We start from the raw sequence: 72,089 nt of genomic DNA on the forward strand, positions 1-72,089 counted from the left end.
GAGCTCGCCTTGACAGTTTGGTCATTGTGTGTCACACCCAATATGCGGTCCTATCCTCGAGGAACTCGGAGGTCCCATCAAGGATAGAAGCACATATTGAACATGCTTTGTAAGGTGGATTTTATTACATCGTACCATTTACAATACAAATGGGGATACCGACAAAGGCATACAATCGCCACGTGAATATATCAATACACAAGAAACATCATACAAAAGATCAAAATCCGACTATGGATTAAATCAAACGAAAAACAAGAACGATATTCACTCTGCTAGACTAGGCTGCCGACTAGGAACCTATCCTAAGAAGAAGAAGAACACCAAAACAAGCAAGCATCGCTCTCATGTCATATCATCGCATCACCTGTACCTGCACCTGTTGTTGTAGTAATCTATGAGACATGAGGAGTAGCAATCCCATTACCATGGTTATCAAGACTAACGAAGCTTAATGGGTATGGAATGGATAAGTGGTGAGGTTGCAGCTAGCACTAAGTATTTATTGTGGCTAACTTACGAGTACAAGAGTAAAAAGAGTAAACTACGCATAGTCGATCACAAACTAGTAATGATCAAGAAGTGATCCTGAACTACTTACGAGTCAATCATAACCCCACTGTGTTCTCTTCCCGAACTCCATCGAAAAGAGACGGTCATGGTTACGCACACGGTTGGTGTATTTTATTTTGGGTTTAGTGTCAAGTTCTCTACAACCGGATATTACAAGTTCCCAAATCGCAACATAATCACGGGCACGGCATCCAGAAAGATTTAACCCTACAGGGGGTGCTCCAATTAGTCCATTGTAAATTACCACACGCATCCGATGGAACATCCTCACACCATGATAACACGATGGTTACGATATGGAATCTTGGTGGACAAGCTGCTCGTCAAAGGTAAAACTAAACCAGTAAGACCGCTGACATGCCGACAATCCCGATAGGAGCCGTGTATCTCGTTCTCAGGGCACAACCGGATGAGCTAAGTGTGCTGTAACTGACGTCCCGAGTTGCCCCAGGTAGCCTGCACGGTGCTATAGATTGGACCGGCACCATCAACACTGGCCCACATGTATTATGTTGAATTGCCTCTGCGGGTTCATGACGCCCTACGCTTTAATTAATTAATTCAATATTATTATGTTGGCAAATGAGAAAACCAAAGTTGTGTCTTGCTGGAAGAGTTCTATTCTAAGACAGTTGGTCAAGGGGGTCCCCATAAAACCCTACATGTGTTAGGAGCGCTCATCAAGGAACATAACACCGGTATGACGGAAACTAGAGAGGCCAGAATAGAACAAAACACCAAGCAAAAGGCCGAGTCTTCCACCCTTTACCAAGTATATAGATGCATTAATTAAATAAGAGATATTGTGATATCCCATGATATGCATGTCCCAACATGGAAAAAACTGCACCTACAACTAGCAACGCTATAAGAGGAGCTGAGCAAAGCGGTAACATAGCCAAACAACGATTTGCTGGGATGATGGATGGTTAGAGGCTATTTCATGGCAATTTGGGAGGCTGACAAAACAAGTGATAGGTATCGAGACATAGCGATAGCATCGAGACAACTAGCAAAACAAGATATCCAAGGTAATGGTTATCTTGCCTGAGATCCCGCTTGGAAGCAGATCGAATCCATGAAGTAAACGAACAAGCGTAGTCGAACGAATCCTCACAATCGCAATAGTACCAGAAACTATCGAGAAGAAGCACAACCCAAAAAAAGCTAACAACACGGTAAACAAACAAGCTCAACCGAGCGGCGAGTTTACTAGGAGGGCTTAAACAGGCTCAAGCCTACCCTCCAAATAATAATTTTTTTTACTACTACTACTCGATATTAGTAGTAGTACATTCATCCCAGTTCAATAGTCTAAGTGAGTGCTGCTAGGTAGGAGACAATAGCTGGACGATTGTTGGACGACACGGATGATCAAACCGTCCATGACAAGGCCAAGGTGTAGTAGAATCGTTTGATTACTAGTCGTCTACATATCGGGTGAGTGAGAGTGGTGTGTAGAGTAGTTTTGATAGTCTAATATCGAGTAGCAAACACACAACGCCACATACCCACAACGAACAAGCACCACACACGAATGCCCATCCTCTATCTACTCTAATAACTAGTTCATGTACTGTTAACTAATTTAGTGTCCAATGCAACTTACTCCCTCCCTTCCTAATTATAAGCTTTTTTAGAGATTTCTATAAGGACTACATACGGATGTATATAGACATATTTTAGAGGAACTTTGCTACCAATCTGAAACATCAGAGGTGCGAATTCTCAGTGGAGGATGTCATTGGTCATCTGAGTGTTGAGTAGAACTCGAGAGCAAAGGAGTCGAACGGGAAAGCGGTCGAAGGAACTTCTGTCGTCAACATGGTGAACCAGAGGAACTTCAACTCCCACAAGCCCAAAGGAAAGAACGGTGTCCAACACAATACCGACTTTAAGAAGAAGGGCAAGAAGACCTTCAAGAAGAACAAGAAGGATGAGGGCTGCTTTACTTGTGATTCAGTTGAACATTGGGCCAACAAGTGCCCAAACAAGTATAAGAAGTCAGGACAGGACTCCAAGTCTCTCAACATGATTGTGGGCAACAATGCATGAGAATGATGCATCTAGGTACGGTAATTTATTTAATGTTTTTCAGTGTCTTAGCCCACCGATTGGTGGTGGACACAGGTGCAGGTGTTCATGTGTGTGCTGACATTTCATTGTTTTCTTCTTATCAGGTCACATACCACTGGTCCGTATTGATGGTGAATGGCGCGAGTGTTTTTGTTTATGGTGTTGGTACGGTCGATCTGAAGTTTACTTCGGGAAGGATCGTGCAGCTGAAGAACGTGCAACATGTCCCCGCCATCAGGAAGAACCTCGTTAGTGGCTTCCTTCTATGTAGATAAGGGTTTAAGTTGGTCTTCGAGTCTAATAAATTAGTTGTTACTAAATATGGACTATTTGTTGGAAAAGGTTCACTAGCGCCGAACCGGGTTATCACCGGTTCGAAAGGCCGGCACTAAAGGGTGGGGACTAAAGGTCCCCAGCACGAACCGCCACTAAAGGGCCACCACGTGGCACGAGCCAGCGCCGGGGGCGTGGAGACCTTTAGTACCGGTTTGTAACACCAACCGGTACTAAAAGGTTTGGGTTTTGGTTTTATCATTTATTTTGCCTTTGATTTTGTGTTTTTCATTTAATTTAGAGATTGTTTTTACATTATAATGAGTTATTAGATCACTAGGTGAAAGAACCGCGGATTAGTTTTAAGTGGGTGGATTCTAAGTGATCACGTAATATGGATCATCCATATTACTTGATCACTTAGCTAGGATCCATCCAGTTGAAACTAATCTGTGGTTCTTTCATGAATGATAGAATAACTCATCATCATCATCATCATCATCATTATATTAATATAAACACTCTTGAATCATATCTTATCACCAACGACACTAGCTAATAATCATCATAGTCATTACCATTATTTAATCATCATAGTCATTACCGCTATCTAATCACCACCAACACTAGCTTAAAGAAGAAACATTCACTTGTACCAGAAGAAAATATATCATCGAGTTCAACATGGTCACGACATTATAAGCTTTTATAATACCAAAAAAGAAAATCACTTTGAGATTAAGTTCAGGACGAAGAACATGGACATGAGAGGACAAGTACTAAGAACATGAACTAGCTAATCACTCCTGCTGCTCTCTCTCTCTCTCAGGTAAGATAGCATAGAACATGTGTAGCTCTCCTGATTCATCATATTGGAGCATGCAGATGAACCTGTCTCCTAATCGTGGGTTGCGCTTCTAATTGCTGCTCCCTAGTACTTCTCTGAGATCCTTCACAATTTTGCTCCAGTCTTTCACTATTAAGCATTCCTCGGTTTTAGAAATCCTGAATGCACACATGTGCGCTGTAGGATGTCTTGGCCTTAAGCTAACCATTGACATGCAAACCTTAGTCTCAATCCACTGAGGCACAACTATCATCGGGAGTCCCTGTTGAAGAACATCATATAGTAACATACTTAGCAATGCAGTTTAGCTTAAAAAATAATGTATGCAAAAGATGCACTGAGGACAAATAGTAACAATCTTATCATCTTTCCTAAATAGATGCGACCATAGTTCAATACGAACACTATTGGTCGCACGTTTTGAGTACTAAGATTTTCAAGTCCAGGAAAATAATTTCTATTGACAGTATCAAGATCCTCAAGCCATGAAACATAATGACTTATCTCCTCGCAGTTTAGTCATCCCCCGGACAGTGGACGGTCTTGTCTACCAAGCGCCGGACATGTTTTCTTGAATGGAAATAAGCTGTCAATAGAAATTAGTTGTCAACTATTTTTGAATAAACAATATCGAAGACATAAATATGGTTGAGAAACTCACATAATGGTAGAACTGGAGGCGTCTGCACATCGACCCAGATGTCGCTGTTACCTTCAATATCATCTTTCAGACGAATATCAAAGGTGATAACCATTCCAGGCTCAAATGCATAAGCCTTGCATAATGCTTGCCAAGTTTTGCATTCAAAATAGGTGTAGGTGTGTGCATTGTATAATTTTGCGTAGAAAGTATTACCATGCTCGGTCTTCAAGTAAACTCGCTTTACCTCCATAGTTTTCATAGGACTGAAACTAATTTTATCCAAGACAAAAATTCTTGCATGGTAGGGGATACGCTAGTAGAATAGTAAAAACTTAAAATTACAAGTTGAAGCAAATGAAGCATAAGTCATGCTTAATTACGAAAAAAGACTTGTCGTTGTCACTTACTGTATCCACTTCGAAGGTCTCATCCAGCTTGATGCTGAAGCGCCTACCATCAAGTAGGAAATTGCTGTCGCACAGGCCGCGCTCGTCTTCGCAGTATTCGCACATACCGAAATCCTTTTCGTCGCCAGACATTTCCTATGTTCATAGTTGAAACATTAATTGATAAACACTTACTAGTTCTATTAATTCAACTAATTCAACTAATTCTATTAATTCAAGTAGTTCTATTAATTCAACTAGTTCTATTAATTCAACTAGTTCAACTAAGCACTTACTAAAAATAAACTAGTTCTATTAATTTTCTTACTAAAAATAAACTAGTTCTATACTAAAATTTTAATTAATTAGATCATCAAATCTCATATACCTAAATTTAATATATCTAATTCATCTATAACTAAAAGTATAAAAAAACTAACTCATCTAACATTAATATCTAGCTAATTCATCTAATTCATCTAACAGTTGACATTAATATCTAACATTAATATCTAGCTAATTCATCTAATTCATCTAACGTTTGACATTAATATCTAACAATTGACATTATTCTAACATTTATATAAACTAAAAGTATAAAAAAATAAAAAACAGAAAACAGAAAATTATTAAGAAAAATATGTCTCTGTGTGTGAGGGCCACCATGGCGCGGCAGGGGGCGGTCTTACAGCGGGGCGACGGCCGGCGATGTGGTACGTCCATTTTGCATCATGCTTTTATATCGATATTTATTACATTATGGGCTGTTATTACACATTATGTCACAATACTTATGCCTATTCTCTCTTATTTTACAAGGTTTACATGAAGATGGAGAATGCCGGCAGTTGGAATTCTGGGCTGGAAAAAGAGCAAATATTAGAGACCTATTATGCACAACTCCAAAAGTCCTGAAACTCCACGAAAGTCAGTTTTGGAATATATTAACAATATTGGGTGAAGAAAGCATCAGAGGGGGGCCACACCCAGTCCACGAGGGTGGGGGGCGCGCCCTACCCCCCTGGGCGCGCTCCCTGCCTCGTGGGCCCCCTAGCAGGCCTCCGGTGCCCATCTTTTGCTATATGAAGTCTTTCTCCCTGGAAAAAATCAAAAGGAAGCTTTCGGGACGAAGCGCCGCCGTCTCGAGGCGGAACCTGGCGAAACCAATCTAGGGCTCCGGCGGAGCTGTTCTGCCGGGGAAACATCTCTCCGGGAAGGGCAAATCATCACCATCATCGTCATCACCATCGATCCTCTGATCGGGAGGGGGTCAATCTCCATCAACATCTTCATCAGCACCATCTCCTCTCAAACCCTAGTTCATCTCTTGTATCCAATCTTTGCCTCAAAACCTCAGATTGGTACCCGTGGGTTGCTAGTAGTGTTGATTACTCCTTGTAGTTGATGCTAGTTGGTTTATTTGGTGGAAGATCATATGTTCAGATCCTTCATGCATATTAATACCCCTCTGACTATGAACATGAATATGATTTGTGAGTAGTTACGTTTGTTCCTGAGGACATGGGAGAAGTCTTGTTATAAGTAGTCATGTGAATTTTGTATTCGTTCGATATTTTGATGAGATGTATGTTGTCTTTCCTCTAGTGGTGTTATGTGAACGTCGACTACAGGACACTTCACCATTGTTTGGGCCTAGGGGAAGGCATTGGGAAGTAATAAGTAGATGATGGGTTGCTAGAGTGAGAGAAGCTTAAACCCTAGTTTATGCGTTGCTTCCTAAGGGGCTGATTTGGATCCATATGTTTCATGCTATGGTTAGGTTTACCTTAATTCTTCTTTCGTAGTTGCGGATGCTTGCGAGATGGGTTAACCATAAGTGGGATGCTTGTCCAAGGAAGGGCAGTACCCAAGCACCGGTCCAACCACCTATCAAATTATCAAAGTACCAAACGCGAATCATATGAGCGTGATGAAAACTAGCTTGACGATAATTCCCATGTGTCCTCGGGAGCGTTTTCCTTTATATAAGAGTTTGTCCAGGCTTGTCATTTGCTACAAAAAGGATTGGGCCACCTTGCTGCACCTTGTTTACTTTTTTTACTTGTTACCCGTTACAAATTACCTTATCACAAAACTATGTGTTACCGATAATGTCAGTGCTTGCAGAGAATACCTCACTGAAAAATCGCTTGTCATTTCCTTCTGCTCCTCCTTGGGTTCGACACTCTTACTTATCGAAAGGACTACGATAGATCCCCTATACTTGTGGGTCATCAAGACACTTTTCTGGCGCCGTTGCCGGGGAGTGAAGCGCCTTTGGTAAGTGGAATTTGGTAAGGAAAAATTTATATAGTGTGCTGAAATTTACTGTCACTTGTTACTATGGAAAGTAATCCTTTGAGGGGCTTGTTCGGGGTATCTTCACCCCGACCAGTGGAGCAAATAGTTGCTCCTCAACCTACTGAACCTACTGAAAATGTTTACTTTGAAATTCCTTTGGGTATGATAGAGAAACTGCTAGCTAATCCTTCTATAGGAGATGGAACATTGCATCCCGATTTGCACCTAATCTGTGTGGATGAAGTTTGTGGATTATTTAAGCTTGCAGGTATGCCCGAGGATGTTATCAAGAAGAAGGTCTTCCCTTTATCTTTGAAGGGAATGTGATTGACATGGTTTAGGCTATGGGATGATATTGGATCATGGACCTGCAAGCGATTGAGATTGGAATTTCATCAAAAGTTTTATCCTATGCATCTGGTTCATCGTGATCGTAATTATATATATAATTTTTGGCCTTGCGAAGGAGAAATCATTGATCAAGCTTGGGGGAGGCTTAAGTCAATGTTATATTCATGCCCCAATCATGAGCTCTCAACACAAATTATTATTCAAAAATTTTTATGCTCGGCTTTCTCTCAGTAATCGATCCATGCTCGATACTTCTTGTACTACTTCTTTTATGATGAAGACTATTGAATTAAAATGGGATTTAATGGAAAGAACTAAACACAACTCTGAAGATTGGGAACTCGACGAAGGTAAGGAGTCAGGTATAACGCCTAAGTTTGATTGTGTTAAATCTTTTACGGATACTGATGTTTTCTATGAATTTAGCACTAAATATGGACTTGACTCTGAGATAGTAGCTTTTTTGTGTGAATCATTTGCTACTCATGTTGATCTTCCTAAGGAGAAGTGGTTTAAATATCATCCCCCCATTGAAGTAAAAGTAGTCGAACCTATTAAAGTTGAAGAAAAGACTATCACTTATAATGTTGATCCTATTGTTCCTACCGCTTATATTGAGAAACCACCTTTCCCTGTTAGAATAAAGGATCATGCTAAAGCTTGAACTGTGGTCAACAAAAGTAATATTAGAACACCCAAACCCTTTGAGCAAATTAAAGTTGAACCTAGTATTGCTATGGTTAAAGATCTCTTGGTCGATAATATTGATGGGCATGTTATTTACTTTTGTGATGAAGCTGCTAGAATTGCTAAACCCGATACTAAATATAAAGATAGACCTGTTGTTGGCATGCCTGTTGTTTCTGTTAAAATAGGAGATCACTGTTATCATGGTTTATGTGATATGGTTGGTAGTGTCAGTGCAATACCTTATACCTTATATAAACAAATTATGCATGATATTGCACCTGCTGAGATAGAAGATATTAATGTTACTATTAAGCTTGCCAATAGAGATACTATCTCACCGGTTGGGGTTGTTAGAGATGTTGAAGTCTTGTCTGGGAAAATTAAATATCCTACTGATTTTCTTGTTCTTGCTTCCCCACAAGATAACTTTTGTCCCATTATATTTGGCAGACCCTTCTTGAATACTGTTAATACTAAGATAGATTGCAAAAAGGATGTTGTTACTATTGGTTTAGGGGATATGTCTCATTATTTTAATTTTGCTAAATTTCGTAGACAACCCCATGATAAAGAATTGCCTAGTAAAGATGAAATTATTGGTCTTGTTTCTATTGTCGTACCTCCTAATGATCCTTTAGAACAATATTTGCCAGACCATGAAAATGATATGTTTATGAATGAAAGAAGGGAAATAGATAGACGAAGTATTCTTTAAATAGGGACCTATTTTGAAACACAACTTGCCTGTTGGAATTCTAGGGGATCCTCCTCCACCCAAGGGCGATCCCATGTTTGAGCTTAAACAATTACCCGATACTCTTAAATATGCTTATCTTGATGAAAATAATATATATCCTATTATTATTAGTGCTAACCTTTCAGAGAAGGAAGAAGAGAAATTATTGAAAACTATGAAGAAGCACCGTGCTGCTATTGGATATACTCTTGATGATCTTAAGGGCATTAGTCCCACTCTATGCCAGCACAAAATAAAATTGGAGAAAGACGCTAAACTGGTTGTTGATCACCAACGATGGTTAAATCCTAAGATGAAAGAAGTGGTAAGAAAAGAAATACTAAAGCTTCTGGAGGCAGGTATAATTTTATCCTGTTGCTGATAGTCAGTGGGTAAGTCCTGTCCATTGTGTCCCTAAGAAGGGATGTATTACTGTTGTTCCTAATGATAAAGATGAATTGATCCCACAAAGAATTGTTACAGGTTATAGAATGGTAATTGATTTCTGCAAACTAAATAAAGCTACTAAAAAGGATCATTACCCTTTACCTTTTATTGATCAAATGCTAGAAAGATTATCCAAACATACACATTTTTGTTTTCTAGATGGTTGTTCCTGAGGACATGGGAGAAGTCTTGTTATAAGTAGTCATGTGAATTTGGTATCCGTTCGATATTTTGATGAGATGTATGTTGTCTTTCCTCTAGTGGTGTTATGTGAACATTGACTACATGACACTTCACCATTGTTTGGGCCTAGGGGAAGGCATTGGGAAGTAATAAGTAGATGATAGGTTGCTAGAGTGACAGAAGCTTAAACCCTAGCTAGTTTATGCGTTGCTTCGTAAGGGGCTGATTTGGATCCATATGTTTCATGCTATGGTTAGGTTTACGTTAATTCTTCTTTCGTAGTTGCGGATGCTTGCGAGAGGGGTTAATCATAAGTGGGATGCTTGTCCAAGGAAGGGCAATACCCAAGCACTGGCCCACCCACATATCAAATTATCAAAGTACCGGACGCGAATCATATGAGTATGATGAAAACTAGCTTGACGATAATTCCCATGTGTCCTCGGGAGCGTTTTCGTTTATATAAGAGTTTTTCCAGGCTTGTCCTTTGCTACAAAAAGGATTGGGTAACCTTGCTGCACCTTGTTTACTTTTGTTACTTGTTACCCGTTACTAATTACCTTATCACAAAACTATCTGTTACCGATAATTTCAGTGCTTGCAGAGAATACCTTACAGAAAACCGCTTGTCATTTCCTTCTGCTCCTCATTGGGTTCGACACTCTTACTTATCGAAAGGACTACGATAGATCCCCTATACTTGTGGGTCATCAAGACACTTTTCTGGCGCCGTTGCCGGGGAGTGAAACGCCTTCGATAAGTGGAATTTGGTAATGAAAAATTTATATAGTGTGCTGAAATTTACTGTCACTTGTTACTATGGAAAGTAATCCTTTGAGGGGCTTGTTCGGGGTATTTTCACCCCGACCAGTAGAGCAAATAGTTGCTCCTCAACCTACTGAACCTACTGAAAATGTTTACTTTGAAATTACGGGCGGCAGCAACGGGCTGGGGCGGCGCGCGCGCGATTGACGACGGGGACGGGCGCGCGCATCGACGGGGATGGGGACGGGCGCGCGCGATGGGGGCGACGACGGGGATGGTGACAGCGATGGGGATGGGCGTGCGCAATGGGGGCGGCTACGGGGACGGGCGCAGCGGCGACGGGGACGGGCGCGACGACGAAGCAGATGAAGAAGAAACTAACTGAAATTTTTGTAAGTGCTATATATATAGGAGGGGCCTTTATTACAGGTTGGAGCCTGCAACCGGTACTAAAGGTCAAATTTGGCCAGGCCAAACGGCGGGAAGCGACCCCCTTTAGTACCGGGTTGTGGCTGCAACAGGTACTAAAGACCGCCCTTTAGTACTGGTTGGAGCCACGATCCGGTACTAAAGGGGTGCGCTGGCGCAGGTGCGGTGCGGCAAGTTTAGTCACACCTCGCTAGCCGCTTCATCCAACAATACTGCCGAATCAAAGTATGACATGCTGGTAAGCAGTATGACTATTATCGCCCACAACTCTTTGTGTTCTACTCGTGCATATAACATCTACGCATAGACCTGGCTCTGATACCACTGTTGGGGAACGTAGTAATTTCAAAAAAAATCCTACGCACACGCAAGATCATGGTGATGCATGGCAACGAGAGGGGAGAGTGGAGTCGACGTACCCTCGCAGACCGTAAGCAGAAGCGTTATGACAACGCGGTTGATGTAGTCATACGTCTTGACGATCGACCGATCCTAGTACCGAAAGTACGACACCTCCGCGATCTACACACGTTCGGCTCGGTGACGTCCCACGAACTCACGATCCAGCAGAGTGTCGAGGGAGAGCTTCGTCAGCACGACGGCGTTATGATAGTGATGATGAAGCTACCGGCGCAGGGCTTCGCGTAAACATTGCAATGATATAACCAAGGTGGATTATGGTGGAGGGGGGCACCCCACACGACTAAGAGATCAATGATCAACTTGTGTGTCCTAGGGTGCTCCCTGCCCCTGTATATAAAGGAGCAAGGGGGGAGGCCGGCCGGCCCTTGGGGCGCGCCAATGAGGGGAGGACTCCTCCTCCTAGTAGCAGTAGGACTCCCCCTTTCCTAGTCCAACTACGAGGAGGAAAGGGAAAGGAAGGAAGAGGAAGAGGAAGAGGAGAAGGAAAGGGGTGCGCCCCCCCTCCCGAGTCCAATTCAGAATCCCTATAGGGAGGGGGCGCGGCTGCCCCTTGTGGGCTGCCTCCCCTCTTCCCTATGGCCCATGTAGGCCCAGCTTTCCGGGGGGGGGGGGGGTTCCAGTAACCCTCCGGCACTCCGGTTTTCTCCGAAACCACCCGGAACACTTCAGGTGTCCGAATATAGCCATCCAATATATCAATATTTATGTCTCAACCATTTCGAGACTCTTCGTTATGTCCGTGATCACATCCGGTACTCCGATCTACCTTGGGTACATCAAAACACATAAACTCATAATCACGATCGTCACCGAACGTTAAGCGTGCGGACCCTACGGGTTTGAGAACTATGTAGACATGACCGAGACACATCTCCGGTCAATAACCAATAGCGGAACCTGGATGCTCATATTGGCTCTACATATTCTACGAAGATCATTATCAGTCAAACCGCATAACAACATACGTTGTTCCGTTTGTCATCGGTATGTTACTTTCCCGAGATTCGATCGTCGGTATCACCATAACTAGTCTCGTTACTGGAAAGTCTATTTACTCATTCCGTAATGCATCATCCCGCAACTAACTCATTAGTCACATTGCTTGCAAGGCTTATAGTGATGTGCATTACCGAGAGGGCCCAGAGATACCTCTTCGACAATCGCAGTGACAAATCCTAATCTTGATCTATGCCAACTCAACAACCATCATCAGAGACACCTGTAGAGCATCTTTATAATCACCCAGTTACATTGTGACGTTTGATAGCACACAAAGTGTTCCTCTAGTATTCGGGAGTTGCATAATATCATAGTCATAGGAACATGTATAAGTCATGAAGAAAGCAATAGCAATATACTAAACGATCAAGTGCTAAGCTAATGGAATGGGTCAATTCAATCACATCATTCTCTAATGATGTGATCCCATTAATCAAATGACAACTCATGTCTATGGCTAGGAAACTTAACCATCTTTGATTCAACGAGCTAGTCAAGTAGAGGCATACTGGTGACACTCTGTTTGTCTATGTATTCACACATGTACTAAGTTTCCGGTTAATACAATTCTAGCATGAATAATAAACATTTATCATGATATAAGGAAATATAAATAACAACTTTATTATTGCCTCTAGGGCATATTTCCTTCAGTCTCCCACTTGCACTAGAGTCAATAATCTAGTTCACATCACCATGTGATTTAACACCAATAGTTCACATCGTCATGTGATTTTACACTCTAGTTCACATCGCCATGTAACCAATACCCAAAGGGTTTACTAGAGTCAATAATCTAGTTCACATCGCCATGTGATTAACACACAAAGAGTACTAAGGTGTGATCATGTTTTTCTTGTGAGAGAGGTTTAGTCAATGGGTCTGCCACATTCAGATCCGTATGTATTTTGCAAATTTCTATGTCTACAATGCTCTGCACGGAGCTACTCTAGCTAAATGCTCCCACTTTCAATATGTATCCAGATCAAGACTTAGAGTCATCCAGATCGGTGTCAAAGCTTGCATCGAGGTAACTCTTTAGGACAAACTCTTTATCACCTCCATAACCGAGAAATATTTCCTTAGTCCTCTAAGTATATTTTTTACCAATGTCTAGTGATCTACTTCTAGATCACTATTGTACTCTCTTGCCAAACTCAGGGCAGGGTATACAATAGGTCTGGTACATAGCATGGCATACTTTATAGAACCTATGGCTGAGGCATAGGGTATGACTTTCATTCTCTCTCTATCTTATGCCGTGGTCGGGCTTTGAGTCTTACTCAACTTCACACCTTGCAACACAGGCAAGAACTCCTTCTTTGACTGTTCTATTTTGAACTACCTCTAAAACTTGTCAAGGTATGTACTAATTGAAAAAACTTATCAAGCTCTCTATAGATCTTGATGCCCAATATGTAAGCAGCTTCACCGAGGTCTTTCTTTGAAAAACTCCTTTCAAACACTCCTTTATGCTTTCCAGAAAATTCTACATCATTTCTGATCAACAATATGCCATTCTCATATACTTATCAGAAAGGTTGTAGTGCTCCCACTCACTTTCTTGTAAATACAGGCTTCACCGCAAGTCTGTATAAAACTATATGCTTTGATCAACTCATCAAAGCATATATTCCAACTCTGAGATGCTTGCACCAGTCCATAGATGAATCGCTGGAGCTTTGCACACTTCGTTAGCACCTTTAGGATCGATAAAACCTTCTGGTTGCATCATATACAATTCTTCTTTAAGAAATCTATCTAAGGAATGCAGGTTTGACATCCATTTGCCAAATTTCATAAAATGTGGCAATTGCTAACATGATTCAGACAGACTTTTAAGCATCGATACAAGTGAGAAAATCTCATTGTAGTCAACACATTGAACTTGTCAAAAACCTTTTTCGACAAGTCTAGCTTTGTAGATAGTAACACTACTATCAGCGTCCGTCTTCCTCTTGAAGATCCATTTATTCTCAATGTCTCGCCGATCATCGGGCAAGTCAATCAAAGTCCATACTTTGTTCTCATACATGGATCCCATCTCAAATTTCATGGCCTCAAGCCATTTCGCGGAATCTGGGCTCATCATCGCTTCCTCATAGTTCATAGGTTCGTCATGGTGAAGTAACACGACCTCCAGAACAGGATTACCATACCACTCTGGTGCAGATCTCACTCTGGTTGACCTACGAGGTTTAGTAGTAACTTGATATGAAGTTTCATGATCATCATCCTTAGCTTCCTCACTAATTGGTGTAGGAATCACCGGAACTGATTTCTGTGATGAACTAATTTCCAATAAGGGAGCAGGTACCATTACCTTATCAAGTTCTACTTTCCTCCCACGCATTTCTTTCGAGAGAAACTCCTTCTCTAGAAAGGATCCATTCTCAGCAACGAATATCTTGCCTTCGAATCTGTGATAGAAGGTGTACCCAACAGTCTCCTTTGGGTATCCTATGAAGACACATTTTTTGACTTGGGTTCGAGCTTATCAAGTTGAAGCTTTTTTACATAAGCATCGTAGCCCCAAACTTTTAGAAACGATAGCTTAGGTTTCTTGCTAAACCATAGTTCATACGGTGTCGCCTCAACGGATTTAGATGGTTCCCTATTTAACGTGAATGCAGCTGTCTCTAATGCATAACCCCAAAACGATAGTGGTAAATTGGTAAGAGACATCATAAATCGCACCATATCTAACAAAGTGCAGTTACGACGTTCGGACACACCATTACGCTGTGGTGTTCCAGGTGGCATGAGTTGGGAAACTATTCCGCATTGTTTCAAATGAAGACCAAACTCATAACTCAAATATTCTCCTCCATGATCAGATCATAGAAACTTTATTTTCTTGTTACTATGATTTTCCACTTCACTTTGAAATTCTTTGAACTTTTCAAATGTTTCAGACTTATGTTTCATTAAGTAGATATACCCATATCTACTCAAATCATCTGTGAAGGTTAGAAAATAACGATAGCCGCCGCGAGCCTCAACAGTCATCGGACAGCATACATCAGTATGTATTATTTCCAATAAGTCAGTTGCTCGCTCCATTGTTCCGGAGAACGGAGTCTTAGTCATCTTGCCCATGAGGCATGGTTCGCAAGCTTCAAGTGATTCATAATCAAGTGATTCCAAAAGCCCATCAGCATGGAGTTAATTCATGCGCTTTACACCAATATGACCTAAACGGCAGTGCCACAAATATGTTGCACTATCATTATCAACTTTGCATCTTTTGGCATCAATATTATGAATATGTGTATCACTACGTGTAACAGCCCCAAAATTGGGTTATCAATTTTTGTGCTGTTATTCCTTCCTGGCAATCATTTTTCAAATTTTCTCCTGAGTTTGCTGGGTGACTCAGAGAATTCTTGCCATTTTCAACCTTTAAAAACCTTGCTCATGTCTTTTTTGCTGGGCAAGACCCCATTTGCATCATCTCAAATCCTCTCAAACCCTAATTCCAGTTTTGGAATTTGAATATGTCCTTTGTGATTACAAAGGAGCCATCATTTCTCTTGATCTTTTGATCTTCCAAATCCTCTCAGAGATCCTCCTACCCTTTCAAATCTTGGATATGCAAAAATATTGCTAAGTCTTATGCAATATTTTTCATTTGTGATTTATTCCTTTTCTTGCCTATCTGAAGGATAAAATCCAAAGGCATAGCTAGTCATCTCCTAAATTCATGAAAATTGGTGGAGATGATATTTATGTCTAATCCTAGCTCTGGCAAAAATATTGGCCCTAATTAAATAAGGAAAATTGCCTTTTCCTATTTTAAGCTAATATTGCATTTCTGCCATTTTCCAAAGGAGCTACCATTTTTACAGCAAGGGAAAATTCCCAAATAATTTGTGGAGCTTGTAATGGCTACATCTCCACCATTTCCATCCAAACCCATGCTCCGAAGTTCATAATTTGAGCACATGATCCAATGCAAGTTTCTGCCCTGTTTGAAAATTTTGCAAAGGAAGTGCTTGAACCCTTGATCCATTTGAGCTGAACTTTGGCAGGGTGATTAACATTGATAAATCACGTCTGGATACCAAAAATCAGCTCAATCCATTTATCCAATATTCGTTGGTAATTTTCTCAAGTTTCTGTTCAGATTGCTTGTCTCTGAAGGAAGTACCTTCATAGATGATCAAAATGAGCTGAAATTTTTCCTGCAGTCTCTAATGACCATATCATCACCCTCCTCCAAAATGTAGCTCATTTCATTGAACTATGTGAGCACAAGAGCAATTCTTTGTTTCTGTCCAAATTTTTAGTTTGTGAAGCAAGTATATTTTATCTTGCTCTGTTATGGCTGAAAATTTTCCCAAGTCTTCTCCTACTCATATAACCTATCTCCACAAGATTTTCCCTCATTTCAGTTAGCCATTTTCCCTTAGGATTTTTCTCAAGTTTCTGGACAGAGGAGATTTTTGTGAAGGAAGTATCATTTTGGCAAGTCCATTTGGTATGAAAGTTTTACAGCATCATTATATGTCCAAATCATCAAGCTTTGACAAGTTTTAGCACAATCCAACACTCCTAGTGGGTGCTTCTTCATCATTTAGCTTCTGGACCAGATTTGGTAGTTGCACTGCAACTATGTTAAATACTTGTCCAAATAGCCTCATAATTCCTAGGACCGTAGTCCTTGCTACTCTAAGCCTCCCAGACATCAAGTTTACCTTTTAACCTCTCTGGTTTTATCTCTAGAATGTGGTTAAGTTTGCTACAACAAACTTGTGGAGCTTGGTTTACTCAGCCCCCTTTGTCTTCGCCCGTTTCTTTACCATGGTAATGATCTACCTTGGATGGACTATGCAGTAGACATGAGCTGGCATCATTAAAGAACCCAGAGCGCGCCTTGTCCTCCGTTCCCTCGACACCACTGCATCCCCCAGGCTCCGGCGGACCTCCCCGTAGCCTCAGGCTCTCCTCTCCTCCACCGTAGCTTCCCTTTCTCCGGCGGCCGAAGCCTCCCTCCGCCGCGGGCCCGGCTGCTCTCTCCTTAGCACTCGTCGGCGGCAGCGGCTACCACCTCTAGATGCGTCTCTCTCCGCTGGTCATTTGGGTAGGCCGCACGCCTCCTGCGGTGGTCGGATGCACCGGCAAGCGCCATCGAGGCAGACACCTCCCTCGGCCAGGCGCGTGCCCGAGCGGGAGGAAGAAGAAGGCCAGGCCAGGCGGGCCCCTCCCTGCGTGACCCCACCTGTCGGCGAGAGGCGGGTGTGGCCCAGCACGCCACGCTGGATTAAGTGGAGGCGTCTTCTGTGCTTTGCGCGTTCCCCAGGTGAAGACGTACTCTACCGCGGCCACGCGCTGGAGTGCGCTTTCTGTACGCGACGGCGTACTCTCAGAAATGAGCGTTCCGCCCAGCCCCGCCCGCCGAACCCTTTAAATTGTGAACGTTCACCCGTTAGCCACAAAAATGGACAGATTCTGTTTATTTTTCTGCCTAACGAACGAACGCTCACAACTTTTCAACCGTAACTCCGATTTAGGTGATTCCAACGCTCACGTTCTCTGTTCGTCGAGCTTTTTTTATGGGACTATTTTGTTGATGTTTCCGTAAACAGCCCCCTCCGAGAGAGAACTATTTCTGGCAAATCTTTTCGCGATCGTTCCACACTTCTTCCCGGAGTATTTGTCGACCCCAGGCAAGCGAACCTCTTATAATGAGCCCTGAACTTGCATGTTGACTTTGCTTGCACCTTGTGTGTGTGTAGTTGCAGTTGTTTCTTATCGTTTTCGTCTGCAGTTATTCCATTATGCTTATTATGCATGCTTGTGCTTTCATGATATCTTTTGCCATGCTAATTAGAATGTTGTTATTGATAATGCCAGGCCACTACTCTACTTTATTTTCATGACATCGTTATAAAATGCTATGATGATTGTAATACACCGTTGATATGCTAGCACTTGGTATTGTCATGTTCTTTATGCTATAGTTGTGCACTTCAGAGTTTGATATTTTGTCCATGCAGTTGTATGCTGCATGCTCATTGTTGTATTCATATTAAATATGCTCATGATGATGGAGAAGATAATAAGATGACTGAGGGAGTCCTGGACTAAGGGGTCCTCGGGCGTCCGGCCTGTTAGTCATGGGCCGGACTGATGGGCTATGAAGATACGAAGATCGAAGACTACACCCGTGTCCGGATGGGACTCACCTTGGCATGGAAGGCAAGCTTGGCGATCAAACATGTAGATTCCTTTCTCTGTAACCGACCTCATGTAACCCGAGATCCCTCTGGTGTCTATATAAACCGGAGAGTTAGGTCTATAGGATCGAATATTCATTACCATACTCATACAGGCTAGACTTTTAGGGTTCAGCCATTACGATCTCGTGGTTGATCAACTCTTGTAATACTCATATTCATCAAGATCAATCAAGGAGGAAGTAGGGTATTACCTCCATAGAGAGGGCCCGGACCTGGGTAAACATCGTGTTCCCCGTCTCCTGTTACCATTAATTCTAGATGCACAGTTCGGGACCCCCTACCCGAGATCCGCCGGTTTTGACACCGACATTGGTGCTTTCATTGATAGTTCCACTGTGCCGTCGCCAAGAGGTTTGATGGCCCCTTCAATCATCCACAACGATGCTGTCCAGGGAGAAGTCTTCCTCCCCGGACAGATCTTCGTATTCGGCGGCTTCGCACTGCGGGCCAATTCGCTTGGCCATCTGGAGCAGATCGGAAGCTATGCCCCTGGCCATCAGGTCAGATTCGGGACCTTGAATTATGTCGCGGACATCCACGGAGACTTGATCTTCAACGGATTCGAGTCTGCGGCAGCCGCTCCCTGTCACCTCGATCAACATGACTTAAATCTGTCATCGGACCACATCCAGGAGATAGCTCCTGTAACCACCCCGGCCTTAGATCCGGAACAAATCACGCCATCTGAGGACGGGAAGCTCAACCCCGCCATGGAGGCCACCTATTCCGCGGCGTTGGAGCCGCACACAGACTTAGCCTCATGTGATATCTGTGTCACCGGAACTCCAAAATCGTTTCCGGCTATAAGTTCTGAACCATGTGCGTCCGCGAACGCCGATCTTGATCGGTTATCGATCTTCGAATTCAGCGCCGCAGACATCTTCCGACACTCGCCTTTCGGCGACGTACTAAACTCATTAAAGAATCTGTCCTTGGCGGGGGACTCATAGCCGAATTATGTCCGGTTTGAATTGGAGGCTGATAATGGAGAATTTTGCGACCCACCCACCACCCACTTCATAGCCACAGTCGATGACTTAATCGACACACTCGATTATGACTACGAAGATATCGACGGTATGGACGACGATGCCAGAGAAGAGGAGGCCCAAGCCACGCCGTTCACCGGATGATGGACGGCCACTTCCTCATATGACGTATACATGGTGGATACGCCAAAAGATAATAGCGGTGACGACAAGGAAAACCCCGCGAAAGAAGAACCTCCGAAGACACAACCAAAGCACCGGCGTCAGCGGCGCCGCTCTAAATCACGCCGCAACAAGGACAACAATACCGGCACAGGAGATGACAACACTCCGGGCGGTGCCGAAGACGTAGAAGAACATGATGAACAAACTGCCGAACAGGAAAATCAGGAGGATGGGCAAGTCAGCCCTGACGAACAGGCCATAAATGAAGATTCGGAAGACGGTAGTTATCATCCGTTCTCCGAGGAGGAGGCGAGCCTCGGCAACGAAGATTTCATTGTACCTGAGGAACCTCTCGAGCAGGAGCGCTTTAAACGTCGGCTAATAGCCACTGCAAGGAGCCTGAAAAAGAAGCAGCAGCAGCTTCAAGCTGATCAAGATCTGCTCAACGACAAATGGACTGATGTCCTGGCAGCCGAAGAATATGGCCTTAATCGCCCAGCAAAAAGCTACCCACAGCGTAAACTGCTACTTCAGTTTGAGATGAGGCGCTGAAGCCCATAGCATCATCACGCAATGCGGCTGACCGACCACCACGGGGTCGGGACAAAGCGGAAACTCAAGCCGAACACCAGCCTACTCCACTTCACCATAAGGGTAGAGATAAAACAGCTCGAGGACATACCTATTACCTGCAACAAAAACTGGACAATAATGAAGGACATACTAGATCGATCTACGGATCGCGAGGGCGTGCCCCGGCACGTGATGACGGCCACCTATTTGGACATAATAAGCACAGTCACGCCCGGTCCGAACTCCGCAGACGGACTCCATCGGAGCTACGTCGCGATGTGGCCCGATATAGAGGCGCCGCACACCCTCTTTGCTTCACTGATGCAGTAATGGACCACGAATTCCCAGAAGGGTTCAAACCCGTAAACATCAAATCACAAGATGGGACAACAGACCCTGCGGTCTGGAGAGAGGATTTCCTTCTCCATATCCATATGGCTCGTGGCGATGATCTCCACACCATCAAATATCTCCCACTTAAACTCAAAGGACCAGCTCGGTAATGGTTAAATAGTCTGCCAGAAAACTCCATCGACAGCTGGGGAGACTTGGAAGAAGCCTTCTTGGACAACTTCCAAGGAACATACGTCCGGCCTCCTGATGCAGATGATTTAAGTCATATAGTCCAACAGCCCAGAGAATCATCCCGGAAATTCTGGACTAGGTTCTTGATTAAAAAGAACTAGATCGTCGACTGTCCGGACGCAGAAGCCCTAGCAGCCTTTAAGCATAGCATCCACGACGAATGGCTCGCCCGACATCTCGGGCAGGAAAAGCCGAAGTCCATGGCGGCCCTTACAGCACTTATGACCCGCTTTTGCACGGGCGAAGATAGTTGGCTAGCCCGCTGCAACAATAATGCAAGCGAACCTGGCACCTCTGAAGCCAAGGATAGCAACGGCAAGCCCCGACGCAACAGACACAAGCATCAGATCAATGGCAACCATACTAATGACACGACGGTCAACACCGGATTCAGTGGCTCCAAGTCCGGTCAACGGAAGAAGCTGTACAATAAGAACAATTCAGGCTCATCCAGTCTAGACCGCATACTCGATCGTCCGTGCCAGATACATGGCACCCCAGAAAAACCAGCCAACCACACCAACAAAGATTGTTGGGTCTTCAAACAGGCCGGCAAGTTAAATGCCGATAACAAGGAGAAGGGGTCGCAGAGCGAGGACGATGACGAGGATACCCGGCCACCGAACACAGGGGGATAGAAGAAATTCCCCTCTCAGGTCAAAACGGTGAATATGATATATGCCACCCACATCCCAAGAGGGAACGCAAGCGTGCACTCAGGGACGTCTACGTGATGGAGCCAGTCGCCCCAAAATTCAATCCATGGTCCTCCATCCCGATCACATTTGATCGCCGAGACCATCCGACCAGTGTCTGTCATGGCGGATCGGCCGCACTAGTCCTCGATCCATTCATCGACGGATTCCATCTCACATGGGTCCTGATGGATGGTGGCAGCAGCCTCAACCTGCTTTATCAGGATACAGTGCGCAAACTGGGCATTAATCCATCACGGATTAAGCCCACAAAGACTACCTTTAAGGGAGTCATACCAGGTATAGAGGCCCGCTGTACGGGCTCAATCACACTGGAGGTTGTCTTCGGATGTCTAGACAACTTTCGAAGCGAAGAGCTAATCTTCGATATCGTCCCCTTCCGCAGCGGCTATCATGCACTACTCGGACGAACCGCATTAGCTCGTTTCAACGCGGTGCCACACTATGCTTATCTCAAGCTCAAGATGCCCGGGCCACGCGGTGTCATAACAGTTAATGGAAACACAGAACGCTCCCTCCGTACAGAAGAGCACACCGCAGCCTTAGCAGTAGATGTACAGAGCGGCCTTCTTAAGCCAAACCTTAATTTGGCGGCCAAGCTCCTGGACACTACCAAGAGGGCCCAGACTATTCTGCAGCAGGACAGCTCGACTCGTCAAGAGCTCGACTAGCAATTCGGCCTCCATCTTAGGCCCAATCAAGTGGAGGCATTCATACCACGCGTACATAATTACGCACTCAAAATACCATGGGCATAGACAGAGGCATTCCTACCTCGTGATCCATAGCACGACTCGACCGCTCCCGGACACATATACTTTCACTTTTTCTCTTTTTTCCTTTTCAGGTTTTACTCCTGCAGGCCCTATCTAATGGCCTGATTACCGGTCCTCTTGAAGGTTAAATACATCAAGACGGCAAGAAGCACAGACGTATGGGGATTTTCAAGGTGGTTTCGTTAACAATCACTCCACCTGTTGTTTTTTTAGAACCCACACGCTGCTCTCCCTTGGTTTTCGGCATGTCAAATAGCCCGTTGCTTATCGCACCATTTGTATCAATACGCCTTGACGTATTTATCAAATTATAATGGAAACAGTTTGCGGCCAGAAATTTTAAGGCCCCAGCTTATTACCGTTGCTGCCTTTCTGTTCTCCTTTGTTTTCTGTCGATAATTTTATCGCATAGCACCCATACACTTTGGTACATTTCATATTCGCCAGGGGCTTCATAGCGCCCCGCACTACGGCATCAAAGTCCGAACACTTTTACAGTATCGTTCGGCACCCTGAATTTAGCATTATATGCATTGGCTCTGAATCATGTCTTTGGTCAATAGTTGGGTTGCCCGGCTCCTGTGCTTACTACCTTACGTTCCGCTATATCGGCTAGGGTAGTAAAGGGAGAACTACTGTGATTGTGTCCCGGTTCATCCGGACGAGAACCTCAGTAGAGAAAGCCAAAAACTGACTGTCATGATGTGGCGAGAGCTGGTCAGCTGTTCGGACGTTTCAAATCGCTAGAGGTTTTTTCCGCATTACGTGATGAATCGGTTTTTTACCGATCAGGTGATTACAGATTCCCCCAGTTCGGACTTCCGAATACCAGGGGCTGCGCCTAAAACTTTAATTATCGAACTCCTATGGCTAAGTGAGGGTGATAAAGCATTATAGTCTGATTGCCTTGTTCGTTGCGCTAAACACCTCCTTCAAGGACCAAATAATTGGATAAAGAGTGTTTAGATTCCATCCCGAACACCCCCGTATTTCCTACGTGGGGCTGAAGCCGACGACTGGCCAACTCTCAGATTTAATATAAACGGCCGCATAGGAGGTAGAAATCTAGCATTATATTACATAAACTGTCTTTGTTTTCATAATACTGGGCAAGACAAATATGAATGTATCCATTCAAAGATCACATCCCTCGCACATTGCTCCGCCACAAGGCGGGATCCCTCCAGGACACTATCAAAATATAGTTCGCGTCGGCGGTGCTCCTTTCCCACAGGTGGCCCCTCGGTCATCAGCTTCTTGGCATCCATCCTCGCCCAGTGCATCTTGGCGCCGGCAAAGGCCATCCGCGCACCTTCAATGCAGACCGACCGCTTTATGACTTCAAGCCACGGGCAGGCACTCACAAGCCGCTTCATGAGTCCGGAGTAGCTGCCGGGCATGGGCTCGGCAGGCCATAGCCGGACTATTAGGTCCTTCATGGCTAGTTCGGCCGCCTTGTGCAGCTCGACCAGCTGTTTCAGCTGGTCGCTAAAGGGAACCGGATGTTTCAGTCTAAGGTATTGAGACCAGAACAGCTTCTCCGTAGAGCTCCCTTCTTCGGCTCGATAGAACTCCGCAACATCTGCTATGCTCCACGGCAGATCCGTAAACGCCCTTGGAGAGCTCCAGATTTGGGTAAGTAAAAGGAACGTTTCCTTTACAGATTTGCTTCGCATAATGAAAGCCTTACCCGCCGCAATCTTCTCGGCCGCCTGGATTTCCTGGAGGGCGCTCTGGGCTTCGGCTCGGGCATCTTGTGCGCTCTGGTGGGCCTTGGCAAGTTCAAACTCTTGAGTTTTAGAATCGCGCTCCAAGGACTCATACTTCTTGACGGCGTCCTGGAGCTCATGCTGGACCTCGCTGACCCAGGCCTCCTGCTTCTTGCACGCGGCGCTTTCCTTCGCCGCTTTGTCCTCGGCCTCGGCTAACGCCTTTTTGAGGACTGCCACCTTGGTCGTGGCCCCTAGTAAAATTCATGACACTTTAGTCAGCACGAACTATTCATCCTTCCCAAAATATACAAGCAGGTTACTGCATACCTTGGCTGTCCTCTAGCTGCTTCTTCACGAGGCCAAGCTCTTCCTCGGCCCGCTTCGGGTTCTGCTTCAGTTCGGAGACCTCCGCAGTATGAGCGGCAGTAGCCAAGAGCGCCGCCTGCTTATTCACATAGACATCTTATGTTAGACTCCTGCAAAGAGTTTTTGATCCTCTGTTCGGCTTTTTCCCTCCGAACACCGAACAGAGCATCAGGGCTACTGTCTACACTGTGATATTCTTTCTACAATTACATTACTTATCTCAAAGCCTGTTAGGAGGCCAGTGCAGACTTCGGTCATCCCGCTTTTGGCGGACTGGACCTTCTCAATCACCGTACCCATAATGTCGTGGTTTTGTCACGGCAGATTTCCTAGTGAAAGGACTTAGTCGTGGAGCCACCGCAACGGGTTAGCTTAAAGGGGTTAAACCGGGACAAAGGACACAAGGAGTTTATACTGGTTCGGCCCCTTGCGGTGAAGGTAAAGGCCTAATCCAGTTGATGTGGAATTGCTAGGGTTTTGATGACCAGGGAGCGAATCCGCTATACCTGGCTCTCGAGTTGTTGTTTGTTGTCCCTAAACCGCCGTCGGGTCATCCCTTTATATACACAGGTTAACGCCCGGCGGTTTACACAATCCCGAGGCCGACTCATCAATGTGTCCGGCTCGGTTTCTACACTTTCTTATCTTACAATACAAGTTACATATCATATAGCGGTTTATGTCTACAGGCCCTAATCCGCCTTTGGGCCATGGGCCTTCGTGTTAGATCTCCTCCGTAAAGCGCCATACTCCTTGTCTTCATGGGCTTCAAATATAAATAACTCATTATGGGTATAACCCGGCCCCTCTTGGCCGGTTTATACTCAGTAGTAATATCCCCAACATTAGGCCCCAGATTGATTTGAACCTGTTCATGTCAATCTTCAACACTTAAGAAAATTCCCTTTTAGCGCCTTCGCATAACCTTGTAATCCGCCATGACGTCAACTTCCAAGATTGTAATAAACCGCCATGACGTCACTTGTTATAAAAACTGTATATATCTCCCCTTCATTAATGAGCCTCCGACAATCGAGGCGACAACTCTGTCACATATTCAACTTTTGGGCTCCTTGATTTTCGCGCCTGTCACTTATCCCTTCGCCTCATAAATAAGACCGGGGGGTCCTTTTTATTCCCCCCCATGCCTCCTCGCTTCTTCTTCTTCCTTGCGCCGCCCTGAGCCTCACGCGCGGCCGTCGTCGTCAAGCTCCGCCCTCGACCTCAACTCCGGCCGCTGCATCAACCTGAACGTACCAGAGAAACGCGGCGCTCCTCCACTGTTCCATCAGCATCCTTGCTCTAGATCCGCCATTAGGGTTTCGGTGTTCATCGAAGTTCGAAGCTGTTCTTCCCTGTTCATCTCTGCGCCATAGTTCTTGATCTAAACTTTGATGTTTATCCTGTATAAAGATGGCCATAATCCTTCGTTTCCGCTAATGCATCTCTCTTTAAGTAGAAAATCCCATCTGAATCCTTCGACTGTTCAAGTATCAGAATTTTTAACCCTGAATAATTTTCCATTTTCTGACACATTATAGATCCAGATTTGTAATACCAATTTGTGGAAACTGTTTGTCCATCACTTAGTTATTTCAGATCTGTACCTTCCTTACCAGTATAAGTGGTTTAGCTTTTAGAAAATGATAATCCGGCAGGCACCATTAGTCCCCTCTTAAACCGCCGATTTGTTTATCTTTGTAACTCTTCCAATGTTAGACTCCAGTTTAACATGTGTATATGCCTCAACGTCTTTCCCTTTGATCTTGCAACGCTTTATACTTGTCAGTAACAAATCATAAAACAGTATTTAATCTTTTTCCAGCTGTCCATTGAAACGGCAAAACAATTTTATGCTTGTAACTGGGTCCCCTCCCAGGTTACTGAAGAAAAACTGAATGTGTGTGTTGCAACCGGCGCCTTAGCAAAAAAGGATGTCATACATTGGAGAGCCCCCGGTCCAGAAAATCCTCCTGAGCCCAAGGATGGAGAAGTGATTGTATTCATTGATCACCTGGGTCGAGGGTTCAGTCCCCCCGGATCAAAAAATTTCCGTGATTGAACTTTCTGTCCAATATCTGCAACTTTCAAGTGTTCTGCGAGGCTTATTTGCAGGAAGAACCCACGGTTGAACTGTTCAGAGATTTCTTCTATCTGAAGCGCCACACTGAATTTACAAATGGGCCCAATACTGAACTTGGCGGGGTCTCAATTCAAAAAAGGAAAGATGTCAGTTTTCCTCACGCCAAACATCATACTCATCCCAAAGATTGGAACCAGACTTGGTACTATTGCCGAGATACATCTCCCATTGTAGAAAATCCTCTGCCGGGTTATCATGCTCACCGGCTTACCAATACACATCCATTCCCTCAACGGCTGACTGCAAAGGAACGGTCCAACTATGCACCTCAACTCTCCAAGCTCAGAGCCTTTGTTGCGAACGGTTTAACAAGCGATGACTTTGTCCGCTGCTGGATATCTTGGAGCATTCTGCCTTTAAGCCGTCGCCTTGATTTAATGTGCGAATATACATGGAACTTACAAGATCCTCAATGGCATATCAACATTCAGCTAACTGATGCTGAAATTAGAGAAGCTGTTAAAAAGATATTGGATGAACCGGTGGCTGTCTGCAGCAAAACAGGGCTCAGTCCCTTCCGTGTTTTCAATAAACTGCCAGCTGTAAGAATTGCATAACTCTTATTTTTAATCCGACCCTTGTAATTTTCCCTTATATCTTTCATCAATCTCTGAGAGGACGATGATCCGTTCTAGAAAAAGAAGTCGCAGGATAAACCGGCGAAGACACCTCGTGTCAAGACTAAGGTCACCAAGAGGCCCGCCAAAAAGAAAAATGCTGAACCATCTGAACCAAACGTTGATGATGATCTGGATAATCCGGATTCAGAGGTAGAACTTGACTCTCTTGGTTCGTTATTCATACACCTCATTGACAATGACTATTACCAGGATGACGCTGAAGGCAGCCAAGCTGACGATGTAGAGGTAATTATTCTTTCCTCCGATTCAGATCCTGTGCCAACACAGAAAATCCGTCAAGCAAACCGGAAAGTACCCCTAGCTCACTTGGACCCAAACTTTCTTTTGAAGAAGCAGCAACACGAAGCTCGCCGCACAACCCGGTACAGCGGCCAGGTAGTTACCTCGGCCAATTTATCGAACACTCCAGTCCAGAAATGTCGATCAGAGGTCTCTTATATTCCTGATACTTCTTACCCCAAGGCGGGTTGTTTCCGACAGCCTCTTAATCCGTCTGATTCGAATTATCAGGGAACACCTCATTCATCCCCTGGCGAGTCAATGGCCACACAACTTCCAACCCTCAAGACAGTTCCTGGGTGAGTTATGCTTTAATTTTATCCTTAATACATTATATTTGCCCGATGTATTGATCTTTATGTTTGTTCTCCTTAGTGCCAAGCCTAGACCCAGCAAGAAGGCCCAGTTAAATAAACCGGCTGACGACAATGTAGTTATTGATCCGAAAAAAACTCCAGATCCGGAAGAAACAAATGCTGACGCCATGCTTGATGATCCGCCACCACAAGATTATGACTTTGTTGTTGAACAAGTAGAGGTTGATCCAACGGGCCATGCTGATAAAACGACAAGCCCGGTCCGAGCCACTAACAAACCATCAAGCCTAGTCCGCGCCGCTGATAAACCGTCAAGCCTAGTCAAGGCTGCAGATGACAAGGCAGATGATGTTATGATCACTGGCTTTGGCCACACCACCCCTGGTAATCCTGTTGCTTTATCAAAGCATAGTTCCAAGGAAGAGCTTTCTGCTATGGGCAAAGGCAAGTGGAATGCAGACTTGTCAAGCTACGCCAATCTCAACGCCCAAGACATTCATTCTGGCTTCTTAAACCGTCTGTACACAAGCCGCGACTATGAAGCCGGCTTAGTGAACTTGATGAAAGAACGATGTAAGGTAACTACTGCTTAACTCTGCATATCTGTTTCTCTTGTGTCCAAACATCCACTCCAGTAGCCCCCAAGGGCCGCTTTATGATATCAATCTAAACTGGGACCATAGAATACCTCAATTTTTCTTGCGTAGCCCCCAAGGGCCGGTTTATCTTTTCAAGCTGAACCAGGAATTTTACCAAGGGTTACTTTGAGCAAATATACATTAGCCCCCAAGTGCCAAGAATAATACTTGTATTGTGCTTGAGACTTGTAAAAATTTCTGATAACAAGCAAATATGCATTATCCCCCAAGTACCAAGTGTATAACTTGTTATGTGCTTGGTACTTCAAATATGTACTGCCAACTCATGATATGTCCGTCTCTTATAGGCTGAGCTGAGCAAAAAGGAAGCCCAAACTGCTGATCTTCAAGAAAACATTAAGTCCTCGCAAGCAGAAACCTCCAAAGCCAAAGATGAGCTGACCAGTGCCTTAGAAGCCATGGAGAAGCTGAAGGAAAATTTCAAAAAGGAGCGGGCGGATTGGGATATAGAAAAAATCACATTGCAAAAGAGAGCTGAGGATAAGTGCTGACTGGTTTAAAGCGGCAGATAAGTGCCACGACCACTGCTGTTTTTGGTAAATATCCTCACTTTAAGTTTTCAACATATATTATCCCATCAGTTGCTGGTTTACTGAGGCTCGTAATGATGCAGGAACTCGCATTACCCATCGGGGCTCTGACATGCAGAAGAAATTGAAGGCTGCCTATACTCTTATAGAGCAATTATATACCGGCGCGCAATGGATCAGATGCACTGCTTCTCATAACAAGCCGCCCCAACCTTAATCAAGGAAACCTTAGAAAGGTTGTCAATGCTGCCTGCCCGGTTTGAAGAGTTAAAAAGATCGGCTGCAAGGGCAGGTGCTCTGACCGCGCTAACCCGGGCTAAATCATGGGTGCCTGATCTTGATCCGGTGGATGTGGGTAAAGGGTATCCAAGCTTAAGGGAAGACAGAATAGATTTTGACAATGATGACCTCTGACCCATAACCAGGGAAATGCGCCCACCGGCTTGCAAATTGGCTGAAGAAACTGATCTTTCACACTATCATGTGATTTATGACGTCAACAACAAACGGGTTGCTGCACCAACTCCGGACGCTCAAAATCTTATCCCGCCAATCCGTAAGCATACCTATGCCCCTGACTTTGAACCGTCCACACTTATAAGTGATGAAGCTGTATTCCAAGCTCTAACTGGGATCGATTGGGCAACCATTGACTTCCAGCCACTGGGTAGACAGGAGGAGGATGAACCGGCGCAAGATGATCCACAACCGTCAAGTCAGCCTGGTGACGAGTCATGATCTGGAGGCCGGTTTAGCCTTCTGTGTACTGCAACACTTGCTGAAAACAATTGTTCTTTTGGGCATTAAAGTGCCTTGTAATAGGCTAGTACAAACACTTGGTCTGCTATGCCATCGCGCATATTTATCTTGCCTGACACTGTTAATCCGCCATGCTTAGGATATATTATGTTCATAATCCGTAGCGGTTTATTCAAGCTATTCCTGCATACAAGAAGTTGAAAGCGTCCTGGCGGTTTACCGCCGGACGGGTCACACTACAAAAAAATACACTTCTGTGATGATACATGTTTGTCACAGTAGGTCGCGTTTTCTGTCATGCATGTACATCCATGACAAATTTATGACAGAATCAAGATAGTCATACATGTGCTGTCGTAGAAGTGTTCCATGACATTGCCAAATTTATCATCACGGCAGTGTCCACTTCCATGACGATAAATCGCGCGTCAAAGAAGTGCTTTCGTCAAGGGTGACTGACACGTGGCATCCACCGTAACGGAACGCCGTTAAGCTATCGGGTCTGATTTTGGATCCGATAACCTGTTAACAGCCCTGACCAATGGGAAATTTCCACGTGTAAAATTCTGATTGGCCGAAGGGAACACCTGTCAGCTCGTCAGTGGGCCAGATGTCGCCCGTCCATTAGAGGAGACATGCCTATGATACGTCGACACGTGGCTGGGCCCAACAGAGGCCCATATAGGTCAAAACGGCCGGCCCAGTCAAAGGCCCGTAGAACTTAATCAGGTACTAGTGGGCCAGCCCAATAACGGTCTGCTTAATAAAGGCCCATTTACGGCCCGAAGCTAGATCTGGCCCGTTAATTGTTTGCCCAATATTTGAGCCCATTTACAACCCGAAGCCAGATCTGGCCCGTTAATTGTTCGCCCAATATTTGGGCCCATTTGCGGCCTGAAGCCAGATCTGGCCCGTTAATTGTTCGCCGAATATTTGGGCCCAACTACAACCCAGTGACTTTCGGCCTGTTAGAGGCCTGATGTAGACATGGGCCCATTTCAGCCCGGTGTGACTTTCGGCCTGGGAATGGCCCGTGCTACCCATGGGCCATATATGGTCCGACGGGACATCGGGCCCACTAACGGCCCGTGCTAAAGGTGGCAACAGTTAAGCCCAACGTGACTTTGGGCCTGTTAAAGGCCTGTCGCGTAATTCGGTCCGTTGATGCCTGTGCTAAGCTTTCGGCCTCTTAAAGGCCCATGATATCAGTGGGCCAACTAAGGCCCGAGATATGTTTCGGCCTGGTAACGGCCCGTGAGCTAACTGGGCCCAAAACGGCCCGGTCTACATTTCGGCCTGCTGAAGGCCCGTCGACGACTAGTGAAAATTGAGGCCCAACATGCATTTTGGCCTGCTAAAGGCCCGTGGTTTCATCTCGGCCGTAACAGGCCAGTACAATATTCAGCCTGTTAATGGCCCAACGCTACCTGGGCCAAACTAAGCGCTGGGTCGACAAAAGGCCCAACTAAAATATAGGCCGGTGTAAGTTTGGGCCTGGCGCAATGTGTGAAGGCCCCAATCATTCGGGCCCAAGAAAGACGCAGGCCGGCCCAATTGTGGCCCGCTAAAAACCTGGCCCGTTAGAGTCGAATGTTTCGGTCCGGTCGACTACATCTGATTTTTTTTCAGATAGCGAATGATGGCAGTAACTAGTAGGAATTAAGAACAAACCTACTCTATACAATAAAGAAATTACGGCATAGTAACTAAGAATAAACCTACACTATACAATAAAGGATTTAAGGTATATTACATCCACTGGGCATCGAAGTTCGCCACCAGTGATCATAAAGCGCAACGAAGAAGCAGATTACAAAAACTGGGCACCATTGCAGCGTAACAAAATAATACTGAACCGAGACCACTTCCAAGACAGTTCAAGAAAGGTTAGCCTTGCGGGGGAACTGCTGCGCAAGCTGCTGAGCAAGGCTGTGAGACCGGCCTAGCATGTCGGTCATAGCTTCCAGGTGTAGCTGTTTAGCGATGAGGTTCTCATTGGTGTTCTCCGCAATCTTTCTTAGAGATAGGACTTCAAGTCGAAGTTGAGTTGCAGAATGCCTTTCTGCTAGAACTTGGGACTGAAGAAGTCGAACTGATTCAGACAACGAATTCTGTGAGCTTGTCTGACTGTTAGTCTCAAGTAACTTGAACACTGCATCAAGACAAGACTTTGGGGTTGTCTCGCTATCTTCAAGATGTTTTGCCTTCTTTGCTGCAATATATGTTGGGTTTGTCTCACAGCCTTCAGCAGACTTGTGCATGCCATCAGGCATATCACCCTGAAACAAAGCAGAGAGATGACAGGTTTTGCACGTGTATAAACAAAGATGATAACTGTTCTGTCAATTCTATCCAATTTCAAATTAGAAAATAAAGAGTAAGTTCAAAATATCAATAGCATAATTTGGCATTGTTCATAATGCGGGGAGCTTCACCACACTACTGGATTACCATGTCAACATAACAAGCATAGATGAAGGGCAAAGAAAATCATTGTATCTATTTTGGATAATGTGCATGGCATGTTGTTCATATCATCAGCCACATCAGTAAGATAAAACAGGAGATGACAAGGTGCAAACGTGGGCTGCTTCACCACACACTGGATTATAGATCCACAAAAACAAGCATACATATAGGGAGTATTAAGTAATGTGCATGGTATGAATAAGGAATTTGGTTTTACAAGTAAAACTTAGAACTTACGGTTCTTACGAACATGCATTTTGGTAGAAACAGCAAACTAAACAGCAGTAAACGATAGGGAGTATGAGCAAATTAAACAGCAGTTGAGGATAAAGGCTTTAGAAGGACTGACTTACATTAACAGTTAACACCGGCTTTATAATGCCTTCTCCATGTCAAGGGAAGGATAACTCAAGAATTTCAGCACAGAATCTTCTTCATAAGCATTGCCTGTACTCTACATTTTGTAGAGAGTAATTATAGATATGATAATACTGGAAGGGATAGAGGATAATGAAGATAAGATGCAGATTGATGCTACATAATCAACTACCAATCCCTGGAAGTACAAGCGTTACAGGACAAAATGTACTGACAAGAGCAATGGGCTACACTTCTGCACTGGCATTGTCTGTGTATTCTACTTGTTGGTAAGATTAAATATAGATCTGATCTTTTTTAGTAAATGGTGGGCGAGGGAGATAAGATGCAGAATGCTACAAAATGAACCAATCCCTCTTCCCATAATACAAGAGTGTTTTGAACACTGGTGTACTGTACAAAACGTTCTTATATTATGGGACGGAGGGAGTAGCTGTTAATGTAAGTACAGTGATAGACCACGTTCAGTCCTTACAAGAGGACTGCAGAGCTAAACCTCTTCAAAAGCATTGGGTTGATTCTAAATTTATGTAAGAGTCCATACGGATCTTATAATGTCCACCAAATGGACGATTACGAGGCTAACATGTGCAGTGATGCTACATAATCAAACAACTATGAAAGTAAGTATGGTCATACAGGGCAAGAGGTACTCACAAGAGCAATGCAGTGTGCAGTATAGTTGCGAGATTCTGTGGTCCCTTGAGAATGAATGTTCTTCTGCTAACAGTTTTCGTACAAGTGAGACATTAAGGCAAATGCAGAAATGTAGTTCAAATTGTGATGTGATATCATAGACAGTACCTTACGCTGCAGCCGAGACCAATGTGTAACAAGATTATTCCAGTCACCGTCGGATAAATGTAGCACCGGAGACTTTACAGAAATTTCGTTCAGAGGCTTGCCATCGAAGTGCGCTTGCCTCAGGTAGGAACGATACTTCATCAACGAGTGCTTGAAAAGCGCAACCAACCCTTGCTCGTCATCACAATCCAGTTTGCTCCTCGCCTATTTAAAAGAATGAAATCTTGTGTCTTCTGTCAGCAGAAACATATGCAGTAATGACCATGAATAACATTAGTACATTACTTACGCGTAAGTTGCGGAGGAAGACTGGAAATTGTTCTGTGTCTGCGGTATAATCTTTCCATGAAGGAAAGATGCGCACAAAGTTCCTGACAACAACATAAGCTTCGTCTTCTAAACTGGGAAGAAATGGAACAGGGGTCCTATTTGCTGCAATTGGGGCTCTCTCTGGTTCGAAAAGGGATTTGGCAACTGGATTTGGTGTACTCTTTGCTGGAATGGGGGTTTTGCGTCGTACAGCTGGTGCTATGTCAACTGGCATAATCATACTGTTTGCTGCAGTTGGGGTCTGCTGAGTTGGGGCATCAGAAATGACCAGTGTAGTAGGGCTAGAGTCTGCTAGAGTTGGGGTATTTTGTGGGTCAGGTGATATTGCAACTACACCTAATGGGCTATTTGATTTATCAGGTGCCACTACCTTTTCCAAATACTTTGCTTGTGCTCCTCCACGATCAGCAATCGCCCTCTTCCTTTTGAACGTCTGATACACAAGAACAACATTTGAATGGATAAATATGGTATGATGACAGATGGAATATGTACTGAAAATGGATAGGCAGGGCGTATTCACATACACGATGTGTAAACTAAGCTAATGGCAGTTCAACAAAGTAGAAGCAATGCAAAGCATCAGTTGCAAGATATGTGCGAGCAATGTAACCTTGGAAAGTTAGAGCAAGTACCTTGATGGGTGAATAAGATAGGGCATCTTCCTCTGACTCCTCCACTAGGGAGCTACATTGACTTAGGTCTCCCTCTAGCTCAGAATCACTGTTAGGATCATATTCTGAGCATGAATCTGTAGGTGGAGAGCGTTTGCATTGCATCCAGACTTGATTTCAGTCCCTTAATGCCAAGTTTGACAGCCATGGCATTGTTCTGCTTTATTCTTTTCATGCGCGCAAGCTCATAATCATTATGATGCTGTTCAGAATCTGAGATTCATGAAAACATAAAAAGTAGTCAGATTATCTATGGAATGCATTGCGGATTCAACTCGGAGAGTGTCTCCCTATAAACCCCTGCATATGCAAAGTTCACCTCCCCAACCGTGCTGACCAGACCACACACAGAAATACAAACCCCTTATGTCTCTATAACAGGCAGGCACACATTTCAAAACTGAAGTAGGAACATTAGAATCATATGAAATTCGTATTTGAACAAATAAACTAAGCAATTATGAGTGGCGTAATGTTTAGCTTCAAGGGTGGAGTGTTGGTAGTGCGACACAAAGCAAGTAGGCAGATTGTATTCCATGTAAAAGATCGAAACCTATGTAAAAGCTGGAAATGACACTTTCTTTCTATACAATGCAGTGTTCGTTACCCACACATGATGGAAGAGATCACATAGAGAAATACTATTCACTCATGTCTACGGTTCCAGTATTTAGAAACAGGGTGGTCCACCCTAAAAGAATATTGACAACAAATATGACAAGGCAAGCATAGATGTAGTGAATCAATCATTTACTTGTGAGCTTACTAGGACAAGTATGCAGAATTGTAACTGCAGTAAGAGACCGTCCAAAATCTGAATGAAGAAGTTTGTCTAGCACTTATTGTTTGCAACTAATCGACGTGAATAATTGGATATTATATCGAATGAGTAAGAAAGACAAGTAAAATTGTCAACAAACCTGGCTTGCAGTAGTAATCTGGGTCAATGTCACTACGACCAACAATCTAAAATTACTAGTTTTTGTTCCGAGGGCCGGAATTTTGAAAACCCTGTGAACTTTAGAGGTACTAAAGATTACCAAAATATATCTGAACCATTAAGTGTAGGTAGCACTGAGCACACAACAAACCCTAATGACAGTCCTACCTAATGAGTAATGAATCAATTAGAAAATGGGTGATGAGGAGTGGCTGCTGAGTGTTGAGGACGTATCTCAGGATAAATCGGCTTGGCTTGGTGGGTGCTGCACGCCTGAGCCCTGAACGGACTGGGAAGGTAGGCACGACGGCGCGCCCGGGCAGCGGTGACCCTGTTGGGCGAGCGGCTCCTGGCCTCCTGTTAGTCCGGCGTCTCCTCCTAGAGTCATGCCGTCCGGGGACGGCAAGTCGCCGGCGAGGCAGGCGGCTGGGGGCGAGTAGAGATCGGAAGCGCGTAGCAGAACAGAGGGGAATCGGGGCCTCGGACGACCCAAAATCCCAGGGTGGGCCGGCCCACCGTGGGCACCCTGTAGAGATACACACCCGAGCGGCGAACATGCATTTTCGAAACTAATTTAGGAACATTTAGCTGACCAATTAAACAACTTTGTTTAGCTTGATGGGTGGAGCAGTGTTATTATGACACGAAGCACGTATTCTGATCGTATAGTGATCATAAAAGGGGGAAACTCTAAGCATATTTTTTTAGCAAAAGAGGGTTTCCCCTCCGATTTCTATTAAAGAAACCACCACGGAACCAACATGATCAATTAAACCCTAAGCATGATCAATTAAACCGTATTATGGCTGTGCCATGGCAGATTTGAAGCTGCAAACCGGAGAAATGATATTTAGCATCCATTGTTTGCTTCGAACTAAGAACTAAATTCTAAGAGCTGAAAAGAAAGTAGAGTAACCAAGTTAAGATCTATTTTCTGGTTGAGATCAAAAAGTTGAGGAGATATGAAGTACCACCTCTCTTGCGGCGCCGTGTAGGCATCGGGGGTGCGATGGCTGTCGGTGGCGTTGAAGCAGATCTGCGACGGTAGACGGGTGCATCGGGGGATAAGTCCCGTTGCGGTGGAAGAGAAGGTCGTGTGAGCGGCCCCGGCAAAGAGGACGACGGCGCCGATGAAGCGAGAGGACGCGATGCAAGGCTATTGGTCCATCGCCGTGGATGAGAAACGTCCATCTCTAGCAGTGGACGACGCGGTCTTGGTAGGCGCTCCGGCATGGTGGAGGACGGTGGCGATGGATGTGGTGGAGGACGGCGGCGATGGATGGGGTGGCGGACGGAGGCTGGTGTGGGGATGGGGTGTTCTAGCGCGGACGGTGTATGAATGGGAAAATGGAGGGAGAGGTACGGGGAACCATGTTTTTGGGACGCGCCTGTCTGAAATATGGGAAAGTTACGAACTTAGCCCCCGTTTAAAATTTGGACGTCTCGTCGGTTGGGGATAGGACGGTAATCTCGCATCTCGCCAATATTTGCCCAGAGCGATTTCGGGCGAGGAGAGGGTGGTTGGCGCCCACGGTGTATGAACGGGGCTGACAGGTAGGGCGGTTGTGTCACGTCTGAGTGAAGTTACAAACCTGCCCCTATTGAAAATATTTGCCTACATCGATTTCGGCCGAGTCGAGTTTGTTTTGCCGCCCACCGTGTATGAATGGGGAATGGAGGGAGAAACAGAGGTCTTTCGGACGAGCTTGAGTCAAATGAGTTTTGCCGGCCATGTTTGACGCCCACCGTGTCGAAATGGGCTCAGAGGCAGTCGTTTCACGTCTAATTGAAGTTACTAACCTACCCCTATTTAGAGCAGTGGAAATCGGGCCGATGGATTGTCCGTGTAATGGGTAGACAGTAATTTCCATCTCCCAAACACTTGGCTTCGGGCAGCCGACGTGGGAGTGGACATTTTGCTGCTTCTTTCGAATTTTGGGACAATAAGCATCCACGTTTACCCTGGCAACTAAATTCGAATCCATTTTGTATTCCTATATGAATCTTTATAAATCATTCTATGTGTTTTTATATATCTTCAAAAGGACGACAAAGATGTATTCCACTGTCATATATGAATATGGTTTACAAATGCCGATACTCAAATTCAGAAACTAGAATCCAGTTTAAGGTGAATTCGAATATTTGGAACACTTCATGTCCAACTCAAATGTCACACGCAGCATAATGTGTACTCCCATTTAGATATGTACACAAGCGATGTATCAAGATTCAAATACCGAGTCAATCAACCAAGAATGTACAGAACTAACAGACATATAAACACTTATAGAGTATATGGATCAATAATATCAACTAACATACATAAGCCAGGCCGCTGTACTTTTTTTTGGCTACAACAACATCCTTTTTTTAGCCAGCATCTTGGCCCTTTCCGATGCGTGCCACTTATGGTCCATCTATACTACTACTATTGCTGAATGCACATTCAGCCCGATTGGCATATTTGTAGGTCTGGCACAGCAATCCAAATGAAATGTCTCCGAGTCTTATCAATTAATACAGACTTGTGCTCAAATAAAATTACAAACCAAAAAAAAAACAATTATTACATGATCTCTAAAACAAATGGTTTGATTGATTACATGAACAGACAACACAAAGGTTATTCAACTATGGAAAGAACATTTCACCTATGATTTACCAAGTAGGAATTTAATTTCCTTTTTTCCTTCAGGACCTTAACAATCTGGTCAGTCTCAGCTTGCTTCGTTTTGAAATCCACCAAATATTTAATGGTTGTCTTGAGTACTGCTTGTGATTGTGCTGTTTGCTTCCTCAACATGTCAACTTCATCTCTAAGTGCAGAAGCAGAATCTCTTTCTACCACTAGTTTAGCCTCTAGAGCATCAGCAGTTGGCAATTCATAATGCACGATTGGGCCGGTGCCACTGCTGTGGGATGATGCAACGTCCATGGGGACCTCGCTCTTTGATCTTGGGCTAACCTGTTTTGCCATTAAAGTTCCGATTGGATTCAGAAAAGTTGAAGTTAGCAAAACATCTCAACTGGGAGTTATAACAGCAAACCAGTTAAACAAACAAGGAATTAAAGAGTTTCAATTGGATGCTGAAAAGTAGTTATTAACATCATTGTAACCCGCTGTTGCAGCAGCAAAGCAGTTAAACAAACAAGTAGATATTTAAGTTAAGGCAAACAGGTAATTCTTAACAGTAAGTATCAAACACATAGATAGGCGCAGTCTACAATATGATTAACAGGCTGTGCCATTATGTAATCAGTAGCAAACTAAATTAAGCCAAGCAACGTAATTGAACAATTTTGCAATAAGTGGCTAACTAAAATTCCGAGAAGCAGGTAACTGAACTTACGCTAGTTCTTTGTACAGGCACACTGCAACTTCTTTTTCGCTTACAAGGTTGTACGAAGGAGTCCATGGCATCAATTGCTTGGATACGCAGTCCCAATACTTCTTTCTTCCCACACTGCATGGGTAAGTCGAATGGTTAATCTGGTAAGATGGTGCGTCCTTGATATGTTATATGAGGACGTGTAGTCAGACTAGTTGTAGCCAAACACATCACACTGGCTTTTATTGTATATTTCATGCGATTACTTTTGGCATATCGAGATCTAAGCAATCTACAATAGGATGAAAAGACTGGCATCCTTCACATTATTGGCGAACTTAGTTCATAGAAACAAGCAATTCAACCATTCTGTGGGTAAATCAAAAGCGCCACTGGAATATTTTTCACTATCCAATCATACACGCAAAAAGGGGCGACGCCACCATAGGGGTTGGTATGGGCGGCCGCCTTAGGTGGCTGGAAAGTGTGCACCTAGTTTGAGTCGTCCAGGTTGCCCACGCTAGTTTTGTTCGTCCCAACGCACGAGCAGGCAATGTAAAAAAGAAGAAAAATGTTTCAATTTGGATGGGCCAATAACATAAGTGCAAGGCAGGCTCAATAGCAGGCTTGCGGCCCAAACGAGTGCCTCCCATATCGATCGACAGCAGGAAAAATCCCAATTCATTCGCTCCAGCCTCCAGTCTGGTTCGCTCCTAACCTAGCCGCCGATGGACAGACCGGCACAGCACTTCCTCGCGCCCTCGTTGGAGGGCGGTCGCCGGGCTTCAAGCGAACGGAAGGACAAGAAGATGAAGATCCAACCCTGGGTGTAGCCTGCGTGGGAGGCAGCGGCGACAGCACGGGCATGGCATCGAGCTTGCGCAAATGGACAGTCGTAGCTTGCAAGAGTAGCATGCGCAACGAGCAGGTACATCACATCCCTGATTATATCTAATTAAACTCTTCAATTTCTGGCCAATAGTTAAACCTGACGGTGTTGTAAAACTGCTTGTATGTAGGGAATCTATGAGAAAATGAAACCAATTTCTACTTATTTTATAACTCCCCCAATCAATACTGAAATGACTGAATCTGATGTATCTAATCAAGTTTCCGGTGCAAACATACAAGCTCATGTTGTTCTTGAGCCTGAAGTGTCTAATGAACAGACTGCTAATGAAGGATTTGATGCAAACATTTTACATGCTCCTGGTGATGAACATATAGTGTCTAATGAGGGATCTAATGCAAGCATTTTGCAAGCTCGTTGAAGGATTTAGTGTCTAATGATGATCTACTATGTTGAGAGAGACAGAGATTTGCAGGCATTGATGACAAGCAAATTATAGTGCATTTTCATAGCTTGAGGAAACGTCGAGGCCATCTACCAGAAAGTCCCCGTATCATGACAACATAGCATAAATACTTTTCTAATCTGTTGTTTGAAACTATTGGCATACTTGTGCAGGATAGATATATTGATATGCAGTTTGCGCACTGGTTATACGTGCAATTACACTTCGATATTTTCAGCCAGAGAACGAATAATTCAAGCAGGTACAGACCATGTTTGTAGTCCTTGTACACCATGTTGCATTTTGTGTTTTTTGGTGCTTGCATCATTTAGTGTTTATAATCTGAACTACTTTGGATCATTAGTTGGTTTTCAAAGTGCATGTAGCTTCACATTTCTCAAGTTATGTTGATTTCCGGAGTGCAAGTGCCTTCGTATTTTTTAAGTTAAATGTTCGCCCCTGGTAACTTGAATTCATGGATCAGCCACTGTACACAAATCATACACGAATGCCAGTACGAATTAAATGAAATGCAGGGACTTACGCTAGCTCATTGTACAGGCTCACTACAGCTCTGCTTGCGCTTGGGATGTTCCATGTACAAGTCCATGTTACCACTTGCTTGGATGTGCAGGCCTTGTGCTCCTTGCATCCCCCTCTGTATTTTTGACACGGCGAATGGTTGATCAAATAAGAGGAATCGGCCTTGATGTTGTACCGGAGGACAGATACTTACAAGGTTATACGGGTGTGCTGGATGTGTACCAGATCCCGTAGCGCCGTCATGCTTCGCTAAAAAATAGATTTGCCTGTTTCAGATGATATCTCCAGAGGAAATAAGAGTTAAAGTCAGAGTTGCATAGGCGTGTAAGCTAAGAGAGCAGTGAAAGGATATCCAAACATCGTCAGAACAGTGCACAAGGGAGTGATGTGTGGATACCTAGTTCGGGCCAGTGTTTGGGCATGCTCGCCTAGCTAGAGTGCGGGTCACTTCAGAGCCGTTGAGGGTGATGCGCTGGCGTTGGCTGGCCGCGCACGGATGCAGATCTTGAGTGGCAGCGGAGCGCTACGATGCGGTTGACGAGACCGTTGGTGAAGCCCCAACGGCCTCGGGGGGCGGAGGTGCGATGATGTGCTCGGTGAAGTAGCCCCGGTGAGCTGGGAGACGGCGTCGGCGAAGCGCACCTGATTCGGTGGAACTCGGTGTCTGTGAGGCACGTCGGTTGCGGCGGCCGACGTTGTCGGTGGACCACCCGGTGTGGTGGACGAGGGCGTAGATGAGGTAGCTCCGGTGCGGTGGTGAAGCGCGACCGTCGTCTTCATCGTCGTCGTCCGGCACAGAGGTGGGGAATGGTGGGGAAAGAGACGAGACGAGGGGCGATTCGAGGGTTGGCGGCGAATTAGGGATTTGAGCAATCTGGGCGCGGAAGGGGACGCTGGAGAAGAGAGATTTTGCAGGGCTGGAATTGGGGCTGCCACATATTTCAATCCGAAACGTGGAAGCGCGAACTTATATTGTCGTCATCCTTTTTTTGGGGGGAGGGGGGTGGGTGGCTGGGTGCTACGCGTCCGTCCGACACACGCGACCACCCCGACAGGACTATGCTTCGGTGCCTTAAGGCACCTGCCTTTGTGTCCATGACAGGTGGCTGGCCCACATGTCACTGACCCAAAGGCAGTTGCCTTTAAGGCACCGAAGCAGCGTCCACCTCGACACGACCCTGGTCTGCCTGGTGCGCCTACATTTGAGAATGCAAACGAATCTTCTTTCATTTACAAACGAATCTGTATGTATTACCATGCCCGTGTTTTCCTTGCAATAATTAGTCATTCGAAACGAGATACTCCATCCGTTCACTTTTGTAAGTCGTTTCAGACAACTTAAAATGAACTGTTTTGCACATTGTCTGAAATATCTTCAAGGTCTTATAAAAGTGAACAGAGGGAGTACTATAAATTAATTAATGAGGAGTTATTTGAAAAAAAATCGAAACGATACCCACGCTAACGTGGATTAGAGTGTGTGTCACATAATTAGTTATTTGAATTAGAGTGTGTGTCACGTAGTTAGTTATTTGAATTAGAGTGTGTGTCATGTAGCGATCTCCAATTCTAACATGGATTTCGCATTTCACTGTATCCACACTACTTTTTTAATACAAATTCATATGTATATGATGAACACCATGGTAATGAGAAAACTTTTGGATGGATTCAAACATATGACCTACAAAATAGCACAACAAACTGAGTCAATGTCAACTTTTCGAAACTTAGTATGCCACGAATTCGAAATAATTACCCGTATGCCTTGTCCTCGGTTCAAATCTTACAATGTACACTGGATTGAAACATCGATATTAAGTCTCCTACTATGTACATTCAAATGTTGTTTTTAGCGCAAATGCTACATACACTAGTGCAGAACCGGCCTTTAGTACTGGTCCGTAAGGGCCTTTAGTGCCGGTTCTGCAACCGTCACTATGGAGTGGAGACTAAAGGCCCCCCCTTTAGTACCGGTTTGGCACGAACCGGCGCTAATGTGCCACCACGTGGCACGAGCCAGGCCCGGGTGCGTGTAGGACATTAGTAACGGTTGATAACACCAACCGGTACTAAATGTTTGGGTGTGTTTTGGTTTTAATTTTTATTTTTCCTTTAGTTTTGTGTTTTCAATTTAATTTAGTGATTGTTTTACATTATAATGAGTTGTTAAATCATTAGGTGAAAGTACCGCAGATTAGTTTCGACTGGATGCATGTGGATCCTAGCTAAGTGATCAAGTATATGCCATATCCATATTACTTAGATCACTAAGTGATCTAAGTAATATGGATATGGCATATACTTGATCACTTAGCTAGGATCCATCCAGCTGAAACTAATATGCGGTTTCTTTCATAAATGATATAATAACTCATCATCATCATCATCATCATCATCATCATATTAATATAAAAACTCTTGCATCATATCATCACCAACAACAGTATATACTAGCTAGCAAAGATATCATCGAGTTCAACATGGTCATGATATTATAAGCGTTCATAACACCACAAAAGCAAATCACTCTTTGAGATTAAGTTCAGGACGAAGAACACGGACACGCATGAGAGGACAACAAGTACTAAGAGCATGATAACTAGCTAAATCACTCCTGCTGCTCTCTCTCAGGTAAAATAGCATAGAATATGTATAGCTCTCCTGATTCATCATATTGGAGCATGCAGATTAACCTGTCTCCTAATCGTGGGCTGCGCTTCTGATTGCTGGCCCCTAGTACTTCTCTGTGATCGTTAACAATTTTGCTCCAATCTTTCATTATTAAGCATTCATCGCTTTCAGAAATCCTGAATGCACTCATGTGCACTGTAGGATATCTTGGCCGTAAGCTAACAATTGACATGCGACCTTTAGTCTCGATCCATTGAGGCACAACTGCCATCGGGAGTCCCTGTTGAAGAACATCGTATAGTAATTAATATACTTAGCAATGAAAGTTTAGCTTGAAAAATAATGTATGCAAAAGATGCACTGAGGACTAATAGTAAAAATCTTACCATCTTTCCTAAATACATGTGACCGTAGTTCAATACGATCACTATTGGTCGCACGTTTTTAGTACTAAGATTTTCAAATTCAGGAAAATGATTTCTCTTAACAGCATCAAGATCCTTAAGCCATGAAACATAATGACTTATCTCCTCGCAGTTTAGTTCAGCTTCGGGACAGTAATAGGTCCTGTCTACCAAGCGCCGGACATGTTTGCTTGAATGGAAATAAGCTGTCAATAGAAATTAGTTGTCAACTATTTTTGAATATACAATATCAAAGACATAAATATGGTTGAGAAACTCACATAATGGTAGAACTGGAGGCGTCTGCACATCGACCCAAATGTCCCTATTACCTTCAATATCATCTTCCGGACGAATATCAAAAGTGATAACCATATCAGGCTCAAATGCATAAGCCTTGCATAGTGCTTGCCAAGTTTTGCATTCAAAATAGGTGTACGTGTCTGCATTGTATAATTTGACGTTGAAAGTATAACCAGCATGCTCGGTCTTCAGGTAAACTCTCTTTACCTCCATAGTTTCCATAGCACTGAAACCTATCTTATCCAAGACAAAAATTCTTGCATGGCAGGGGATGCGCTAGTAGAATAGTGAAAATTTAAAATTATAAGTTGAAGCAAATGAAGCATATATAAGTCATGCTTAATTATGAAAAAAGACTTGTCGTGGTGACTTACTGTATCCACTTCGAAGGTCTCATCCAGCTTGATGCTGAAGCGCCTATCATCTACAAGGAAATTTCTGTCGCACAGGCCGCGCTGGTCTTCACAGAATTCCCACTTAATGAAATCTTTTTCGTCGTCAGACGACACTTCCTATGTTCATATAGGTGAAACATTAAACACTTACTAGTTCTATTAATTCAACTAATTCAACTACTTCTATTAGTTCAACTAGTTCTATTAATTCAACTAATTCAACTAAGCATTTAATAAAAATAAACATGTTCTATTAATTTTCTTACTAAAATAAAGTAGCTAGTTCCATATAGTAATATTTTAATTAGATCATCAAATCTCAGATATCTAAATTTTCTTACTAAAAATAAACTAGTTCTATTAATTCAACTAATTCAACTAAGAATTTACTAAAAATAAACTAGTTCTATTAATTTTCTTACTAAAATATATAAAGTAGCTATATATATAGTAATATTTTAATTAGATTATCAAATCTCATATATACCTAAATTTTCTTACTAAAAATAAACTAGTTCTACTAATTCAACTAGTTCAACTAAGCATTTACTAAAAATAAACTAGTTATATTAATTCAACTAGTTTAAATAATGTCATATACCTAAATTTTCTTACTAAAAATAAACTTGTTCTATTAATTTTCATACTAAAAATAAACTAGTTATATTAATTCAACTAGTTCAAATCTCATATATATACCTAATTAATATCTAGCTAATTCATCTAAAATTGACATTAATATTTAACAACTTTTCCATATAATTCATCTAACACTAACATTCTAACATTCTTATCTACGTAATTTATCTAACATTAATCTAAACAACAGAAAACAGAAAATAAGTAAAAACAATATGTGTGTGTGTGTGTGTGTATGTGTGTGTGTATGTGTGTGTGTGTCTACGAGCGGGGGGCGGGGCATACGGGCGGCGGCGCGACGACGAGCACAGGCCGGGGGCGACGGCGCGATCGAGACGGCGACATGGTACGGGGCGGCGGCGACGGCCGGCGGTGGCGACGGCGGTGAAGACGACGACGGGCGGTGAGGGCGACGGCGGTGACGGCGACGACGGGTGGTGAGGGCGACGGCGGTGACGGCGACGACGGGCGGCGGGGGCGACGGCGCTCGGCGGGGGCGGCGAGGGCGGCGGCGATGTCGCGCGAAGTAGTTGGAGAATAAGTGGTGGTCAATGAAACTGAATTTTTCGTAAGTGCCATATATATAGGAGGGGCCTTTAGTACCGGTTGGAGCCACCAACCGGTACTAAAGGCCAATTTTCGCCAGGCCAAGGGGCGGGAAACTGCCCCTTTAGTATCGGTTCGTGGCTCCAACCGGTAATAAAGGCCCCCCTTTAGTACCGGTTGGAGCCACGACCCGGTACTAAAGGTGTGCGCTGGCGCAGGAGCGGTGCGGGCAAGTTTAGTCCCACCTCGCTAGCCGAGGGGCGCCCGCACCAGTTTAAAAGCCCCGGCGCGGCTGCTGTCTCAAACTCCTCTCTATAGCAGGCTTCTGGGCCTAACTTTGGCGCGCTGCCCGTTGAGCCTTCTAGCCCTTCTGGGCCTGTATTTGCAAACCCTAGGGTTGGCAGGCCCAGCGGGCAGCGCCCCAACAATTTTTTATATAATTTTCTTCTATTTATTTCCGAGTAATTTTTTTGCTGTATTTAGTTTCTTTGTGAATATAAAAAAATTTATATAGTTTCTTTTCTTTTCTGCATTATTTATTTTCTGCTGTTCATTTTGTAGTGATTTTCAATTTCACCATCATTTAGCTCTCTAAACAAATCGGTAAATGACTGAAAAACAGCAAATGATGTCAGAACATCTTGGAAATTGATGACGTCGCTTTGAAAGATGCATACTGAACGCAAAAATAGGCTGGAGTTCAAATAAGTTTAAAAAACATTGAAGTGCCCGTGTAACAGATGAGTTCTCATCCGAAACCCTAATACTTCGAAAGAGATTGTCCAGTTTGTACACGAGGTGCGTCCAGTTTTCTCCGTGACCGTCTCTACTCTTTTGCACATGCTACGCGGGCGAAATGATGATACCATGCCAAGTTCCAACATTTTTAGAGTTCATTTTGTAGTGATTTTCAATTTCACCGTCATTTAGCTCCCTAAACAAATCGGTAAATGACTGAAAACAGCAAATGATATCAGAACGGGTTGGAAATTGATGACATCGCTTTGAAAGATGCATACTAAACGCAAAAATAGGCTGGAGTTCAAATAAGTTTAAAAAACATTGAAGTGCCCGTGTAACAGATGAGTTCTCGTCCGAAACCCTGATACTCCGAAAGAGATTGTCCAGTTTGTACACGAGGTGCGTCCAGTTTTCGCCGTGACCCTCTCTACTCTTTTGCACATGCTATGCGGGCGAAATGATGATACCATGCCAAGTTACAAAAATTTCAGAGTTCATTTTGTAGTGATTTTCAATTTCACCGTCATTTAGCTCCCTAAACAAATCGATAAATGACTGAAAAACAGCAAATGATGTCAGAACGTGTTAGAAATTGATGACGTCACTTTGAAAGATGCATACTGAACGCAAAAATAGGCTGGAGTTCAAATAAGTTTAAAAAACATTGAAGTGCCCATGTAACAGATGAGTTCTCGTCCGAAACCCTGATACTCCGAAAGAGATTGTCTACTTTGTACATGAGGTGCGTCCAGTTTTCGCTGTGACCCTCTCTACTCTTTTGCACATGCTATGCGGGCGAAATGATGATACCATGCCAAGTTCCAACATTTTCAGAGTTCATTTTCTAGTGATTTTCAATTTCATCGTCATTTAGCTCCCTAAACAAATCGGTAAATGACTGAAAAACAGCAAATGATGTCAGAACGTGTTGGAAATTGATGGCGTCGCTTTGAAAGATGCATACTGAATGCAAAAATAGTCTGGAGTTCAAATAAGTTTAAAAAACATTGAAGTGCCCGTGTAACAGATGAGTTCTCGTCCGAAACCCTAATACTCCGAAAGAGATTGTCCAGTTTGTACACGAGGTGCGTCTAGTTTTCGCCGTGACCCTCTCTACTCTTTTGCACATGCTATGCGGGCGAAAAGATGATACCATGCCAAGTTACAACATTTTCAAAGTTCATTTTGTAGTGATTTTGAATTTCACCGTCATTTAGCTCACTAAACAAATCGGTAAATGACTGAAAACAGCAAATGATGTCAGAACGTGTTGGAAATTGATGACGTCGCTTTGAAAGATGCATACTGAACGCAAAAATAGGATGGAGTACAAATAAGTTTAAAAAACATTGAAGTGCCCGTGTAACAGATGAGTTCTCGTCCGAAACCCTGATACTCCGAAAGAGATTGTCCAATTTGTACACGAGGTGCGTCCAGTTTTTGCCGTAACACAAGAAGTCCGGAGTTGTAATAAGCTATTAAAGATAAAAAAGAGGCACAATGCTTGTTAATTAGCTTCAAGACTTTCGGAATAGTGCAAACTGCACTGCACATAGCTCCGTCCAGTCTACACTATTCCTCAAGGCTTAAAGCTAAGCAACGTGCAGATGAGCAGTGCGCCTCTGCTTCATCGTCTCTGCACTCAGGGCTTATAAACCGCTCCTAGTGCCTCTCTCTTCGCGAGGTGGGACTAAAAAACAGCTTACTAAGAAACTATAGTACCGGTTCATGACACGAACCGGTACTAAAGGTGCCTGTGGGGCCCCAGCCTGACCACAGCCTGACGCAGCATCATTAGTACCGATTCGTGACACGAACTAGTACAAAAGGTTGCTCACGAACCGGTACTAATGATCTCCGCCCGCCTAGCCGTTGGAACCGGCACTAATGGACACATTAGTGCCGGCTCAAAATCAAACCGGCACTAATGTGCTTCACATTTGACCCTTTTTTCTACTAGTGATACCTCCTGTATCGGTCAATCTTCCTCTCCTAACCACCTTAGGAAGCTATCAGTTTCCGACACACATTCATTCTTTCTCTCCATGTTTCGATCTCTAAGTCTCTCAACTACACAACCCCTTTTTCCACTCTGTTACCAAATGTATTTACCTCACACACCCGCCATTGCACCCCATGTCGAGCTCTCTCTCTCCCCCCTCTCCCTCTCACGCTCTCGCGCTAAATACATGCATTGCCTACCTAGCCCCCCAACCTCTCGTGCGCACGCACGCACGTTGTATATCTAGGTCACTCCCTCGAGACTGTCTCACTCTTTCTTCCGCACGGCGGGCCACACTCGCTCAATCTCGCTCTCTTTATCTGAGTCTCGTTTAACCTAGTTTTCTTTCACACACAAATGATATATCTCCCTGTTCGGGCCTCGATCGACACACTCTATACTCTCTCACGCAGATTGTCTATCTAGGTCAGTCCATCCAAGCCGCCGCCACTCTTTCGACCTCATGGTGGGCCACGCTCACTCTCTCTCTCTCTCTCTCTCTCTCTCTCACTCTGTATGTCTCTATTAACCTCGCTCTTTCTCGGACAAAAACGATATATCACCATGTTTGAGCCCAATTCGACCTATTCACATTGTATACTCTCTCACGCACATCGTCTATCTAGCTCACTCTCTCCAACCCATCTCACTCTTTCGATCGCATGGCGACCCTATGCGATCGGTTGACCTTGCTTCCTCCCACGCACAAAATATATCTACACGTCTGTGACTGGATCATCTCTCGAGCTCTATCTTACAGCCCTCACCCTTGCCAAAAAGCTCAATCGGACAATATCTCTCCAGAGCATATATATTTGTTCAATGAATGTCGGACCACACTCACTTTGTCTCTCTATCTATATGTCTCTCGATTGACCTCGCTTTCTCACACTGTATCTTCCACGCGTTGAAGCTACTACCTCTCCATCCCTCGCAAAGCGGGAGCTATTTACATTGCGAGGGGCACTCCAACCTTGGATTAATTTGTGTAGGCATTTATTCCGGTCGGTTTAGATTATATTTTCGTAGCATTCGGCCCACAACTACTCCAAACACCGTTGCAACCCACGCAACTCCCCTAGTTGATTTCCCTCTGGCTCGGTCATCCCTCTCTCGCACGTCCTTTCTCGCCTTCAACATCGCACCATGGTATTATTAAAAAACTATGTTGTTCTCTTTAATTATTATAAATAAGCTACAAAACTACACACCGATAGTCCACTTGGAATGGAACAAATTTCGACCCACAAATTAAAGTGCTACAAACTACACACCGAGGGGCCCACATGTCATGAAACAAATTTGGACCCATATACAAATTAAAAAATAAAGGACGAGGATCGAACATGCGACCGGGCCTTCAAGCCGCACGTCAATAGGCAACATACGTAGAATAGCAATGTTTGTTGTACCCCCTTTGTTCACATAATGTTTTTATATTACCACAGCCTAATTAATGGATAACATGTAATATTATTTTTAGTACTATTCGCCTTCACTTACTGGTGGGTTCCATGTGTGCTCTCTCTCTCCTCCCCTTCTGCGTTTAGACGCACGCGCAAACAGGAAGAACTCGCGGGCGATGTTGCCGTTGACCATATCTGGACACGTTCACAAGTCACGGCACCAGTTTCACGTACTAGCAGCACTAGTCAGTGTGTACGTGCAATGCACGTTAATTTGGAAGTATATTAAGTGCATGCGGATATTAACTACTAGGATATTATTTGCGTGTTGTCATGTGATTAGCACTATTTTTGGCATGAAATTAACTGCATGCTAAACGTGTTGAGCGCTCGACATTGAAGCAGTCTGGGTCGTTGGATGACAAGGAATACATGTGGCTTGATGACGTTTTATATTTAATTTGATATGGCTCTAGCAGAACATTCAATCGATCAAACCATACATTTCGTTCAGTTTGACTCCGACTTTAAATTATACGATGATCGATATAAATTAAATGGAAATGATAAACGTTCGGATTTTAAGCATGGCAATCCGAACGTTTTTCATGGCAAATTTAGATTACGCGGTGGTGGCGGGGGCGTCTCGCGGTGGGAAGCGGCTCCTCTGCCGTGCTCTGTGTGTCGTCGGGCCACTGACCGACAGCGGCGTCTTGCGCCGTTGTTGGCGTACTCCTGGACGTTGTCCTAGCTTCAAGGAAGGCCAAAATGTTCTGGACTTCGGAGCGAGTCAACTGGCGGGAGGGGGCAACTGGCGTTGGTGCAAGGAAGCGGTCGACGGCGGCCATCCATGCCACTGAGGGGGGCACTGGCACCCGCGCGGGGACAGGCACTGGCACCCGTGCGTCGAAGACATTCGTGTGCACGGGCACCGGCACGGGCGCGCACGTCAGTGCACGCGCAGGCGCATGCGCTGGCAGGTGTACGGGCACCGGCACGGGCGTGCGCGTCAGTGCACGCGCAGGCGCATGCGCTGGCAGGTGCACGGGCGCGTGAAAGTCGGCGGGGACCTCGTGGAACCCCGTGGGATCAAGGTCAGCGACAATGTGCGGCTCCCAGCCCATCAATGCCACGGGGATGGGCGCTGGTGCAGTCGGGGCGACGGGAGCCGGAACGGGAGCGGGAACAGGCGCGGCGTCTCCCCGCAAGGCCAGTTCAAGCTCGTCCCAAAGCGCCTTATGTTCTTGAGACTCCGGCTGGGTGTCTTCCTCAGGAAACTGGAACACTAAGGGAAGACCATCCTGATGCGGCATGGCGTACGTTTAGGTCAGGCTAGTTGGAGGTAGACGACAGGAGAATCGGAGAGGAAGAGAGAGGATTGTAGCGATACCGGGTAGTGCGGGGTTGATTTTAAGCTACGGCGCCGGCGACATTAAAAGTGGGAGCAGTTGGGACGACGGTGGGCGGCGGAGCCTAGTCAAAGGGCTCGCCTCCCGGTGGGCCTGCACAGCGGTCTGCTGGCACGCCTCCCTGACAGCCGGCGCAGCGGTCTGCTCGCACGCCTCCCGTCGACTCACACGCTTGCTCGGACGGCACCTGCCGATGAGAAGCGGGGACTCGTGGCGGCATGTAAATGCCCACGGTTTCAATAGTGAAAGCGTTCGCCTTAACGTGACAGGTCTTTGTTCCAAAATACCTTGGCTCTTCATTTGTGCAACTTGTCATAAGCAGCTTGTCTCAAATTGAAGAAAAAACTTACGAAGTAATATTTGTGCCATATCACGTGACCATACTTAGTTTCAGGAATTTATGCTCACTTTTGGATTTCTTGAAATTTAAGATCCAGGATTCGAAACAATATCACAACCTACATCATGCAATAAATTTTTAAGCCGTACATCTGTCCTATTGTATTTCTTAAGAAAGGATTTGGTCAAACATTTTGCTTAGTTAGACTTCAGACAAGTTATATATGTAGAGTAAAAGGATAATCCCTCTGTACCAGTGCATTGCCTGATATATTAACTCAAGTACTAGGCACGAACAAACGGGCTCAATTCTGTCCTCATCCTGGTGTCGTAGTAGTAGTACTAGGCAATGCAGTTGACGGGTGACCTTGACGAGCGGCGAGCAAGGGAATTGAACCGTGCTCGGCACGGTAGGTAACGTTGTCTAGTTACTAAAGCATCCCTCCGTTGTTCATCAGTAGTCATTATGGACCGGGGACATGAGGGGAATTTCCTAGGGCTTGAATTCTGGCTGCCAGATATTTCGACTAGAAATGCTGAGGCTCGACTGGTTGGGGTTGCCTAATGTGCATACCACGCACGCCACCGAAGGACACGAGCCCATTTGTTTAGGATCAACATGAGCCAAGGTCTGGCTGGTACACCGTTGGGTCCTACCATTCGAGAATATGAAAGGAACCTTTTAAATTGCCGAACGAATCTATGTGTATTACAATACCCGTATTTTCCTTGCAAATACTAATCTCAACGTGGTAATTGATTTATGACGAGTTGTTGAATTAGAGTGAGTTTGTAAAATAGTGATCTCAACGTGGATTTCACATTTCATAGTATCCCTAGTAAGTTTTCCAATGGCAATTCAAATTTAAAAGATGAACAATATGGAGGTGAGAAAACTTTGTATGTATCAAGCATATGACCACACACACACACACAGAGACACACACGCACGAACACAACAACAATCCAATAAGTATAGTGCATCTATTTTTCCAAACCATGCATGTATGACACGAATTCAAAAATACTCCTTCTATTCCTAAATATTAGTCTTTTAGAGAGTTCAACAAGTGACTACATACGGAGCAAAATGAGTGAATCTAGACTCTAAAATATGTCTATATACATCCTTATCTGCCAGTCCATTTGAAGCCTCTAAAAAGACTAATATTTAGGAACGAAGGGAGTAAAATGTAAGACATCCATGGTCCTCAGTTCAATATTTAAAATGAACATGAAACTGAAACATGAATATTAAGTCTAGTACTACAGTGCATGCAAATGTTGTGTTTAGGCGGAGCTATGATTGTCGGGGGTCAACCCCTCGACCTTAGATAAAATTGTGGAGCTCTATTTAGGGTTGTTTAGATTATATTTGTCCCCACCCTCCCAACCACTGATTGGTTGTGCACCCCCACCACTCCCCCCGGGAGAATATCATGTGCCCCCATACCTTAGATGCTATATGCCGATACGAGTTGCTTGGAGCTTGTAGATCTGAGATATAGCAGCTCACATGATGTGTCTTAATATTTTTGCAGGAAACCTTGATGAGTTTGAGAATTGGACACAATTTGTACAAAAACTACTTAGATGCCCTTTGATCCCATATCCAACGACATCGAAGCTCGTATCACCGTAGCATCTAAGATGAAGGAGGACATCATATTCTCCTGGATGTAAGAATATCATGTGCTACCACACCTTAGATGCTTTGGTGATACAAGCTCTTCGGAGGCGTTGGATTTGTGACCCAACACCTCCTCGGTGGTTCGAATGGTTTTTTGCATAAAAGCCCCAAAAGAGTTCGGCCACTGCTTACAAGCACAAAGACTGCTCAGATGCCATTGGATCTCAGATCAAACGACCTTCAAGCTCGTATCACCGTAGCATCCAAGCTGTGATAGCACCTTATGTTTTCTCGCACGGGAGAGTATGAGGTGCACCATAGATTCTATGGTGATACGAGTTCACTGAGATCTAACGGCCCACAATAGGAGGTTTGAATGTTTTTGCAATATACGGCTGATAGAGTTTGGGAAATGCGCAGAAAGTACAAGTACTACGCATGTGCCACCTGATCACTGATCATACGACCTAGATGCTCATATCACCGTAGTGGGTAATTAAGCTACGGGGAGCACCTAATATGAGCACCGGGGAGCCATTGGATCGAATATCCAGCGGCACACACGAGGCCTGAATGTTTTATTTGCAAAAAAAACCTTTGGAGAGTTTGGAAATTGCGCATAATTACAAAGACTACTCCCAAGCCATTGGATCTCACTTCCAATGGTGTAAAAACTCTTATCACCATAGTCTCTAAGCTGCGGGGTGGATGTGATATTCTATGCCGCTGTCATTTTTGTTCGTAAACTTGCAAAATACGTGTAACTCGTGCCGTTACTTGTCTAACCGCGCAAAGTGTTTGTTCAAAAAAACCATCCTACACTGAAATATCGGAACAACACACGGGGGTCGCACTTGTCATTAATCAAATTTGGACCTAAAACTAACAAATCTGAAAGAAGAGATTTGAACTGGCAACCTGGACTACAAAGCGTAAGTCGATAGCCTGAAAAAACGAACGGTTGTTGGCTTTGTCCCATAACTTGATTTTATACAGTACTTGCGTTGAGTAGAGTAGAGGGAGTGCCTCGTCAACACGTGCATGACCGTTGTCTCACTTATTGGTGGGTCCCAGGTCTGCGATCTCAATATCTCTTCTCTCCATCGTCTAACCTTTGCACGGGCACACACGAAGAGCGGTGCTAGCTTGCCGTGGTGTTATTACAACTAAAAAAAAGCTTGGAAAATAGAAGAATCGCCTAGAACAAGAGACGTTGTGGCTGGTCGAGATGGAGCTAACCACATCTATCCTCCGTGCCATGTTTGCATGATGAAGCTGTGTGGCTAGTGGGGTGTTTTCGACCGACTGGCTGGGTCCCGAGGTGGAACCACAGGTACTATGTCTGATACAGTATATTTTTACACGCACATTTTTCCTCCGTGCCGAGACGTGGCACACCCTACCGCGCGGTTTCGGGGTCCTCCCGGGTGGTACACGCATATATTCTTCCTGACATGGGACGCCCTACCGCGCGTTTTCTGGGTCCTCCTCGGTTGTAGCGCCGAAGCAAGTAAATGAGTCGTCAAATCACGAAAGACCACCTTTCCCGCCGAGTACATCAGTGAAGCACGGTGGCTAGCTAGTTGGGCTAGTTCGACCGATTAGCTAGGCCGCCGCCACATTTGTTTTTTCACCCCTTTTTTTATCTACTTGCCGGCAGGTAAATTTAAATATCCACCGCGGCGTTGCTCTGGTGTTTGGGTGCAGCAGGATTTTTAATTTTTTGATTGACGGGAGTAGGCGCGGCAGGATTTTTAATTTTTTGATTGACGGGAGCAGGCGCGGCAGCAATTAGTCACGATGACTCCGCCTGTAAAAACCCACTGCTCCCTGATGTGAGAAGTCGTCGACTGGTGCTTTACCGTGGTGAAAACCAAAAGATTCCCCGCTCCCTCCGCCTTCCCGTAGATTGCATTGCCTTTCAGCCGTTTCGCCCCCTTTGCTTCCACTCCCCATTGCTTCTACCTGGTGCCATGGCGGCGCAGCAGATCACGGAGTCCGAGGTGAGGCGCCTGACACAGGAGCTCCATGCCAAGGATGCGGAGCTCAGGGCCAAGGACGTGGAGCTCCGTGAGCTCAAGGAGGAGAGGAGTGCCATGCTCCTCCGTTATGTGCGGGAGTTCATGGAGCTTCAAAAGCGGCAGGCGTCCACCACAAAGATGCTCGAGGCGTCGGCGACGTTGCTGCAGAAAGCGGGAGATACGATAGGCCGTCAGGGGAGCCGGCTATAGCGCGAGCGGGCCGATCGTGACGAGGTCCAGGATCGCCTCAGCCACTTGGTGAACCAAGTTGCCACGCACGTGTTGCGGCTGCGCGATGCCTACCGTCGTGCCAGCGCGATGATGCCGGCCGTCGGGCTAAACCCCTTCGATCACCCGGTCGACTTCAACGAGCTGCGGCTTCCTGACCTGGTCTCCTTCTTCACCTATATCTCTGAGGAGCTGAGCCCCCCTGACTGCTGGGATCCACCAGCTACATCTTCGCACGAAAGAAGTGCGTCCGGGCAAAAAAAAAAAAAAACAAAACGATTCGCCCCCCTGACTGCTGGGACCCACCAGCTACATCTTCGCAGGCAAGGAAGTGCCTGACAGTCGGGACCCACCTGGTCGAAGCGTAGCGTTGTCGTTCTGGTCGCGAACGTGTACGTACATATATACTGGTCGATGTAGAGGCGCGCACGTGTCGTAGTAGAGGCGCGTACGTGTCGTAGTAGAGGCGCGCACGTAGCATGTACATGTACGTACAGCGGCCAGGGTGCAAGAAAGAAAATACGGCCACGTACGTACATACTGGCAGGGTCTCGAACGCCTACTCGCGCATACGTACGGCCAGGGCTCGTGTAGATGGCTGGGTCGGAACGGAGAAACATCGTCGTCGTCGTGTTCATGGGGAGGCAACGGAATGCGTCGTGTTCTTGGGGAGGCAACGAAATGCATCGTGTTCATCGGGAGGCAACAGAACGCGCGGGAGCCAACCGGCTGGGTCGGAACGGAATGCGTGGTCGTGTTCATCGGGAGGGCTTGGACGGAGGGGTCTGGCGTACCGCAAAACGGAGGAAACGGACCTCCTACGGTCGAAACGGGGGTCCTGTTGATCGGGAGGGGGGTGGCGTACAGCTAAACAGAGGAAACGGACTTGTGTTGGAGCGCTACGGTCGAAACGGGGGTCCTGTTGATCGGGAGGGGTGTGGCGTACCGCAAAACGGGACTCCACGGGATACTGTTCATCTCCACCGTCGACCTCCTCCAGCCTCCCTCCTGTTCATCCAGCCTCCACCGCGCGCTACTCCACCGGCTACTGTTCAACCACCCCTCCACGGGCACCCCTCCACCGTCTACTGTTCATCCAGCCCTCCACACCACGGGGTCCTGTTCAACCACCCCTCCACGGGCACCCCTCCATCGTCTACTGTTCATCCAGCCCTCCACACCACGGGGTCCTGTTCATCCAGAGGCAACGCCACCGCTCACTGTTCATCCAACCCCCCCCCCCCCCCCCCCCCGCAGCGCTCACTGTTCATCCAATCGATCGGCTTCAGTTAGCAGCAGTAGCGAAGGAATCGCTCGATCGGGTTCAGTTAACAGCCATCGATCGATCGCTCGGGTTCAGTAAAGCGTAGCCTGCAGTGCAATCGCTCGGGTTCAGTTAGAGCCCAATGCCTCGCTCAGGTTCGGTTAGAGCCAACGCCTCGCACACACGTGCGTACGTGTACGACAGAAACGCGCATCGCTCGGCCCCTGACCTCCCACCGTAACCGGGAACTCCCCGAAATTTTCCTCCCCCTCACTTCTACCACGGTTTTTTTCCGTCATGGACGGCCCAAAGAATGTCATGCAGCTGCGTCTCCGGCCCGCCCAGGACGAAAAGCCCATTTTCTGTCATGATTGTTTGTCATAGAAGTAGGAGCCCACCACATCTATGATGATACCGGGTTTTGTCACAATTATTGTCATAGAATTGTCATATGTATGACAGAATTTTTTTTCGTTCGGCCCAAAATGTCACGGATGTGTCTTTTTTTTGTAGTGTCATGATGCCCAAATATATAGCCAGGGGTTATAACCTAGGCTGTATTTGAAAATAATCAAATATGAAATAGATGATACTTGTGACATTGAATCACATCGTTGGTCTGCCAACTTTATTGTAGTAAGTGTGATAACCCCAATCTTGAGTACTGATAGCTCCTTCCATATTGTGCCGGTTTATGATAAAACCATATCGGGTTGTGATAAACACCGGATTATCCATATATAACACTGACGACTTATAGTTGAAACCAGACCGGGCCAATAAACGCCGGATTATAACTGATCATGTACTGACAACTTGTAGTTGAAAACCAAGCCGGGTCAATAAACGCCGGTTTATCATAAAAAATTATAAACCTCATCAAAGGACAACAAACTTGGCAAATAAAAGCATAAAAAGAACATGCAAGGCTTTTCATGGGCTGCGAGGCCCAAAATCGAGGCTTTTCATGGGATGCCAGGCCACTGAGTTAAACCATTTTACAAAGCATTTTAAGATGGACCTCACATTAACCAATCATCGTTTTAACTTTTAAAAGTTCAGGGTCTATGAGATTGACTTTGTCAAACGTTCGGCGGGTCATACCAGGATTACCTGGACGGAGTGGCTTACTTAAAGAGGCAGGATAAGCCGGGGTTTTAGGTGAATACACCTGGCTTCCAAGCCCGGCTTGATGGCCTATTACAAGGGTGTAGACTCTTTGTTATTTGAGAAGCAAAGAGCCCCCAAGCAATATTTTGAGCTGTGCTCCGTGGGTGCCTATGTTTGAGTTGTGCTTTTGCAACACTCTCTTTGGCCCCTAAGTGATTTCCTGTTGGCCATAAGCCGATCAAGAGGTGTAGCTATCACTACTGGAATCAGCTTCTTTGCCGTCCGCCATGGCGGACGGCAAAGGCATAGATCACGGACGGCAAACTTCTTTGTCGTCCGCTAGCGGACGGCAAACTGTCCGGATTAACGCCTGCCAGCAAAGGCCTTCTTTGTCGTTCGCTTCTTAGTAACGGACGGCAAAGGATTATGCCGTCTGCCATCCGAGGCCAGCAGGCGGCAAAGACAGCTGACGGCAGTGCTGTGTCGTGAGAGCCGTTAGGGGGTTAAAGGCACTCTTTGCCGTCTGCCAGCGGACGGCAAAAAGTCAAAGATCTTTGCCGTCCGCTGGCGGACGGCAAAGAGCCCAGCTAGGTAGCACTAGGAAGCTGCCATGTGTCCAGGTATGCCGTCCGCCAGCAGACGGCAAAATGACCAAATAGGCTGCCAGTGTTCCCAGTTTGCACAGGTGACTGCCACGTGTCCTCTTTTCCGTCTGCTAGCTGACAGCAAATCTCTTTGCCGTCTGCTAGCGGACGGCAAAGAGGCTATATATCCCCTGTTTTTATTTAAATCCCATTAATTAGACATGGTTTCAAACACAGATATACATGCATACATATCCAACATATCCAACAGCATGTCCAACAACATATTTCATCCAATCCAACAACATAGTTCAACAAAGTCCGACATATCCATATATACATAACCAAAAACAAGTTTCCAACAACATATCCATATAGACATACATATCCAAACAAGTTTTCATAAACAACAAGGAAGCACCACAAGAATAGTACACTCCATGAATCCAAGCTTCCTCATGTAAAGCAAATCTGCAAATTGGGAAAGATGAAAGTTAGAAGAAGAAGAAGAAGACTAGTTAGAAGAAGAAGAAGAAGAAGACTAGTTAGAAGAAGAAAAGAAGAAGATTTTTTTCTTCTCTTTTTTTTTTCTCCTCTCCTCTTCTTTATCTTCTTCTTCTTCTAACTAAGGTATGTAAAAATGTCATTTTATTGCTAAGTTAGGTAAAAATGCTAAGTGTAGGTCATTTTAGAGCTAAGGTAGGTAAATAGGTCATTTTGGAGCTTAGTAAGGTTATTATGTCATTTTCGAGGAAAATAAGCTAATTCTATATCATTTTGGAGCTAAAAAAGATTATCATGCCATTTTTTTACCTAAGTATGCTAAGTATGTCATAAATGAATTGAATAAGCTAAGTATAGCTTATTTTTTATCAAACTTAGGTAATTATGCCATTTAGGAGGAAGATAAGCTAAGTATCCATTTGTAAAGCAAAACACTAGAGAAACCTTACCCTCATCACAACGAATGTGATGAAGATCGCAACTAAGGTAACAATTGATCCAACGACATAATGATACCAAGCCTCATTATCAATGGCATATTTTCTAATCTTCTTAAGCTTCATGCGCATTGCATCCATCTTCAAGCGCATTGCATTCATCTTCATCTTGTGATCATCGATGGCATCGGCAACATACAACTCCAATGTCACCTTCTCTTCTTCAATTCTTTAAATTTTTTCTTTCAAATACTCATTTTCTTTTTTCAACTAAATTTAACTTCTCGACAAGAGGGTCCGTTTCAAATTCCGGTTCACATACCTCCTAGATTAAAATATCTCTATGTCAACTTGATGGCCATAATTTGCATAAATGCGAAATGAAACAAATTGTTATGAAAGAGAATTTACCACATCCGAATCACAAAGCGGGCGAGGGCCGAGCGGGACGGAAATCAAGACCATGGCACTATGTATAAGAAACAATCATACAAAGTAAGAAAATTATAAATACCAACTATATAAATCATACAATCATACAAATAACTGTATAAATCAAGTACAACATAAAAATTTGAATACCTAATAATCATTATTGGTAATGACGTGCTCGTCATCATCATTAATAAAAACATCATCATCATCACTATCGGTAATGACGTGCTCATCATCATCATAAATAAATGCATCATCATGTGGAAGGCCACCTTTACGTAATCGTTCAAGCATTGACAGGCCATCTGCAGCAGTAACTTCTTCTTCTTCCGGATCTTCTTGTTCCAGCTCAGGGGTGAAGTCGGATTCACTATCGTTGTCTACTTCAATGTTCTGGGGTGGAGTAGAGCGGTTCTTGAAACGTTTTTTGGAAAGACGTGTTTCTTGGAAGAATTCTCCTTCGTCATATGTGTCTTGGTTAATGTGAGGTTCATAATCCTTTTCATTGGGGGGAGGTGGTCTAACAAGTGGCAGCACTTCATAAACGACGTCCCAACTACTGAGATTTGGATCACTTTGACAGGCCCACGGTAGCTAGAAAACTTGGGTTGCCTGTTGAGCCGTAATATAGACATCGGGAACATCCAAATGGGTGCTTTGTTTGATTTTGACTAGCCCTATATGTTCAGGTGTCCTTCTAGTCTCCCTCGGCTGGAACCAATAACATCTGAAGACTACGACATTTGGTGGGTCTTCCATAATACTCGATACCTCCTTCGCCGATAGCAGAGACACAACAATTTGTAGACTCTCGGTCGGCCATAGATAGCTCTTTGCCATAGGTACGAAAGCGATACCCGTTGATGTCGTATTTGTCAAATGAACGGACCTTATAGTCAAAACCATTAGCTACTTGTCTCAATTCGGCATCCATAATCTCTGAATTAGCCTACAATTTTAATACGAAAGGATTGTTGCATTAGTCGCAAATTAGGCAAAGAAAAAAAGGGTCTAATGGAAATTACCGTTTTTTTTGAACCAAGAGATGAAACCGGGAAATTCGGCTCCTTGTTTTGCTAGAAGCTCATATTCTTCGACGGAATCCTTTTGGATCACCGCTCCTTACGAGAATATGGCGACATATCGACTACATCAAAAATCCAGGAATAAGAGAAGTTCAAAGGAATTAGAAGTTGTGAAACAATGTACCGAGATCTTACTCGATGTACGGCCGCACTTCTGTTAGGTTGTTGAAGAGATACAGCGAAATGGTCCACCATTCTTCAACATCCAACCTTACTGGTTTCCAACCACCGGCTGGTGCGAGATTCCCTTTGAATAGGCTGAGGTTGGATTGACCCTTTTGAGGTTCGTCAGCATTGTACCGAGGCTTCAGATTATGCAAATGACGATTTTTGGCTTCGTAGTGTGCGGTCACGAAGTTTGCCGCCTCCTCAGTGATGAATGCTTCCGCTAGCGATGCTTCTATTCTACGTTTATTTTTACATTTTGCTCGAAGCGTCTTCTGCATCCTCTCAGTTAAGTAGCACCAACAATTTTGCATGGGCCCCCCCCCAATCGTGCCTCGGTCGGCGGATGCAAAATCAAGTGTTGCATTGGATTAAAGAAGCTTGGCGGAAAGATCTTCTCTAACTTGCAGCTCAACTCCGGCGCCAACTGTTCCATTTTTTCTAGGAGGCCAGGCAATAGTTCTTTCGGACAAAGAACACTAAAGAAATAGCTCAGCTCTGCCAGTACTAGCCATTCATCCTCAGGGATGAAGCCACGCAACATCACCGGCATTATCCGCTCAATCCATATGTGCCAATCATGACATTTTAGACCAACTATTTTCAAATTTTGAAGACTCGCTCCCCTCTATAGATTTGCTGCATACCCATCGGGGAACATCAACTGCATTTTCACCCACAAAATAGTTTCCTTCATAGCTGGCCTTTCTAAGATTGAACTATGCCTTTCGCTTTGTCCAGTTGATCCCCTTTCCTTTCGGTTCTTTCATGTTTTGTAACGGTCTATCACATAGCTCCTCTTGATCGACTCTAGCCTTAGTATTATCCTTTGATTTCCCCTCTATGCCGAACAATGTACCAAAAATGGCTTAGGCAATATTCTTTTCAGTGTGCATCACGTCGATTTTGTGTGGGCAAAGAAGGTTTTTGAAGTAAGGTAGATCCCAGAAGCATGTCTTGTGAGTCCAGCCATGTTCCTTATTATACCCCTTGAAATACCCTGGACGCTCTGGATCTGGCTCGAGAGCAGTTAACTGATCTAGGGTCTGTTGGCCTGTCAACGAAGGTGGTGCAGAGTGTTTGACAACTCTACCTTTGATGAAGTTCTTCTTGTCTTTCCTGAACTTATGGCCAGGATGTAGAAACGGTCCATGCAAGTCGAAGCAACTATACTTGCGCCCTGCCGTCAGCTGATATGTCTCCAATGTATCTATAATTTTGATTGTTCCATGCTATATTATATTCTGTTTTGGACATTATTGGGCTTTATTATACACTTTTATATTATTTTTGGGACTAACCTATTGACCGGAGGCCCAGCCTAGAATTGCTGTTTTTTGCCTATTTCAGAGTTTCGCATCAAAAGAATATCAAACGGAGTCCAATCGGAATGAAACCTTCGGGGCCTTGATTTTTGGAACGAACGTGATCCAGAGGACTTAGACCTTACATCAAGACATCAACCAGGAGGGCACGAGGTAGGGGGCGCGCCTACCCCTCCTGGGCCCGCCCTCCACCCTCGTGGGCCCCTTGTTGCTCCACCGACGTACTTCTTCCTCCTATATATACCTACGTACCCCCAAACTACCAGATACGGAGCCAAAAACCTAATTCCACCGCGGCAACCTTCTGTACCCGCGAGATCCCATCTTGGGGCCTTTTCCGGAGCTCCGCCGGAGGGGGCATCGATCACGGAGGACTTCTACATCAACACCATAGCCTCTACGATGATGTGTGAGTAGTTTACCTTAGACCTTCGGGTCCATAGTTATTAGCTAGATGGCTTCTTCTCTCTTTTTGGATCTCAATACAATGTTCTCCCCCTCTCTTGTGGAGATCTATTCGATGTAATCTTCTTTTGCGGTGTGTTTGTTGAGACTGATGAATTGTGGGTTTATGATCAAGTTTATCTATGAACAATATTTGAATCTTCTCTGAATTCTTTTATGTATGATTGGTTATCTTTGTAGGTCTCATTATCAGTTTGGTTTGGCCTACTAGATTGATCTTTCTTGCAATTGGAGAAGTGCTTAGCTTTGGGTTCAATCTTGCGGTGTCCTTTCCCAGTGACAGTAGGGGCAGCAAGACACGTATTGCATTGTTGCCATCGAGGATAACAAGATGGGGTTTATATCATATTGCATGAGTTTATCCCTCTACATCATGTCATCTTGCTTAAAGCGTTACTCTGTTCTTATGAACTTAATACTCTAGATGCATGTTGGATAGCGGTCGATGTGTGGAGTAATAGTAGTAGATGAAGGCAGGAGTCGGTCTACTTGTCTCGGACGTGATGCCTATATACATGATCATACCTAGATATTCTCATAACTATGCTCAATTCTGTCAATTGCTCAACAGTAATTTGTTCACCCACCGTAATACTTATGCTCTCGAGAGAAGCCTCTAGTGAAACCTATGGCCCCCGGGTCTATTTTCTACCACATTAATCTTCCAACACTTAGTTATTTTTATTGCCTTTTATTTTACTTTGCATCTTTATCATAAAAATACCAAAAATATTATCCTATCATATCTATTAGATCTCACTCTCGTAATTGACCGTGAAGGCATTGACAACCCCTTTATTGTGTTGGTTGCGAGGATTTATTTGTTTGTGTAGGTGTGAGGGATTCGTACGTGACCTCCTACTGGATTGATACCTTGGTTCACAAAAACTGAGGGAAATACTTACGCTACTTTACGACATCACCCTTTCTTCTTCAAGGGAAAACCAACGCAGTGCTCAAGAGGTAGCATCAGCCACGAAACTCAAGATCTCCCTTGCATGAGGGGCACGGGAACCTTCCATGCACACACCAGCCAACGAATAGCGCATACGCCGACAAGTCATGCGTTGAGTACATGTACCAGGCACGCATTATCAAGTTCTATTTGCTAAAGGCGTCGTATGTCTTGAACCCATTATCCCAAGCTTCTTGCAATTCGTCGTTAAGCGGCTGCATGTACACATTCATATTTTTCCCCGGATAGTTGGGCCCTGGAATTATCAATGTCAGGAAAATATTCTTTCGCTGCATAATCTGCCCGGGGGGGGGGGGAGATTGAGTGGAATGACAAACACGGGCCAATTGCTGTATGGGGCTGCCATCTGACCAAACACACTGAACCCATCTGTGCTGACGGCGACTCGAGGATGCCTTGGATCTGCCGTTTTTTCCTTATGTAATGCATCAAAGCGCTTCCACGCTTCACCATCCGATGTGTGCACCATCATCACATTCCCATCTGCATCTAGTTAGGTTCTTTTGCCCGTTTTGTGCCATGTCATCTGTCTCGCTGTCTATTCGACCATGAAAAGACGTTGAAGTCTTGGTACGATTGGCATATACCGAAGAACATTAACGAGTATTTTGCTCTACATCTTCTCACCCATACCGCTGTCTACCACAACATACCTGGAAGAATTGCAAATGGGACAATAGTTCAAGTCCTGATACTGAAGCCTTAATAAGACACATCGTTTCTCATAGGCATGTATCTTCTCATAGGGCATCTTAAAAGCATGGAGGATTTTGTCTGACTGGTACAAGTTTGGTGGTAGCACATGGCCTTTGGGTAGAAATCGTCTGAATACTGTCATCATCGCATCGTAGTATTCTCTGCCCAATTTGAATTGAGCCTTCAAAGCCATTATTTGTGAGATGGCATCCAACTGACAAAGCTCAGTGTGCTCATGGAGAGGACGTTTTGAGGACTCCAACATTTCAGTGTAGGCCTTTGCATATTCCACCATCTCCTCGTCCGAGTCCCGAGCATCGTCAAAGTCTTGCACCATGTCTGCGGTCCCGGTACCATGCTCGTCGGTGCGACGACGAACCTCGGCTCTGGCACGTTGGGCAGACTCACCATGTAATGTCCAGACCGTGTAACCAGGCGTAAAACCAAACTTCTGCAGGTCTTTACTCATTTCAAGCTCATCCCTCTTTTTATAGTTGTCGCAACGGGCACAGGGGCACCAGCTAAATTCCTGGCCATTTGCAAATGCGGCTCTAACAAACCCCTTGGTTTTTGTTAACCATTCCTCGGTCCAAACTTTCTGACTAGTGTAACCGATGTACATCCATGCACGATCACTCATATTGACTTCCTACTGGACACACAAGAAATATATACATAATTAAGCAAACCATATCCACAGTTAATGGAGTTTGTTAATTTTATTACGTCCATGCAACCTACACGCTAATAGGTAAAGATAGGTCCTAATCCCACCCGAGTATGTGTAGATCGGGTTTGTTTTCCCATGCTCTGCTCCGGATCCGACGCAAAATTTCGGCAGCACCTCCCCGCTGTTCTCCTGATACACGTCTCGGCAATAAGCAGAGACAATGTGTACCCGGAGAACAACAGGGAGGCACTGACGAAATTCTGCATCGGATCCGGAGCTGAGCATATGGGAAAACGAACCCAGTCTACACATACTCGGGCTGTCCATGGATAACGTTGGACAATTCGAAAGAATCACGATTATAAATATGCAAATGCATGCATATTTATAGATGTAACCCTTTCGAACGGGAGACGCATAGTGGTTACACATATTGATGATTGACACCTATAGCTAGCAAGTTTCATCGGCACGAAGACCGGAACAAAGCAAATGAAGGGGGAGGAGGAGATGTCATTTGTGCTCACCAGCCAACGAACGCAACGAAATACCTGCATATTTAAATCGAAAGATCAGTAACATAGCAAGTATTCGACACCGACGGCCACATGTACCTCGCACTGACGATACTTGCTATTTACGGTACCATCGACACCGAGGAACCCTCTAACCCGCTCGTCCCCGGGTAAACTAAATAGCAACTACCATCGGTGCAAGGTACATGAGGCAATCGGCGTTGAACACTAGATCCACATCCACAAGCGAAGCCGGCGCCCGGCGTCCCGCAACAATAGTTCTGGTGGCCGATGACGGTCGAACACCTTGGCGAATTTGTCTGGCAGCCTCTGCGATGAGGATTAAAGACAAGTTTTGAAATTTCAAACAACCAAACCGACTTGAGTTAGTTTGGGTGTTTCAAGTTTCAACACTTAGCTTTCAATCGTCAACTCCGAGGCTGCCGGACAAATTTGCAATGGTGTTCGACCGCCATCGTCGCCGAGAACTGTTGCTGCTAGACGCAGGACCCTTGTGTCACTTGTGGGACGTGGATGTAGTATTCGACACCGACGACCACATGTACCTCGCACTGACGATACTTGCTATTTAGGGTACCATCGACACCGAGGAACCCTCTTTTTCTTCTTCTTCTTCTTCTCTCTTTTTTCCTTTTCTTCTTCTTCTTCTTCTTCTTCTTCTTCTTCTTCTTCTTCTCCTTTTTCCTCTTCTTAAACCTAGCACTAACCAAAACCTAAAAACTCAAAAGTACACCTAAACCTAGCACTAACCTAAACGTAAAAACTCAAAACTACACCTAATTAAACCTAGAACTAACCTAAAACAAATCAAGAAAATAGAGAACAAAAAAATAGGAAAAAAACAGAAAAAATTTACCTGTTGCTCCGGCGAGATGGACCGGTTGGGCGGGGTGGCGCAGGGGCCGCGGGGAGGAGGACGGCAGCAGGGCGGGGTGGCGCAGGGACCTCGGGGAGGGGTCCGGCACAGGGGCGGCCCGACGCAGGCCACTCCGGCGATGGGACGCTGCGGGGCGGCAGGGCGACGGGGCGCGGCGGGGCGACGGGGTGGGGATGGCCGGCGACGGCGACAGAGGAGAAGGCAGGCGCACGAGAGGGAGGGAGAGACAGAAAGAGAGAGGGGGGAGACGGCTCTGCCCGTTAAGTGGACCTTCTTTGCCATCGGTTAGCCGACGGCAACGAGGGCCACCGTTAGGGCTGGCCCACGTCTTCTCTTTGCCGTCCGCAAGCAGACGACAAAGGACTAACATTGCCGTCCGCTAGCAGACGGCAAAGTAATCACCTCTTTTGCCGGCCGCTAGCGGACGGCAAAGAATCTGACCTAGCACGCCGTGTCCTGTGGGGCCCACCTGGCTCTTTGTCGTCTATCTTATAGATCTTTGCCGTCAGCTGGCCGACGACAAAGATGGAGCTGACGAGAAATAGCATTTTTGCCATCTGCCCTTTTTTTGCCGTCCGCTTTGTGGAAGCGGACGACAAAGAGGCTCTTTGCCGTCAGCTGGCGGACGGCAAAGACCTGGCGGACGACAAAGAAGTTGATTCCAGTAGTGTATGGTTTGAATACGACCAAGCCCCCAAGTGATTTCCCTGGTGGCCTTACGCCGATCAAGAGGTGTAGCTATGATTCGAATACGACCAAGCCCCCAAGTGATTTTTTATATATATGGCTTTATAAGCCGGATCAATGGGTCAATAGGACTCTGCTTTATAAACAGAAGCCCCCATGTAATCACACATGATGTAAGAAAAACAATAGAGACCCCGCTTTATCTGAGGCTCCGGTTTATTATATTGATCATAATATATACATTGTCATAACTATGTACATAAGAAGACCCTGTGGCTCAAGTATAGTACGGCCGAAGATGAGCGATATTCCACGGCCGGTGGGTCTCCTCCTCCGATTTCGTGAGTCTTTGTGCTCTCGAACATCGATAAGGTAGTATGACCCGTTATGCAGATTCTTGCTGACCACAAAGGGCCCTTCCCAAGGTGGGGATAACTTGTCCATATCAGTCTGATCCTGGATGGGTCGGAGCACCAGATTGCCTTCTTGAAAAGTTCTGGTTCTAACCCGGCGGCTGTGATAGCGACGCAGATCTTGCTGGTAAATCGCCGAACGAGCCGCTGCAATGTCACGCTCCACAAATAACAGGTCAAGTGATTCTTGTCATGCCTTCTCATTGTCAGTTTCTGTTGGGGAACGTAGTAATTTCAAAAAATTTCCTACGCACACGCAAGATCATGGTGATGTATAGCAACGAGAGGGGAGAGTGTTGTCCACGTACCCTCGTAGACCGAAAGCGGAAGCATTAACACAATGCGGTTGATGTAGTCGTACGTCTTCACGATCCGACCGATCAAGTACCGAACGCACGGCACCTCCGAGTTCAGCACACGTTCCGCTCGATGACGTCCCTCAAACTCCGATCCAGCCGAGTGTTGAGGGAGAGTTTCATCAGCACGACGGCGTGGTGACGATGATGATGTTCTACCGACGCAGGGCTTTGCCTAAGCACCGCTATGATATTATCGAGGTGTAATATGGTGGAGGGGGGCACCGCACACGGCTAAAAGATCGTTGATCAATTGTGTGTCTAGAGGTGCGCCCTTGCCCCCGTATATAAAGGTGCAAGGGGGAGGCCGCCGGCCAAGGGAGGAGAGGCGCCCCAGGAGGAGTCCTACTCCTACCGGGAGTAGGACTCCCCGCTTTTCCATGTTGGACTAGGAGAGGAAGGCGAAAAGGTGGAGGGGAGGAAGGAAGGGGGGCGCCGCCCCCCTCTCCTAGTCCTATTCGGACTGGGGGGGGGGGGAGGGGCGCGCGGCCCTGCCCAGGCCTCCTCTCCTCTTTTCCACCTAGGCCCAATAAGGCCCATTAAGTTACCGGGGGGTTCCGGTAACCTCCCGGTACTCCTGAAAAATCCCGATTTCACCCGGAACACTTCCGATGTCCAAACATAGGCTTCCAATATATCAATCTTTATGTCTCGACCATTTCGAGACTCCTCGTCATGTCCTTGATCACATCCGGGACTCCGAACAACCTTCGGTACATCAAAACATATAAACTCATAGTATAACTGTCATCATAACGTTAAGCGTGCGGACCCTACGGGTTCGACAACTATGTAGACATGACTGAGACACCTCTCCGGTCAATAACCAATAGCGGAACCAGGATGCTCATATTGGTTCCCACATATTCTACGAAGATCTTTATCGGTCAGACCGCATAACAACATACGTTGTTCCCTTTGTCATCGGTATGTTACTTGCCCGAGATTCGATCGTCGGTATCTCGATACCTAGTTCAATCTCATTACCGGCAAGTCTCTTTACTCGTTCCGTAATACATCATCCCGCAACTAACTCATTAGTCACAATGCTTGCAAGGCTTATAGTGATGTGTATTACTGAGTGAGCCCAGAGATACCTCTCCGACAATCGGAGTGACAAATCCTAATCTCGAAATACGCCAACCCAACAAGTACCTTTGGAGACACCTGTAGAGCACCTTTATAATCACCCAGTTACGTTGTGACGTTTGGTAGCACACAAAGTGTTCCTCCGGTAAACGGGAGTTGCATAATCTCATAGTCATAGGAACATGCATAAGTCATGAAGAAGGCAATAGCAACATACTAAACGATTGAGTGCTAAGCTAACGGAATGGGTCAAGTCAATCACATCATTCTCCTAATGATGTGATCCCGTTAATCAAATGAAAACTCATGTCTATGGCTAGGAAACATGACCATCTTTGATCAACGAGCTAGTCAAGTAGAGGCATACTAGTGACACTTTGTTTGTCTATGTATTCACACATGTATTATGTTTCTGGTTAATACAATTCTAGCATGAATAGTAAACATTTATCATGATATAAGGAAATAAATAATAACTTTATTATTGCCTCTAGGGCGTATTTCCTTCAGTCTCCCACTTGCACTAGAGTCAATAATCTTGATTACACAGTAATGATTCTTACACCCATGGAGTCTTGGTGCTGATCATGTTTTGCTCGTGGAAGAGGCTTAGTCAACGGTTCTGCAACATTCAGATCCGTATGTATCTTGCAAATTTCTATGTCTCCCACCTGGACTAAATCCCGGATGGAATTGAAGCGTCTTTTGATGTGCTTGGTTTTCTTGTGAAATCTGGATTCCTTTGCTAAGGCAATTGCACCAGTATTGTCACAAAAGATTTTCATTGGTCCCGATGCACTAGGTATAACACCTAGATCGGATATGAACTCCTTCATCTAGACTCCTTCATTTGCTGCTTCCGAAGCAGCTATGTACTTTGCTTCACACGTAGAACCCGCCACGACACTTTGCTTAGAACTGCACCAACTGACAGCTCCAGCGTTCAATGTAAACACGTATCCGGTTTGCGATTTAGAATCGTCCGGATCAGTGTCAAAGCTTGCATCAACGTAACCATTTACGATGAGCTCTTTGTCACCTCCATAAACAAGAAACATATCCTTAGTCCTTTTCAGGTATTTCAGGATGTTCTTGACCGCTGCCCAATGATTCACTCCTGGATTACTTTGGTACCTCCCTGCTAAACTTATAGCAAGGCACACATCAGGTCTGGTACACAACATTGCATACATGATAGAGCCTATGGCTGAAGCATAGGGAACATCTTTCATCTTCTCTCTATCTTCTGTAGTGGTCGGGCATTGAGTCTTACTCAATTCACACCTTGTAATACAGGCGACAACCCTTTCTTTGCTTCATCCATTTTGAACTTCTTCAAAACTTTGTCAAGGTATGTGCTTTGTGAAAGTCCAATTAAGCGTCTTGATCTATCTCTATAGATCTTGATGCCCAATATATATGCAGCTTCACCGAGGTCTTTCATTGAAAAACTCTTATTCAAGTATCCCTTTATGCTATCCAGAAATTCTATATCATTTCCAATTAGCAATATGTCATCCGCATATAATATCAAAAATGCAACTGAGCTCCCACTCACTTTCTTGTAAATACAGGCTTCTCCAAAAGTTTCTATAAAACCAAATGCTTTGATCACACTATCAAAGCGTTTATTCCAACTCCGAGAGGCTTGCACCAGTCCATAAATGGATCACTGGAGCTTGCACATTTTGTTAGCTCCCTTTGGATCGACAAAACCTTCTGGTTGCATCATATACAACTCTTCTTCCAGAAATCCATTCAGGAATGCAGTTTTTATATCCATTTGCCAAATTTCATAATCATAAAATGCAGCAATTGCTAACATGATTCGGACAGACTTAAGCATCGCTACGGGTGAGAAGGTCTCATCGTAGTCAATCCCTTGAACTTGTAGAAAACCTTTCGCAACAAGTCAAGCTTTATAGACAGTAACATTACCGTCAGCGTCAGTCTTCTTCTTGAAGATCCATTTATTTTCAATGGCTTGCCGATCATCGGGCAAGTCAACCAAAGTCCATACTTTGTTCTCATACATGGATCCCATCTCGGATTTCATGGCTTCAAGCCATTTTCCGGAATCTGGGCTCACCATTGCTTCTTCATAGTTCGTAGGTTTGTCATGGTCTAGTAACATAACCTCCAGAACAGGATTACCGTACCACTCTGGTGCGGATCTTAATCTGGTTGACCTACGAGGTTCAGTAATAACTTGATCTGAAGTTTCATGATCATTATCATTAACTTCCCCACTAATTGGTGTAGGTGTCGCAGAAACTGGTTTCTGTGATGATCTACTTTCCAATAAGGGAGCAGGTAAAGTTACCTCATCAAGTTCTACTTTCCTCCCACTCACTTCTTTCGAGAGAAACTCCTTCTCTAGAAAGGATCCATTCTTAGCAACGAATGTCTTGCCTTCGGATCTGTGATAGAAGGTGTACCCAACAGTCTCCTTTGGGTATCCTATGAAGACACATTTCTCCGATTTAGGTTCGAGCTTATTAGGTTGAAGTTTCTTCACATAAGCATCGCAACACCAAATTTTAAGAAACGACAACTTTGGTTTCTTGCCAAACCATAGTTCGTAAGGCGTCGTCTCAACGGATTTCGATGGTGCCCTATTTAGAGTGAATGCAGCCGTCCCTAAAGCATAACCCCAAAACGATAGCGGTAAATCAGTAAGAGACATCATAGATCGCACCATATCTAGTAAAGTACGATTACGACGTTCGGACACACCATTACGCTGTGGTGTTCCGGGTGGCGTGAGTTGCGAAACTATTCCGCATTGTTTCAAATGTAGGCCAAACTCGTAACTCAAATATTCTCCTCCACGATCTGATCGTAGAAACTTTATTTTCTTGTTAACATGATTTTCAACTTCGCTCTAAAATTCTTTGAACTTTTCAAATGTTTTAGCCTTATGTTTCATTAAGTAGATATACCCATATCTGCTTAAATCATCTGTGAAGGTGAGAAAATAACGATATCCGCCACGAGCCTCAATATTCATCGGACCACATACATCTATATGTATGATTTCCAACAAATCAGTTGCTCTCTCCATAGTTCCGGAGAACGGTGTTTTAGTCATCTTGCCCATGAGACACGGTTCGCAAGTACCAAGTGATTCATAATCAAGTGATTCCAAAAGTCCATCATTATGCAGTTTCTTCATGCGCTTTACACCGATATGACCTAAACGGCAGTGCCACCAATAAGTTGCACTATCATTATCAAATCTGCATCTTTTGGCTTCGACATTATGAATATGTGTGTCACTACTACCGAGATTCATTAAAAATAGACCACTCTTCAAGGGTGCATGACCACAAAAGACATTACTCATATAAATAGAACAACCATTATTCTCTGATTTAAA

This window comes from Triticum aestivum, chromosome 6D, assembly GCF_018294505.1.
Source record: "Triticum aestivum cultivar Chinese Spring chromosome 6D, IWGSC CS RefSeq v2.1, whole genome shotgun sequence".
NCBI classification, from domain to species: domain Eukaryota; kingdom Viridiplantae; phylum Streptophyta; class Magnoliopsida; order Poales; family Poaceae; genus Triticum; species Triticum aestivum.